The sequence below is a fragment of the Eumetopias jubatus genome, unplaced genomic scaffold (genome assembly GCF_037043125.1).
Source record: "Eumetopias jubatus isolate StellerSeaLion01/CBP00866 unplaced genomic scaffold, mEumJub1_p1.0 scaffold_10, whole genome shotgun sequence".
Classification (NCBI taxonomy): Eukaryota; Metazoa; Chordata; class Mammalia; order Carnivora; family Otariidae; genus Eumetopias; species Eumetopias jubatus.
The window spans coordinates 45,040,206-45,112,294 of NW_028274816.1; the positions used below are offsets into that span (position 1 = coordinate 45,040,206).

At 45.3% G+C, this 72,089-nt stretch overlaps 1 non-coding gene across 1 annotated transcript; it reads left to right on the forward strand.

Annotated features, from left to right (window-relative positions):
• Nucleotides 1-26,426: 26,426 nt before the first annotated feature.
• Nucleotides 26,427-26,590, forward strand: LOC114224474 (U1 spliceosomal RNA). Its single transcript, XR_003612379.1, has one exon. It is a non-coding gene; the product is annotated as a U1 spliceosomal RNA (small nuclear RNA).
• Nucleotides 26,591-72,089: the final 45,499 nt, after the last annotated feature.

Here is a 72,089-nt window from a genome sequence, read left to right on the forward strand (position 1 = left end):
TCCTGCCCCACTTAGCAAATTATGTATAAACAAATTAACTTCCTGGGCTGGTTCCCTCTGAATTATTCCCTGGTCTCCGAGTGGTTTTCCATCAGGACAAACCTTTCCCTTTCCCTTATGCACCAGCAAACATACTGATACAATTTAAAGGTCATGTTCTTTTCAAACTGACAGAGCCCTCCAAAGTTTTGACGAGAGGCCCTCCAAGCCTCACACCCCTACAGGCGGAAAGGAATTAAGTAAAGCATCACTTGGTGGGAGCTCAATCATGTGAACTGATTAGAAAATGCATCCGGGGAGGGGGGTCTCAGCAAGGTGACGGCAGCTCATCTCGAAAGGAGATGTCACACCGCCAGGCAGAGAGCCCCCGACACCAGGCTGGGGGAGCCATGTGAGGGTCAATGAAGATATAATTACCTTCCCGCAAAAAGCCTCTTCTTTCCCAAATCCCCAGTGAACACCACTTAATCAGCCTCCCCTTTTTATTCAGACAGTCAAACTTTACCCCAAACCCCGAGACTGAATTAACAGCGTCACTTCTTAGGCTCAAAAGGACATTTGCTTTGATAACTAAGAATTGCCAGGAGTATGGATTCTGCATAAATGTTCATTGTGCGTAGACATTGATATGTTTATTTGCAGTTGTGTTTGTGTTATCGGGGGACAGGCAGTTCGTGATTCGCTTTCTTCTTTTTTATCTGTCCCTGGAACAAAAGACTGGCACCGTGTTGTTGATGGTGTCAGCAGACGCTGTCCCCCTGGGAATCCAATCAATGGCGCTGGACTTTCTTCTGGTATTATTATTTTTGTTATTGTTATTATTATTTGACATTTTTGCTTTGATTACTTTGTTCTTCAACCGAAGCCTGCTAAGGATCACTGAGACATAACGGCGCCTGACGGTCAGAGAGGTTCATGACGCTCTCTGTCCTAACCTGTGTGTGGGTGGTGACGTCGTCCGTCTATCATGGAGACGGGGGACCTCGAGGGAGGCACTGGATCTCTTGCATGCCCCCTAACCCGCCGTGGCTGTGGCCTTCCCTCTTGGCCTCTCCTTCCTGCCTGCTCCCTCCTGATTCTTCAGAGGCTCTCTGTCTTCAAGAGAGGCTCTCTGGAACTCCAGGCTTATCTTTAGGGGAAAAAAAACCAGCCCACCTCCAAACACTTACCCACCGAGAACTGAAATAATTTAGCCCAGAAAAAAACAAATTGTTTTGTTGTGATTGCACGCACATCATCAAAGTCAGCCCCGAGCTTGTTAAATTTTTACTGGAATGACTTTCCTTTGAAGCTTCCCTCCTGGTTTAACTGACGGAGGAATGTAAGCCCACAGCCTCGGCTGCCCCTGTCTTGGAAGGCTGGGGCTGTAATCTGGAACTCAGTCATCAAATAGGGTGTCCTTGTCACCGGGCTGCCCTTGACTTCAACCCACTTGTCTTTCCAAACTGAAGTGCCCCCTTCCCTCTCTCTGCCACAGAGACAAGCGGTTCCAAGCCTTGCCCGGTTGCTCCAGCTGCCCACACCTCCCTTACCAGCCCTGCCCTCCCAGCGCCCTTCCTGCTGATGCCCCTCGGCAGCCCCACGGCCGAGGCGTGTGTCCGGTGTGGGTCCACGTCCCTGCTGCATGCTGCAGGACACAAGGAAGACTTCCCAGAGCGGGTGGTGGTTAAATTCAATCTCTGGATTAGGGCGTGCCTAGCGACACAGTCACGGTGGGACCCTTCTTCAGAACACTGATGTTCTCATGAAGACTAGACTTCGTGTTCTTAAAACTTGACTGTCCGGACGTCTCCGATCATACCTTCGCTCGGGTCTTATTGGGGGTGGGGGAGAGGGTAGACAATTAAAAGCAAACCAAATAATCAGCATCCACTAATCAACTTTTATAAGCAAACACGCAGCAGCCGTTGGCTGGAGATGCAAAAAAGAAGTTACCATCCTGCTCCCTAGGAGCACGGTGAGAGCAAGAGGCGTGAACCGCATGGTCATTCTGGAAGCACCGCGTGTTCGCAGAAACCGGTAACAAGCACCTGAGGGTCATAGCAAAGGCGGCAAAGATTGGGGCCGCCATATTTTCGTGTGGTCTTGTCCCTAAATGCCCACGTCTGGTTGCCACACTCGTAACCGACTCGGCAAAGGATGGTGAACTCGCTGGGAGCTAAGCAGTCGTGCCTCAGACCCGGGCCTATTCTCCTCGGGAGAAGAAGGGCTTCACCTCAAAGAGGATCGAGGGGTTTCACACCAGTGGGCTCTTTGCATACTTGCTAAATCCGTCTCCCTCCATTTCTGGAGGGAACTTCAAAATCTGCATGGCTGCTCACATTTGCCAGGAGGGAAGGAATCCAAGACCTTGATATAGCTGAGGCTCTTTCCCTCATTTAAAACTTTTGTTCCTGGAAGAAGTTTAAGGATGTTTTATAAATGTCTTATATACGCGGTGCAGAGGCCTAGCCTGCTCCCTCCTCGGGGGGGAGTCCGTCCTTCTGTTCCCTCTGCAGACGTCGGGCCTGGGCTTCGGCCCGTGGGGAGAGCAGGGCCGGTTACGACTCCTCGCTCCGGTGCTCACAGGAATGGGGCGGGGAGGGGGACACGGGTCAGCGGGGCTCAGAGGCACCTTACAGACGACACACCCAGGCTACGGGGGTTTTAGGTTTTAAACCTTTTACTGCGCTTTTACTGTCAACGACCACCTTTGAGAATCCTTTCCGTGGGACTTCTAGTTAGCCGTTTTATGACAGACAAACCCACTGTGCTTCGGGGGAGCCCAAAGTAGGCACCAGAGGGAAAAACGTTCTCAGCTGCATCTGTGAGAAGCAAGGGAATGAACACCAGGCCATTTCAGTCCGGCTGGTTTGTCTGACCAACGGTGGCAGGCCCCTTCCTTGATGCCTCATGGTACAAGGAACTGGCAGCCAAGAAGAAAGATCTCACAGGGGTTAGCCCCGGCCTCAGAAGTGGCTTCACGGAGCCACTGGGATGCGTCTGGACCCTGAAAGGCCTTTGGCCCTGGATCTGACACGTGGCCCGGCAGAGTGCTGCGAGCTGTTTATTTTACCCCAAGAGTCGGAGCACACTCCCCCACCACGCATGTCTGGGGGTCGGCAGGGGTGGCCCATCAGAAACCCATCATTCTGGTGCTCCGGGTTAAACCCTGCCTGCTTCTTCAAGGAGAGAGCATCATTGAACTGGATGAAATTCTCCTCTCCTATGCCAAAACAATAAAAGCCCCTGCCTGGCCTGGGCTGTGTATCCTGCCTGTGCCGCTAACAAGACACATTCCTTTTTGTTCATGGCAAGTGGTGCACGTCTCTGTCTTATGTCACAATTTCTGACAAGTCTTCCAGCACAAAAACAGTATCTTGGCACCAGGAAAATGACCATCACTTTAAAAGATGAAATTCCAAGGACACCAAAGGGGTAAGATTTCATGAGAGATATGCAGTGGAAAAGCCAGCCCTTCCCACGTCCCGAAGACCACCCTCCAAATTGAGTCGGAAGTGTTTCACTTTTGGCAAACTCCCCAGGGTTCAAACCAACCACGCAGCCCAGGGACGGTGTTTTAACAGGTCTACACACCTCGCATGCTGAGGTCACAATGAACTGACTGGAAAGCCAGACCAGGAACAACCTATTTCCTTCTTCCACTTTCCATAATTAGTTTAATTCTGTTTTCCTTCTGAATCCTTAAGAAGAATGAATTCTCAGTCAGGGAATCACTTCTTGGTTTGGAGCACAGACACCTTATGCCTCTGGAGTACCTTTCAGAGAGAGCATTTTGATGGGAAAAAAAAACACACACACACAAAAAAAATACATGGCCAACTTCTTTCTTAAAAATATAACACAGGTTGGTTTAATAAACATAGCATCTATGAGCATAATATCTTGAAGGGGAGCAGGGCCACCTCACTGGCTCAGGGGGTGGAGCATGCCACTCTTAATCTTGGGGTTGTGAGTTCGAGCCCCACGATGAGCGGAACGAGCACTCAACAAAATAAAATCTTAAAAAAATTTTTTTTAAATCTTAAAAAATATATCTCTTAAAGAGGAACAATAAGAAAAAGTCACATCAACTGAAAACTGGGGTTTATTTATGCATTGGAGCCCCACACGTTACAGGATGCTGGTGACTGCATAGTCTAAACTCCATGACTATTTATCACAGTCGCCATCAGAAGACAAGGAGAAGCCAAAGCTGAGCCTGTAAGGGGAGCCTCAGGGGAACCCCAGGCAAAACCAAAGACTCCAGCGCTGGACCTAGCAGCCCCTCGCACGTGGGCAACTGAGCCCAGGACCATCCACCTAAGACCCTCACTCACTACCACGTCCCTCAGTCTCCCTGACGGAGCCAGCCTCTGAGGCGAGAAGGTGGACATTAATCTGAAAGTCAAAGTCCTTTTTGCAAAAGAACGGACACTCTGAAATAAAAGTTCAGATTTAATACACTGAGTCTTAGTGACATTTTGTGTTGACAGGATAAGCTGTCTTTAATATCCCTGCTTTAAACATTAACGGCAACTGTTAAAGTTCAGATCAGAACATGTTTGGCTCTGTCTGGGTAGTACCCAAGTTAGATCAAGTTCAAGCGTCCTCTTCAGAGAGTCATGACGTGCAGGGTGGCCTTGTTTGAGAGACGCGCAGGGTGGCCTTGTTTGAGAGGCACGGCTGGGTCACCCAGCCACACCCACGCAGCAGGAGCCCCTCCTCATTTCGCAGTGACACCTAACTCTGGGCACGGGGCCTACTCTTCCAGCAACACCCAGTGCACACCTGCACCCACGTCTCTCGTACCCAGAGCCAGACAGACAGGGCACACGTGCACTCTTTGACCTGAAGTCCCAGATCCCCAGGGAAATGTGTTCCTGCCTGCCCGCTCACATTTCAGGACCCTTGCCAGTGACATACTCCCATCTGGGCTTGGGGAGACAGCTTGAACCCCAGCCTGGGGTGCCATGGAGCCCTCCCCACTTTGTTCCCGCAGGGGAATTCAGCACAGTCTTCCACAACCAACAGAGCCGACTTCCAGCCCAGCACAGGCTCCAAGCCTTTTATAGAATGAAAATGAGTCACCCTTAAATAAGGAAAATGGGTGAGGGGACTCCAACTGTCCCTTCCCTGAAGAGCCTGAGCCGGTGGCCGCTGTAACAGTCTGGGCATTCAGCTGACTTCCCTCAAAAGGGGGTGGGGGGGGAAGGAAACCTGCCAGAATGACTATCCCCAGGAATGCTGGAATGGAAGAGAGGAAGACATCCTTGGGCAAAGAACATTCCTGAAGGGCAGCAGACATGAAGATGGGGAAGGGGCAGAGCAAGGAGACAGGTGTATGTATGTCTGTGTCTTTCAACCAGGCAGTTCAATCTCAGGTTATTTTATTTGACAAATAAAACTAAACTGCATATTTATGGACTAATGATGTGAGATATTGCTCTTTTATTCATACCCACTGCTGTTTAAAGACCAACTGTAAATATCCCTAAGACTTTCTGCAACCTGGTGTAGCATAGGTAGGTGGCCCTGAGCACAGCCTTGAGGCTCTTGTTGATGATGGCATTGCCTCAAGGTCAAGGTCACAGTTGTACCTCCTTTAGCAAAGTTGGCTACTGATAGAGAACATCTCCTCTCAAAAGCCACAGAATCACGTTTCAAACAGTGACTCAGTGTCAGGTTCAGTGCTGGGCTTGGGATTTCAGAGCCCAGCCTAGACCAGCGTGCTGGTCCCTGGTCCTGATGCTCAGCCATCACAAGAAGTCTGTGGCTGGGGCAGAGAGAGGATGTGACAAGACCATTTCCACGCCAGCTCTCCACCCCTTGCCATCACGTGTAAGAGCAGTTTGCTAGCTGTTGGTCCAAATGAGCAGCCATCATGGTTTCTCTGCCATTCGATTTAACCACATCTGACCCCAAAACTAGGAGCAGGGGAAAGAGGCTGGGTCACCCAAGGAGAAGAAGACAGGTCTCTCTGTCTCTCCAAGGACAGTAGCAGGTAGGTTAGTGCGAGGGTCCCCATGGGTCCATGCATCCTGCCCAGAGGACACAGAGCTGGTGGATGCGAGCGGGCAGAGAAGGCTGACCCTGGACCTGAGCAGAGATGGTGTGGGTACCAGGAGGACAAGTGCTATCAGACTCCAGGGGACCGGCTGTGCTGCCTCCCAGTCCCAATCAGCTATGGGTAGTTAGAGCAGAGCAGGTGCTCAGGTTTCTGATAGAAAAAATGCCCCAGGGTGAATCCATGTGCCACTTCCTCGGGGCTGGAGCTGAGCATGTCCGCAGCCAGGGCATTAGAAGTGGGGAGTGGGGCACACAAGGGAAATCCCAGCCAGACCCTGTCTCAGGAGGGTTAGCTGGTAAATGGGAGTGACTCTCACAGAAACACCACATCACATGGGTCCCTGTGGGACATCTCCCAGCTTAGAGAGGACCCAGACCAGCCACCACTCAAACAGAGCCTCCACCCTGCAGAAATCCCACCACAGGCCAGGGGCCCGCCTGCTCAGGGTGCCAGGATCCTGGGGTCAGGGTTGACAGAGGGCTCCACCCAGGGCTAATCTGCAAGAAGTTGCCCCCACCAGCAACTCCTGCTCAAGGACTAAAGAATTTTTTATTGCCCGTGCTGAGAAAGACACACCTGACCTTTGGCTGTTTAGTGGCAGCTCCGGAACCTGTGCAGGAGAGTGCACATCTCAGAAAAAGTGAGATGCCAGTACGCAGAGAAGACTTCCCCAGGGAGGAAGCAGGAGGAAAACCACGGGTATGACAGGAAGCTGTACCATCTGGGCCCCCGTGAGAGAGTGAGCTAAGACTGCAGTCGGACCGCTAGCTCTGGGCGCAGGGCCCTGCACGACCCGGTTCTGCCTGACTGTCTGACTCATCTCCAGCCACGGCCTCTGCGTTCCCTAAGCTTCCATCACACCAGGTCCTCTGACCCCAGGGCCTTGCCCAGCAGCTTTTGTTAGGGCTTCCTTTGGTTGGCTCCCCTCAGACTTTCAGATCCCAAAGACCTAAATAAAGCTGCCCATCATATTCACCTGTGGTAATGTTCTCTTCAGAGAGTGCTTCCTGCTCTCTGAAATTTTCTTATTTGTTTGTTTATTTGTTCATCATCTGCTGCCCCAAAGTACATAACCTCCATGAATGCATGCATCTTGTCTGTTTTGTCTACTACCTCCAGAGATGAGGACAATGTCAGCTAACTGTAAACCCTCAGTAGCTAAAGAATACTTGGTTAGTGAGGGAGAGAAAGGCATAGCTTGGCCTCTCCATGGTCAGGGCACGGATCACTGGGATCCGTGGCTGTCCATCCTTCCTCGGAGTTCGTGAAGCAGCATGAGAAACATAGCTCAGGTAGGTGGGAGCCAGCCAAGGCAAAGCCAGCACATGGGCTCTGTGCAGCAGGTGCTAGTCGTTTTTCCACTAGGGATGGTCCGTGCAATGCGGGCCCCAGGACTTACTCACACAGAGGGTCCCTGAGACCCTGAAGCAGGGCAGCTGGTGGAGACAAGGAGAAGAAATCGTCACTCGCTCCGCGATAAGTGCCACAGAGTGCACTGCCCAGGCTCCTGGGGTCTTTCAGCTGGGGCTCCAGGCACTAGATCCTTGTGGAAAACAAGCTGTGTCTTGGCTTCCCAGAGCAGGCTGCGAAGCACCTCAGCCAGGGCCAAGGCATCCACCCCATGGCCTGGCAAGTGCCAGCTGTCAGCATGGCGGGACTCAGACTCCAGCCTCACAGAACTGGCATACTCCCCCAAATCAGTGTGAGCGCGAAGGGACAGATTCCCAGTGCCCATGCGAGCTTCCGCGAGACTCTGGAACATGGGGCCCGTGCCGAGGAGGAAGGTGTTTGGGATGCAGAGAAAGACCTCACAAGAGAGACCACGGCTCTTGTGTTTAAGCCACCAAGGACCCTGGAGGCCAGAAGAGGGGTTGTCTTTTGCATGAGGAGAGGTCACCAGTGGAGGAGTTCATGACTCCCAGGCACACCTGTTGGGGGAGGAGTCTGCCAATACTCACGCTCTCAGCGGCTGAGAAAGTGTTAAACACAGATCTTTGAACTCAGGTTGAACCACTTCCTAGCTTTCTTGTGATGCTGGGCAAATGATATGACCTCCCAGTGAGCCGGTGTCCTAACCTGAGATACTGAGACTGTCACTCCCTATGCCTGTGGAAGGTTGAGAGAAGCAGACAAGGTCAATGTCACCCACCTCAGGGGCTTGGCAGCTCCCAGCCCTCGGTTTGTGCTCAGTGCTATTCATGTTCCTTCTTCCCAACACCTTGGAGGCCTCTCTGTCAGTGCCCTGTCCAGCAGAAACCCCGTGAGTCCTTAGGTCTGACAGGGGAGCCCGGCTGGATGTCCCGTGCCCTGGCTGAAGGTTAGGGACCCCCGTGTCAACCACTCTGCCCCTGTCCTGCCCCCATGCCCTCTGTCCACCCCCATGCCGTGCTCTTCCTCTCTCTGCATTACTACCCAGATGGGATTCTTGGCCCATTTCTTCCTCATTCCAGGGAGTGGATTGTCGGAGCCCCAAAAAGCTTGCATCATGAGAAGCTGATATTTGAGGCCACATCAGAACATCAGAGATTTGGGCCACATAAGGACACAGAAAATTCCCACTCACCAGGCTTCGTGCAGCATCTCCTCTCCCAAAAGGAGTCTGAAAAGGGACGTCATCTATAGAAAGAACATTCCAGAATCATGATTATGTAAGTCTCCTTCGACCAAAGGAGGTAGGGTGCGGTGGGACGGAGGGCCCTCCCTTGGTACGTGCAAGACAGAAAGCAGGTGAGGCTGGGGCATCCCCCCTGCCAGGGAGGTTCAGGGAAGTTGGGGCTTCCCTGAGGAAGTAGAAGATGAAGCGTTTGTGTTTTGTTTGAATTGATAATGATGTCAGTTTCAGTTATGGGCTCATTACAACAAACCTGGGACATATTAACGGCTCTTTAATTGAATTTGGAAATAAGGAGAGTTTTGAACGGTCTTGTAAATAGTGGATGCACAGGCCTCCACACAGAGAGATGGGCTGTGGCATCCCCCCAACAGAGACGCCCTCTGACCCGCGACCAGGCCCTGGACATGCGCTGGGAGGCCCTCGTCATCACTGCTGGGTTCATGGGGGCTAAGGAGGAAGATCAGACCAAGAGGAATTCCCAGAGAGGGGAAGCAGGCCCGATGAGATGTAACCTTTTATTTTTTATCCCAAACCAGCAATATGAGAACTGCTGACTGTCCAGCCCGAGCAGAGACCCCTCCTGTGAACCCCATGGGGCCGACGGCAGCCCTCACTCATGCCCGGTGACAGCCTGCTCCCTGTCTGCCTTCCCTTCCGGGAGGTGAGCTCATCGGGCCAGGGCCCCCCTGCCACATCTTCTCCAAGCCCAGGCCCTGACACAGGAAATCTAGAACATTCTTCCTGTTTTGCCTCACCCTTCTCCTTCTGCCCCTCCACCTGTGTTTTCCACCTCACATTCTCCTATCAACCCCGAAGCAGCCCCTTCCTTGGGAAATTATCCTTTTGAATGATCTTGGATGTGTGTTTCTTACTCATGCCTATATAACCACATACAAATACACCGTGTACACAGATATGACATGTTGGGGTTGGGGGGGGGGTTGCGGCGGGAGTTGCCAAATTTAGCAAATAAAAATACCAGACATGTCATGCAATTTGAATTTCACACAACCAAATCATTTTTTTAAACTATTTTTAAATTATTTCTTGTTTGTCTGAAATTCAAATTCAGATTTGGTAGGCACCCTGTGTTTTATCTAGCCCCCGTGGGCAGAGGGTGGTTTTATTCTTTTGTAAAATCTGATCAGAGTGTTCATACACTTCTCCCTTAGGATCCTGTGGATCCATCTCTAAGTCAACAGGGATAGCCCTCGCACATTCTTTTTAGTGGATGCATAATATTCCATGGTGGGGCTTTTCCTCCATCCCCAGGCGATTATCTGTCCATTTGGTTAGCTGTCACAGTGGCAATGTTGCTTTAGTAAATTCCCACCGTCGGCCAAAGGGAGAGAAGACAACATGATCGGCTCTGTCCTGCCTCCTTAAATTAGCTGTCATGGCAACGTCAGCCCAGAAGTCCTCAGCAGGAGAGCACATCACTCAGAACAGCGGGCCCCGTGAGACCCATGAGACCCGACGGCTACATCAGGCGCCCTGGGTGGGGAGGAGGGATGACATGAGCAACTTCCAAACACCCCTTCTCGACGAGGAACATAACAATGGAGACACTGAAATGCCTCGGGCTCGAAGCCTGAAATATGCTCAAATGCAGAATCACACACCAACCCTCTCGCCAAAACCCACACCGGCATAATTATTTTGCACACATACACCGACCCCCTGTTTCATCAGTCCTATCTTTTTAACTTCATCCTCGTTGCTGAAAACACAAAAATAAAAAATACATAGCAGCTTGGTTGACATTACAGCAAGAGCATACGCCTCATTTTACCAACCATTTAACTCCCTCTAAGGACCCGGCTCAGACACACGGGCACGTTGATGGGAGCTGTACAAAGGTCAGTGATTTGGAGGCTCTTTCCGACAATTTGCCAGGATTTTGGCATTTGTAAGCATCCATAGGACAGCTCTCTAGCAAGCTGACCTTGACAGCGAATGGGATAAATAAACCTTCAATTTACCCCCTCCAGCTCTCCGCGAGCCAGGCCAGTCCCCACGGAGCCTTCACCTGTCCATATCGTTCAACTGCCTGAAACTTCCGACTGACGAACATCCACAGCTCCGCGGCCCAGTGACAAACACCATCTAACAGATAAGGCTTCTGAAAAGTCAAAGCCAATACTGCTTCCATTGAAAATTTAATGCCGGCTCCATCTTTGCCCATCATTCTTCTGACTGTTGCACGTGTCCCAAGGGGCCCTTGAAGCTAAAGCTCTGCTCCATAACAGGTAATGACGTGGCATTTAATGATACTGTCCAAAGCGATCCCAGTCTTTGGGAAGTAATGTGCACTCATGTACCAGATAAGCACCGTCAAACGTACTGAGCCGCCATATCTTTCATGGCCCTGTCACCAGATACGATGTGACACATCCCCGGCCATCCTACCTGCCGCTCGTCTGACCCAGCCATCAGACGGAACGCACGTTTTCAGCACAGCGCTCGAAAGCGTTAAGGGAATTCAGGCAAAAGGTAGGATGGGAACATACCCATAATTAAGTATTCACAGCCTCTTTTAATACTTCAGTGCTCTTGGATTCGCTACTAAAATCCGTGAATTACACCTCATTGAAAAATGTCCTTAATCGACTCTGACATGTTTTATTGGAGGCAGAAAAAATGTTTCAGTATGATAGATAAGGTTAAAAATGTTACTACTCTGATCATTTACTCGAGTGCCTGGCAAAAAAAAAAAAAAAAAAAAAAAAAAAAAAAAAACCCTCCAAAGCCAAAAACCATTTACATCATTCATCGGATGCAAGAGAAGAAGGGGAAAAAAAAAAAAAAAAACCTTATCTGACAGCCCATTTTAGCTGATGGGACAAAGTGCACATTTTCAATTTTCTGACAAAGTTATGTTGTTTATGTAGATAAGGGGAAAAACAACTGTAACATTTCTACAGCATGCCATAAGGACTAGAAATGTGAATTCAACTATAAAGTGTCTGCAAGGCACGCGGAGCCCAGCACACCAACAGAATATCACCTTCAGGCTTCAGACCAGATCAAGCATCACCCGCCTTCCTGCTCTCAAGCAGCAGAGGGTTTTCAAACAGCCTCAGACCCCACCCCCCATCCCCTGGGGTGTGCCACATGACTGCTCCAAAGGGCAAAAAGTCCTCTCCCCCAGCGTTCGCCCAAAGAAGCTGCAACGGGGAACATGGAGAGCTGCCAGTGGAGAGGCCTTTCACAATCTGGTTTTTCATGGAAACACTGAGTCTCGCTGTTTTCTCTGCACTTTGGCTGGTCCTGGTGACGGCGGAGAGTGGGAATCCAGACTCTGGGAGTCCTTGCACACCCTTTCCTGGGGCAGGTCTCCATGCAACATTCTGGGCAATGACCTACAAGTCCTGGTAAGTCTCCACCAGGTGCTCATCCAAATACAGCCTTCTGCCGGACCGCACGTGCAGCTGCCCAGGCGGACTCACCATTCTCCCGCTACAGTGACAAAGATCCCCAGTGGAGCACAGAGGCGAGGAGTCTGAGTCCTAACCTCCACGGATGGGGGCAAATCTCAGGACCAAGGCTATACAGCTGCACGGTCATGGGCCAGTGCCCTCATCTGTAAAGAGAAGGGGGTGACAGTGACAGTGGTGAAGACTCACCAAGAGCCATCCCAAATGCCCTGGTGACAGGGGCTGGCGATGGCTGGGGTTGAGGGGATCCTCCCCCAAATTCTGGCCGGTGATAGCAGGCTCCCCCCAGCAGACACTGCGTGGAAACATGCCCCTCACATTCCACTGGTGTTATCTAAAAGTAAGTCTCTTTTGGGGCGCCTGGGTGGCTCAGTTGGTTAAGCGACTGCCTTCGGCTCAGGTCATGATCCCGGGGTCCTGGGATCAAGCCCCATGTTGGGCTCCCTTGCTCAGCGGGGAGTCTGCTTCTCCCTGTCCCTCTGCCCCTCCCCCTGCTTGTGCTCGCTTGTGCTCTCTCTCTCTCAAATAAATAAAATCTTTTAAAAAAATAAATAAATAAAAGTAAGTCTCTTTTAATGCAGCCATAGACAGGATTGTTTTCCAAATAGACTCCCGCCCAGAGGGATTGAAGTTCATTATAAACCTGGTGGATATTCACCTGCTCAGTCCACGTCTGGGGAAAAGAATCTCAGCAGAAGTTTTCCTGACCAAGGTCACCAGGGTCAGGTAAAGCTGGGAACTCTGCAGGAAAATGGCTGCAGATCAAACAATGTGATTAAACGGTCAGCCTCACCGAGAGTGAGGGGAAACCAGACAAAGCCTAAAAATGTTGCTTCCTTTCCAAATCCATCGTCCTGGGTAGCCAGCAGACATCCTCCAGCAAAGAAACCACACGGGCCACAGCCACGTGGCTGGAGAGGGCTTGCAGACACGTGTGGTTTGACTTGTATGGCATACATGCTTTTTAAAATGCTTAATTAGGGAGGGGCCCTGGGGTGGCTCAGGCAGCTAAGCATCTGCCTTAGGCTCAGGTCATGATCCCGGGGTCCTGGGATGGAGCCCCGAGTTTGTTGGGCTCCTCAGTGGGGAGAGGAGTGGGCTCCTCCCTCTCTCTCTCCTTTTGCCCCTCCCCCACCTCGTGCTCTCTCTCAAATAAATAAATTTTTTTAAAAAATGCTTAATTAGGGATTGCACTTCTCTTGATGAGCACTGTTGATTCACTACATTGCACACCTGAAACCAATATAACACCGTGTGTTAACTATACTGGAATTAAAATTTTAAAATAACAATAAAAATAATTAAAAATTAAATTTTCTAAATTAAAGATAAAAGTGCCTAATTAGTTGTTGCAGAGCTTCACCAACAACCACGTCCAACCTTAGAAAGACAGCATTCCCATAAACTTGATGTCCTCCCTTGCAGCTGCCCTGTTGCAAAGTCTAACTAGTAGTAACTAACAGCATTTATAAACCAGTAACATTTAAAAATTAGGAAACTCCACATGAAAATATATCATCTTTTGGAAAAATTTTTCTAGACCTACTCTTGGCTTCTAGCAAAAGCAGGAAGAACATTCTCCATACCTGGCCGGGGATTCGTCGAGATGGTCCAGGTGAAATCGGAAGCTGTCACAGGGAGACATGACGACCACATTTAATGTGGGATCCTAGATCGGATCCTAGAACCGAAAAGGATGTTAGTGGGAAAACCGGTGGAAACCCGATGAAATTAGGAGTCTAGTCGTGGTAATAGATCAATGTTGGTGTCTCGGTTCTGACCACTGTGCCCTGGGAACGTCAGCTGCTGATGTTAGGGGACATAGGTGAGGGGCATGTGGGGATGCCATGTATTATCTTTGCAGCCTTTCTTTACCTCTACAATTATCCCAAAATAAAAAAAAAATGTATTTTTAAAAGAAGTGAGAAGAGCCAAAGCAAGACAATCATGTGTTTCCTCTACACGTCGGGCTTCACTCGCTGTTTCCCTAGAACCTGGAGATTCTAGAACCTAGAATCTGACACGCCCATCCTCAAAGTAAGTGTCTACAACACCCCAAGGGACACGGCATCTGTGTTTTCTGGTTGGGGGCCGCTCTGATCATCACAATCCCACCTGCCCCGTTGCCTTGACTTGTGGTCTATGTGATCACACGGGAGAGCAGCATCAGGGAGCATCCTCTTTTTTGTGGAGCTAGTCCCCGTGCCCACAACTGAGCAGAGGAAAGGAAATTCAGCACCACAGTGGCTCAGTGGAGGTTCTGTGGACCCCACAACACACAGTGACCCATGCCCTCTTGCCAGGCTGTTCTCCATTGACGCTCCCTTGCAGCTGCCCTGTTGCAAAGTCCCCAGCTGATCAAGGCTCTCCCCACCACCCTTGCCCAAGCCCAGAGCCACTGGGGCTGGGCAGGAGAGGGCAGGACAGGGAGTGCCGAGGGGTATGCTTGACTTCTCCTGGGCTGCTGGTTCCCAAATTCTCGCCTGGAGGGCTCATTAAAGCCCCAGCCCCAGAGTTTCTCATTCAACAGGTTTGGAGGGAAGCCCACGAATTCTCATGCCCTGAAGGTCCCAGGGGCTGCCCCTGCTTCTGGGGCCACACTTTGAGAACCACTGCCATAGGCAATGAAAGACATAAGGCCGACATATCAACAATTTGTTCTTACCCTTTCTAGGGAGCTCCTCAAGACAGCAAAATCAGTAAACAGACACTGAGGTCTGGGGTGGGGAGTGCTTGGCCGGTCACAAACAGCGAGTAAGGCTACATGCATGTGCGGGTGGCTCCGCGGTTAAGAGAACCGAGTTAGGGGTCACACAGACCCCAGGCTGAATCCCGACATCTCTGCTCAGGAGGCTGTAAGACCCTTCCCAATGGGGAGTAACTCCGCCTCTGTGGGACTGGCATTCCTCATCTGCAGAACACAAATAATAAACCTTTCTTTGCAGGGCAGAGTCAACCTACTGCTGACGGCCCCTACCCTTGCTCTAGACTCCAGATTCTTATCTCCAAAGCAGTGGGCATTTAACACGCGCCTCTCTAGAGTTTCGTTCCTACCCCCACCGCCACACTGCTTCTCCCACAGTCTCCCTCACCTCTGTTAAGAACAATCCAGCCCTCCCATGGCTCAGGCCAAAAGTCCTGGGGCCATCCCGCAGAGCCGGCCAGGGCTGTGTGGCCCCAGCCCTCAGCGCCCTCGCCATCTCTGCCTCGGGAGCCTCTGGTGCCTCAGGCCCCATTTCCACTCACAGCCATCCCAGGCTTTCTGCAGAGCCTGGTGTGGCCACACCATGCAGGCCCACCTGTGCCCAAACAGGAGCGTCGCCCCACCTGCTACGGCACAAGCAAGGGGACCCGTGCTCTCCTGCGCCTTTGCCCAAAGGAGAGGCCAAGCTGCCTTGCTGTATAGCGAGTAACACCTGCTGACCGGCCCAGGCCAGGGACGCCCAGAGGCCTGTCCTCCAAAGTCCCACTCTGAGGCCTCTTCCAGCCTTCCGTCCCCCTCAGACCAGACCTCCTTGCTCTGAACCCCGTGGTTCGGGTTTCTCCTCCTCACAAGCATTAAGGAACTCTCGTATCTGCAGTTGGTGCGTGCATCCCTCAACCTCAACTCTGATGACAGCCGCACACCTTACCCCCAGAGCCCTCACCCAGGGTCAGGGGCTGGTGCAGAAGGACACATCCCCGCCGGACTGCTTCCAGGGCTCCCACCCGCGCAGGCACCGAGGCCATCGACATGCGCAGGACCCTTTGCTGAGCACCATCGGGAGCACAGACATGCATGTGCACGCCCCTGCCCTCTGGGAAATCACAGGTCCCTGGAGAAAAACATCACCTGGGAGTGGCACCCTGGGGCAGAGTCGGGGAAGGGGCTAGGATTCCAGCAGGACTCGGTAAGACCTCACGAGACACTAAGGATCACCTCTGCGGAGAGAAAAGAAGGAATCATGCAGTGGAGAGAGGTCCATGTGGGAAAGGTGTGGGGGCAGGGGAGGGCAGTGGTGTGTTCGGGGTGTGGACGTAGTTTCTGCATGTCTGCAGCTTGGGATGAGCAGGGCCGGTGGCAGGAATGGGGAGTTTCTCTGCTACTCCCCAGCAAGAGGTACAGTCCCAGAAGCACATAACAACCCTGGAAGGTAAAGGCCTTCATCAAGCAACTGCTAACGGGGCATCCCTGGACCTCATCCTGGAAATGAGGGCCCCACAAAGCACATTATCCCCATAAATCTAGTCACTATTCTGTGAGTGGCACCATTACTGTGCATGACAATTTTGTGCATTAAAAGTGTCCGTATGGTTTTTTTTTTTTTAAGATTTTATTTATCTATCTGTCAGAGAGAGAGAGAGAGAGAGAGAGAACAAGCAGGGAGCCCTGTGCAGGGCTCGATCCCAGGACCCTGGGACCATGACCTGAGCTGAAGGCAGACACTTAACAGACTAAGCCACCCAGGTGTCCCAAAAGTGTCCATATTTTTAAAGGCAATCATATCAAATATACCTCAGTGGGGTTTTTTGTTTTTGTTTTTGTCTTTGTTTTTATAAGGGAGGAGGGGTGGAGGGAGAGAGAATCTCAAGCAGGCTCCACACCCCGCATGGAGCCCAACGCGGAGCTCAGTCTCACAACCCTGAGATCATGACCTGAGCCGAAATCAAGAGTCAGATGCTTAACTGACTGAGCCACCCAGGCACCCCAAATATACCTGTGTTTTTAATCCTTTTGAAATTTCCCTCATTACAAATTTATTATCATTATTATTATTATTATTTAAATTTGTCTGAGGCCTCTGTCCCTGACCCAGTAGCTGGCATCTTCTAACCAGAGCCTGATACTTGGGCTTGGAGATCTGCTCCACTGGGCTCCCTCTGGGCCCCCCGTCCTCATCCGTAAAACGAGGATAATCATACCAGCACCCACCTGCCGGAGTTGCCATGAGGTTTAAATGAGCCAATACGTGTAAACTGCTGCTCACAGACCCTGGTACCTAGAAAGCCTTCATGAACTTCCATGATGCACCCCGGGCATGAGATGGGCCTGGGAAACGGTGCCAGACACAGCGGTGGGAAAGGTGGCTGGTGTGCGGGAGCTAAGAGCCTCAGCAGCCCTCTGAGCAAGATCGGCCTCAGAGGGACTGCATGTGAGGGGAAAACAGTCCTGGGGTAGAATGAGGAAGGCTGGCTCCGTGGGCAGGGAGCCCTGGCCCAGCCCATTTCACAGACCGGCACCCCACCCGGCCAGCTGACACTGAGCCCTCAGGGGGAGCTGCTGAGGTGGGGGTCCCCTCCCCATCCCCAGCAATCAGCCTCGGCCCTGCCACACCTGCTGGGGGACCACCCAGGTCGCCCTAGCAGGGCTCGTCCACATTCTACCGCATAGGCCTGGTTTGTACAGAGCCTGTGCCTTGTTTTGTTTCAGAAACAGGGTAATAAAATGAGTGTATCTTTCTGGTTATTAATTTTCTGACTTTTTTGTTGTTTATTTATCTAAATGGAAGAGTTTTTTATTTCCCAACCAGCTGCTATATGGAGTGGAGGAGCAATTGAAAACCCAGCTCTGTGTGTGGCTGAAAACTTATCAGTCGAGGTTGAAAGAAACATCTTCTCCTCTTGCTGGGAAGAAGGAGAAAAAGAAAGAAAGAACCCATTTGATTAGGTTTTGTTCATGGCGCCATGACTCAGGTACTTGCCTACTTGAGTCCAACTCTCAGACGGGGCCCCCGAACCCGGTTCTTGGCCTTGCATGGACCAGGCCCAGCTGGTACAGCAACGTCCCAGCTCCCAGAGCTGCTGTGGGTCTGGCCAGGGGGGTGCTTTAGAATATATCTTACTTAATGACACCTCACCACCTACGCATACAGCTGAGAGGCTGAGACTCTGGTGTCTCACTAAAAGAAAACCCAATGGCCATCCAGAGCAAACGCTTGACATCTCCAATTCCTGCCCAAAACACACCTGGGATGGTTAATCTTTGCCAACCTGACTGGGCCTCAGAGTGCCCAGATATTTGGTCAAACATTATTCTGGGTGTGTCTGGGAGAGAGTGTTTGGGGATGAGCTTAGCATTTACATCAAGAGACTGAGTAAAGCAGATGGCACGCCCTAGCGCAGGTGGGTCTCATCTAATCTGTCCTCCTGGGTCTACAGGTCCTGCCGGCTCTGTATCTCCGGGGAACCCTGATGAATACAACTGTTCCCCTGCAAAATCACCAAGTCCAAGCCTTGGTGCCAAGCTGCTGGGAATCCTGGTGGAGGGAGGGAGGCAGGCAGGGTCAGGTCCCTCTCAGCGGAGTCTCTCAGACAACAGAACTTGTCCCCATGGGGATGCGGACATGCATGGAGCTGGGACAGAGGCACAGGACAAAGCCACAGAGTGAGAGGGGTTCACTTTGTATGATGTAGTCATGCTCAAACATTCTCTTTCACATTCAAGCAGACACAGATATTAATAAATAGAATGCAAACTCTGCATGACTTTAAAAAAAACAAGTCACAAGATGATAAAGTTCTCAATGACAGTAGGTGCCATGGACTCTGCCTTCAAGCTTCCCTTTTCCCTGGAGTGGGCTGTACCCCCAGGGGGAGGACCCCAGGGTAACAGGGCCATGGCGGATTGGTCAGTTGGTCTGACCACCTTTTACATCCCAAAGTCAAATTCACATGCAAGGGTCCCCAAAACCTGGGACATGGCTTTGACCCTCGGGCACAAAGATTCTCTTCTCTGCCTACACACAACCCTGTGCTCAGTAACTGCAACTTTGTTCTGGAGAAAAAGGTAGCTCAATGGAAGAGATCCTGGAAGTCCCTTCTAGACCCCATGGGAAGGCCCTCTGGGTTTGCTTTGCTCCCCACTTCAGCCTTTCCCCGTGAGCTGCCCCTGCCCCCATGGTCTGGGCAGCACACACAGCTTCCCTGCCCCTCACCTGGCGCCAGCCCCTGAACTGAAAGCAGAAACTCAAGCTTGCGTGTCTGGGCAAGGAGAAAGCCAGCTGCCATATTTGAGCCAATCTGAACTCAGATTCGAGGTATTTCAAGCCCTCCCTGAGGGCTTTGTTAGGTCAGGGCCCTGTGCTCTGCAGAAGCCGGTGCTGTGTGGCGTGGACTCAGCTAGAACATCGTATTCCTCCTGGACATCCATCCACGCCAACCCGCGGGTTCTCAGGAGGCAGGCAGACCCCCAATCAGGAGCGAACATGCAAAAGAGGCTGATTTGCAGGAACAGGTCTCTTTGCTGGCTGGAGGACAGGGCTTGGCCACCAGGATAAAAAACTCTCTTTATTTCACTCTGCACGTTACTTTGCTTAAAATGTGCACACAGGTTCATGCACACAGGTACGTGCACACACACACACCCCCCTCTGAAACTTCACAGGGTTGTCCCAAGATTCCTTTGAGAATCACTTTCTCTGGATCTCCCCGATTGCCGTATAAGCCCACATGGCCACTGCCCACTGTGCTGACAGTCTCCATGTGGACATGTTTCTCAGCTCCACCACCTCTTCTCTCTTTCTGTGGCTGCTCCATTTGCTCCTCCTGTTGTGACCGGGGAGGCTCTATGGCACCAAGGAAACTGGGTAAGACTGAAGCCAGGAGATCTGATCTAACGCTTACAAGGAATCATGTGCCCTCTTGAGCTCCTCGATGTTTCAGCGGACTTGACATGGGTTTCCCTGGCATCTTTTTCCCATGGTTATGAGACCAGAGAAATTATGGGTACTTTATCATCTGTGAGCCTAAAGATGATTGGCATTAACAGCATTCTCTGTGACAAAACACACACAAGGGCGTTACAGAGTTCCTGTGGCTCCCTGGACCCTGTGCTGTCCGTTGGCAACACAGCACCATTATCCCCACTCCTTTGCTCTCCTCTGTATCACACAGGCTAGAAACTACATTTTCTGGAACCTCCTGGATGCTGCCAATGACAAAAACTTGCCCAGTATTTAGAAGGCAGAAGGCTTATCACTGCTCATCTGATAGGAGTGGGCAGGTGCATCCCCAGCAGCGTGCAAAGTGCCCCCGGCTGTGCACTGGAGGCACCAGGAGGCACTGTCCATGGTACCTAGCAAAGCCTCGACTCTCCGGCAACCAGTTCCATTCCCTGACCGTCTTTCTGCCAGCCTTTCAGGTTTTAGAAGCACCGCATCACCTGTATTAAATCTCTTCCTCCTTGACATAGCCAGAGTTATTCTGTTTCCTTCGGAATGTATCTCTGGTCACCAAAAAATACCAAGCATCACTTGTGTACTTTACTCAATGTAAAATGTTGACTTCCCTGGGACTATCGGAGAATATTGGCATAAAACTGGTATGGCTGTCCATTGAGGACTCTTGATCCAGTGAGTGACTGAGAGGATTAGCAACAGGTGCAATCCTTAGTGTTTTCAATCACAAGGATTTTGTAACATTTTATCACTTGTCCCACGTCACCCTGTTATACCACAAGTCCCCAGAGGTCAGGAAGAAAGATTTTCTTTTTGTTCAATTAAATTTCTGTGTAATAAACTCCACATAACTATCCAAACCATTGGTTGTCCTGTAACATTAGAGAATTAAATACTGCTGGAAAACTTGTTTAGCTCTCTGAGAATCTGAGATCATTTCATAGGAGGGTGACCACCAGAAGGAATTCATGCTGGTTTCTCCAAGGCCTCCCTAAGAGCTGTGGACTCACTGCAGCTCAGGGGCATGGGGACTGCTACCCAGTGCCTTGGGGAATATTCAACTCCGTTACCCCCTGCCCTGCTGCTAAATGAGCAGACTTCATTCAGTCTTCTTCTCTAAAATGATGGCCACAGTCCACTTTTTTTTTTTTTTTGAGAAAGCAGCAGGGGGCAGGGGGGTAGGGGTGGGGGGATGGTGCACAGGGAGAGGGAGAGAGGGAATCCCAAGCAAGCTCCACACTCAATGCGGAGCCCGACATGGGGCTGGATCTCATGACCCTGAGATCATGACCTGAACCGAAATCAAGAGTCAGATGCTCAACTGACTGAGCCACCCAGGTGCCCCGTCCACAGTCCACATTTTGAAAATGTGTCCACGGAAGAGTTCTCTCTTTGAGGTCATCGAGGACAATCCAAGCTGTTTAGATGCAGAGAAATGAAGACAAAAGGCAAAACCCTTCATTCCACAGAGCGATTTGAGCGCCGACAGGGCACCAAGCAAGCTGTGCCAAGTTGCTGGAGTTCTGCAGTGGGCAAGACAGGCTCACAGTTCCTGTTCTTAGCAGGTGACAGAGCCGAGAAGCAAATACATACGGAGCAAACCAGATCATTTCAGCCAGGGATAACTGTCATGCAGGACACAAAACAGTTGATATGATAAAAAGTGACCCATGGTGAGTGCACAAGTGGGCAAGAATGTCTTCAGACATGGGTCTAAGAAGGCCTCTCTGGGGAGGTGAGGAGCAAGGAGCCACCCCAGAAAAAAGCCAGAGGGCAGCATCCAGGCAGAGGGGACAGCCAGGCAGGGAGGGACCTGGCATGTTGGGGGACAGTGAGAAAGGCCAGTATGGCCAGAGCGGGGTGGGGGAAGGGGCTAGTGGGAGAAAATGAGGCTAGAACCAAAGGCCAGGTGGGAGCATGTCAGGCCTGACAGATATGTGGAAGGAGTGGACTTTATTCCAAGGCACTGGGAAGTCATTAGAAGATTTTAAACACCTCCTGGCAGAGTCAGGCTTGGTAAGCTCTTCCCATATACAAGATTCCTACCAGCAGGCCTGCTTTACCGATCAAGCCCAGTGCCACCATTTCATGCACCCACCCCCAGGTCTCCCAACCTTGGGTCCCCTTCGCCACACCTTGAGATGAAATCTCCAAGCCCTAAGCCAGTCTGGTGCACCTCTCACAATACTCTCAGATTAGCCCAGGGTTGTAAATCACAGCACACACAATTTATGCACCAGTGCACGCACATTTACTCCAACGCCGACAGAAGAGGTTAACCTTCCTCACCTGGGACCCACGCAAATGCAACCTCAGGCCATATTGGTCTCTGTTAGGAATCCCACTGCAGTGAGCCTCCTGCTGAGCTCACAGGCAGCTAGAACCCCGTGGATCATTAAGGTATACACACAAACCCCCATGGCTTATGAGAGCACACACAACTTCCCATCTATCCAACATCTCTCCATTCACTTATTCATCAAACAAACATGTATTGAATATCTACGATGGACCAGGCCATCTGCCTGGTACAAGGACATGGCAATGAACAAGGCGGTCATAGTAGTCCCTGCCTGTGTAGTCTATTGCTTCATACACATTAACACAAACTTAACAATTAAAGCACCCATTTATTAGCTCAAAGTTTCTCTGGGACAGGAGTCTGGGCACCGCTCAGTTGAGTCTTCTGTGGAGGGTCTCACTGGACTGCAATCAAGATGTTGGCCAGGGTTATGATCTCAACTGAGGCCCACCATCCTTTTCTAAGCTCACTGGGCATGAGCTAATTCCCTGTGGTTGTAGGAATGAGGCCCTCAGCTCCTAGAGGCCCCCACGGTCCCCTGCCACAACACAGCAGCTTGCTTCTTCAAGACCAACAGGAGAGCATCTCTGCTGCTTCAAGTCCTTGACTGCTAGACCCTCTTTTAAAGGGTTCACCTGATTGGGTCAGGCCCACCCAGGATCGTCTCCCTTTTGATTAACTCAAAACCAACACCTGTGGGATCTTCATTGTATCTGCAAAATCCCTTCACCTCTGCCATGCACACCACATCATATTCACACATCTCCCCTATGTTCGCAGGCAAGGGTTATACAGGGCACATGCACCAGGGAGCAGGAATCTCGGGGCCACCTGGCTCACTGCCCTGATGGAATTCCCATTCCAGCTGGGAAGGCAGACCTCCATACATGATTGGAAAGGTGATGACTGCACCAGGGCACCATGGGCCAGCATCTCGGCTCCATCTCTGGCTGCAGGAGGACCTGGCTGGGTGCCATGCCCACCACTGCCACCCAGAGTGCCGTACCGCCTCCTCTCCGCTCACACATGCTATCACACATTCTGGGACAACTGTCAGTGGCTTATTCATCATTTCAGATTGCAACTTGCTGTTTTCTCAGACACCCACTTTAATACCCTGACATTTCTGTTCAGCCCATAACATTCTGTCAATTGTTTACATCTTCATGTAAAGAAGGCTCTTCAGCTGCATTCTTGGCCCTTCCCAGTCCTGGTGGGTGATGCTTACTGAGAGGTTCAGAGTCACTCCCTCACCGTCCACACCGCTGGATCTCCAATGAAGTGTGCTACACCCCCCATGTCAATCATCTCCCGAGACACTCACAGCTTATGCTCCAGGCTCAGGGTGGAAGCTGCCTGCAAAAAAGGCAGCCCGCCTAAGCAGAAATTCCTTCTGTGTCCTTTTCCAGCTTATAACTAAAGGCCTGTTTCCAGAACATGCAGGTGGACAGAACTATCCCCCAGCTTTTCAGCTGCCTTTCCATCTGCCCCATGTCTGGCTCATCAGCAGGACACGCTACCCGTCCCCTGGCCACCACCCACCTTCCCTCCAGTCTGGACTGCCACCACCACCAGCAGCCCTCCCTGACCATACAAACACTTGCTAACTCGTGTTCCGCCTTCCGCCACTGGGCCTCTACAGGCCCTTCTCCACACCACAGCAGGAGAGGTCTTCTGAAAACATAATTCATTACCGTCCTGGAGACGACCCTGAAGGGGCTTCCCACTGCACTAAGAATACAATCCAAACTTCCCTCTCTGGTCTACAAGGCTTGGCAAGACCTGCTACCTCTTTATCTAATCCTGCCCCCTCACAAGCCCTCCCACGGGTCAGGTACAGGCCACACAGGCTTTCTTTCAGCTCCTCGGGTTCTTTTCCATGGCCGGGTATGCGGGCATGTGCTATTCTCTTTTCACAGACTATTTCTTCCCACCCATGTGGGAAAATGATAAATTTTAGAATGAGTGGTTTTGGGACAAATGCACAAGTGTTTGGAAACAAAAAGCAATGTTTAGCTCCTGCATGGCTGTTGCCTACCTGTAGGCTTTGACTTACCATCAAACAACTCTTCCAACCACACCAGTTAACACAGGTTCCCTCTGCTATTCTCCACCTCACCACCCTGATTGGTTGCTTCATAGTCAAGGATGTCATTTTCAGTGATTTTATTATTTTATTATTGTCTGTTTACTCTTTTCTTTGCCTCCATGCTAGAATGCAGATTCCAGCAAGGTGAAGACCATGTTGCTGCAGCTCACCATCACACCCCCAGTCACTGCATTGCCTGGCACCTTGGCAGGTGCCTTGTGCAATACAAGCTCAAAAAATATCTGTGTGGGGCACCTGGGTGGCTCAGTTGGTTAAGCAACTGCCTTCGGCTCATGTCATGATCCTGGAGTCCCAGGATCGAGTCCCACACAGGGCTCCATGCTCAGCGGGGAGTCTGCTTCTCCCTCTGACCCTCTTCCCTCTCATGCTCTCTGTCTCTCATTCTCTCTCTCTCAAATAAATAAATAAAATCTTTAAAAAAAATCTGTGTGTTGAAAGACTGGATGCCTGAGTGAATGAATGCATGTTAACTCTGTGGTGTGAAAAATGCAAATCCATCCTGTGATTCAAAATATAAGAGGCAGGAGGGAGGGTCTTATCACACTTTATGTTAGACTCTGTTCTAAAGGTACAATAATTAAAACTGTGGCATTTTCAATGAAAAGTAAAAACAGAAACGAATGGAATAGAATGAAAAGTCAAGTAAGTAAGCATATCACTCAAATATTTAAACAGTTGTTTTTTAAATCAGCAGGGAAAAAAAGAGATTATCTTAAAAATGGGGTGGGACAGCTAACTAGCTAACAGCAAAGAGAAAAAAGTAAGCTAGAGTCCTACCTCTTTACAAAGAAATAAATTTGAAATGACTAAAAATTTGAATAGAAAATTAAGCCATAATGTTGTAGAATAAAATTTCTGTTAATTACAAAGCAATCTTAGGATAAATAAATCCTAAGTAGGACACAAGGGAAAACACTGATATATTTGACCATGTGAAATGAACAAATCAAACTTACAAATAATAATTGTGGTAGTGGGACTTCCAGCCATAATGGAGAAAAGAGATCAGCCACCTTTTGCCTCATAAAACAAATATAAAACTGGATAAAGTCATCAAATACAAACATTTAAGGATTCTGGAAATTGACCAAAGGTAAATGATTAATTGGAAGTGGTTATGCATGAAAAACTGCTAGACATTTGAGTCAGTGGCCCTCTTCCTAGGGCTTCCCCTGTCCACTTCCCCACATTGCTTGGCACCATAATTTTGTCAGGGCAAAGCTAACTGTGAAAAACGTCATCTCTAATGCCAAAGGGAGCTGACCTGTTTTGGAGTGGGAAGCAAACCTGTAATTGGTGATACTGTCAGTAAACGTGCAAACTCAGAAGAAAATTAATGAGGGAAAACCCACAGATTTGTTAATATGAGGTTGCAGCCCCACTTGAGGTGAGTGGTGAAACAGCCAGAAATTTAATGGGGAGATACTGCAAGAACAAATAAGCTATTCACACGTCATGGTTATCCAGAGAACCTCTGGTGGGTAGGTGCAGGTAAGACTCAAGAGAGCACAGAAGAAACTAAAACTAAACCTTAAGGCAAAATTGAAAACTGCCCAAACATGGACTGCTCTCCCCAACCTAAGTACAAATCAATCAGCAGAATGTGGTGCATGGAAGAGTCCAAGACATATGAGTACAACATCTTCCCAATCATCATCTGACTATGGATCTACACAGATGCAGTGGCAACTCTTAAGCCAAGCTAAAAAAAAAAGATAAGAATTCAAAAACTAAGCAAATACATCTAGTTACACATGATTAGAAGATGGATTCTACAAATTAAGCTCAGGCAAGTTATTAAAGAAAAAACCTTTCAGGAGAAAAACCCCAATCCAGAGTTGTTACTATATATTTTTTCCATGTCCAGTTTTCAATTAAAAAAAAAAAATCACAAGACACATAAATAAATAGGGAAGTATGAGCTATACTCAGGGGAAAAAAGGAATCATTATAAACTAATGCTGAGTTGGCCCAGATGTTGAATTTGGATTTAGCAGACTGAGACTTCAAAGCAGCTATTATAATAAACATGTTCAGAGAATTAAAGAACACTATGTTTAAAGAATTAAAGAAAAACCCGTTTCACACCATATGCAAATATTAATTCAAAATGGACAAGCAACCTAAATAACAGCAAAACCATAAAAATCTTAGAAGAAAACATAAGGGTAAATCATCATGATCTTGGACCTGGCAATGAATTCTTAGATAAGACACCAAAAGCATGAACAACAAAAGAAAAAAAAAAAATAGACAGATACACTTACCTGGCATTGGAGATACCATGATCAGGAAGGTGGTTTTCCCAGGGCAAGACTTACCCATTGCACTCCAGATATGCTGACCCCTATGATTTTCCCAAATGTGGGAAACTTGACTGCATAATTTGGGGTAGTGGGGGACTGCATTTGTGCTCTCCCCTGGAAAAAAAAATAGATAAACTGGACTTCATAAAAATTAAACATTTTTGTGTATCAAAGTTTATTAAGAAAGCAAAAAGACAACATACAAAATGGGAAAAAATATTTGCAAATCATATATCTAATAATATTCTAGCATTTAGAATATATAAAGGACTCTTACAACTCAACAACAAAAAGATTAACACCCAATTTAAAAATGGGCAAAGTACTTGAATATGTCTTTTTGTACAGAAAATATACAAATAGGGCACCTGGGTGGCTCAGTTGGTTAAGCAACTGCCTTCAGCTCAGGTCATGATGCTGGAGTCCCGGGATCGAGTCCCACATCGGGCTCCCTGCTCAGCAGGGAGTCTGCTTCTCCCTCTGACCCTCTTCCCTCTCATGCTCTCTAATCTCTCATTCTCTCTCTCTCAAGTAAATAAATAAAATCTTTTTAAAAAGGAAAGAAAGAAAATATACAAATAGCCCACAAGTATACAAAAAGATGTTCAACAGAGCATTAATTTTGAGAGAAATGCAAAGCAAAACCACAATGAGGTAACACTTCACATTTCACAGAGAAAGTAACAAGAACTGGCGAGGATATAGAGAAATTGGAATGTTCATACGTTGCTGGTGGTAATGTAGTCTGGTACAGCCATTGTGGAAAATAGTTTGGTGATTCTCCAAAAGGCTACACATAGAATTGCCAAATGACCCAGCATTTTCCACTCTTAGGAATATACTCCAAAGAACTGAAAACATGTACACAAACAAAAACACATGCATGCATGGCTATAGTAACAATATTCATGATAATAAAAAGATGGATACAACCCAAATGTCCATTGGCTAAATAAATTGTGATATATACATGCAATGAAATATCACTCAGCCACAAAGAGAAATGAAATATAATGTGGATGAACCTCAAAAATATTATGCTCAGCAAAAGAAACCAGACACAAAATATTGTATATTTTTACATTTACATGAATTTCCCAGAATAGGTAAATTAATAGAAACATAATACAGATTGGGAGTTTCCAGGGACTAGGGGAAGGAGGAATTGGAAGCAACTGTTTAATGGGTACAAAATTTCTTTTTGGAGTGATGAAATGTTTTAGAATAACATTGTGAGTGTACTAAATGCCACTGAATTGTATACTTTAAAATAGTTAATTTTATGTATGTGACTATCACCTCAATAAAAAAATTTTTTGATGAATTAAAGGAAAATACAATGACAATGATTCAAGCCAGGAATGAAAATAGAGAATATAGGGGCTCCTGGGTGGCTCAGTTGGTTAAGTGTATGGCTTTGGCTCAGGTCATGAACCCAGAGTCCCAGGATTGAGCCCCACATCAGGCTCCCTGCTTGGCGGTGTGTCCACTTCTCTGTCTGCCCCTCACCCTGTTTGTGCTCTCTCTTTCAAATAAAAAAATAAAATCTTAAAAAAAAAAAGAAAGGGCGCCTGGGTGGCTCAGTTGGTTAAGCGACTGCCTTCGGCTCAGGTCATGATCCTGGAGTCCCGGGATCGAGTCCCGCATCGGGCTCCCTGCTCAGCAGGGAGTCTGCTTCTCCCTCTGACCCTCTTCCCTCTCGTGCTCTCTATCTCTCATTCTCTCTCTCTCAAATAAATAAATAAAATCTTAAAAAAAAAAAAGAAAATAGAGAATATAAAACCTTAAAATAATAGAATAAAAATATAAGAAAATTTGAGTGAAAAATACAATAATCAAAATGAATATTCACTAAATGGCCTAAATATCATATCTGAGATGGCAGAATAAAAAAAAAATCAGTAAACTTGAAAATAGCAAAATAGAACTCATCGAACATGAAGAGCAAAGAAAGAAATTAAAAAAAAAAAAAAAACAGATGTAAAGACTTGTAGGACAACACCAAGCATGCCAACACACATATAGTGGGATTTCCAAACTTGAGAAGAGAGAGATACAGAAAAAAGAATACTCAAGGAAATAAGTTTCAAAAGTTCCCAAAAAGCCACAGAGTTCCCAAATTTGGTGAACAAGATCAGTCTACAGGTGAAAAAAGCTTATACCAAATATAGGATAAATAAATTATATTAAGCCTGTTGAAAGACAAAAAATCTTGAAAGCATCAGGAATAAAATGACTCAGCATGTACAGAGGAACAACAATATGATTAACAGCGGACTTAGCATCCAAAACAATGGAAGCCAGAGGGCAGTGGAATGACATATTTAAAGTGTTGGGGGGTGGGAATTAAAGCTGTTAATCAAAAATTCTATATCCAGCAAAATAATCCTTCAAAAATGAAAGCAAACTAAGTATATTCCTAGATAAATACTAAGAAAATTTGTTGGTAGCTGAACTGCCATTCAAAAATTACTAAAAGAAGTTCTTCAAGATGAAAGGAAATGACACTAGATAGGAACTCAAATCCTCAGGAAGAAATGCAGAGTCCATAAATACTGAATATGTGGATAAATATAAAAGACTGTTTAAATATGTTTTTGATTTTCTCTTCTCTTAATTTCTTCCAAAAATATAAGATTGCAAGAGTAATTATAAAAATCATGTCATTTGGGCTTATAACACATATAGACATATATGACAATAATGCTACAAAGGAGGGGGGAGGAGATGGGGCAATATTGAAGCAAAGTGGCCATACTGTACTTCAATAAGGTCAATATTAGCCTGAAATAAATTGTGATACCTCAATATGTATATTTTAAAACCACAGAGCAGTCACTACTGAAAAAAATTCATAGTTTAAAAAACAGAGGAATAAAAGTGATACACTAAAATACTAATTTAAAACAAAAAATGCAATAGAGGAGGGACAAAAATATAAATAAGACACATTGAAAACTAATAGCAAAATGGCAGATGTAAATCCAACTCCATCAATAATCATATTAATATGAAAGGGCTAAATTCTAAAAAAAGGCAGAGATTATCTCATTGGATCTTTTTAAAGCAAGATTCTAGTATATTCTATCTACAAGAGACATACTTTAGACTCAAAAATACAAACATATCAAATTAAAAGGATAGCAAAAGGTAAACATGTAAACATTAATATAGTTAGAGTGGCTATGTTAATTCAGGAAAAATCACTTTAAGACAAGAAATTTTCCTAGAGAAAAAGAGATATTTCATAATGATAAAAAGGCCTAATATGTCAGGAAAGTGTAAAAGTTGTAAATGTGTATGACTCTAATAATGGAGTCCCAAAACACAAGAAGAAAAACCTGACAGAACTTAAAGAAGAAATAGAGAATTCAATAATTATAGTTAGGGATTTTGATAATCCACTCTAAATAATAGAATAACTAGACAGAAAATCAATAAAGATAATAAACCATTTGAGCAATACTATCAACTATATTGACCTGACATTGATAGAACACTCCAGCAACAGAAGAATACATTCTTTTTGAGTGCATGCAGAACATCCTCCAGGATTGATGATATCTGGCCATAATATAAGTCTCAATGAATTAAAGTGATCTGAATCATTTAAAGGATATTCTCTGGCCACAATGGAATTAAATTTGAAATCAAAAGCAGAAAGAAATTTTGAAAATTTGTAAACTTAACAACACTCTTCTAAATTACTGATGGCTCAAAGAAGAAATCAGAAGGGTTATCAGAATATATTCTGAACAGAATGAGAATGATAACACAACATGTCAAAAAATTAGAAGCAATGAGGAAGAATGGATAGATGGATTATAAAAGACCACTAAATTTTTGAAGGTGATAGAAATGCTTATTATCTTGAATGTGATTCTTGGATTTTTTATGAATGTCAAAATATCAAATTGTATATTTCAAATATGTGCAGTTTATTACAGGTGAGTTATTTTTCAATAAAGCTATGAAAATGTGTGGGATTCAAGTAATGCAGCACTTAGTGGTAAATTTATAGCATTAAAAGTTCATATTAAAGAGAAGAAAGATCTCAAATAAGTACTCAAAGTTTCCACCTTAAGAAACCAGAAAAGAAGAGCAAAATTAAACCCAAAGCAAGCAAAAGAAAGAAAATAATAAATGTCAGAGCAGAAATCAATGAAAAGGAAAACAGAAAAAACAATATAGAAGAATCAATGAAACAAAAAGCTAGTTCTTTGAAAAGATTAACAAATTTTATAAACTTTTATGGAGATGGGCCAATTAAGAGACAATGCACACATTACCAAACAAAAATGAAAGAGGTTTCTTAACTACCAAAACTACAAAAGTTAAAAGGATTACAGACTATCAACAACTTACTGCCAACAAAGTTAAGCAACTTAGATAAGATGAACAAATTCCTAAGACAAACACAAATCACCAAAATTTACTGAAGAAGAAAGAGAAAACCTGAATAGAGCTAACAAGTAAATAAATTTAATTAATTTAAATATCTCACAAAGAAAAAGTTGGACCCAGATGACTGCATTAATAAATTTTATCAATATTAAAGAAATAATTCCAACTAACACAAACTCTTGCAGAAAACAGGAAAAAGAAACATTTCCAACTCATTCTTTGAAGCCAGTATTACCTTGATATCAAAGTCAGAAAAAAAAAATCACAAGAAAAAAAAACTTAAGATCAACATTACTAATGAAAGCAGAAAAAAGTTCTCGGTGAAAATTAATTAATATTAATTAATCCTTATTTAACCTACCTACATTTTTAAAAGGATTATTATACAACATTTTAAATGGTATTTTTTGTAGGAACACAAGATTGGTTTAATATCTGAAAATCAATTAATGTAATACACAATATTAATAGAATAAAGGACCAAAACCCACAGAATTTCCTCAATTTGATAAAAATCCACATCCATTTATGATAATAACTGCCAACAAATCAGGAATAGAAGGAAATTTTCTCAACCTGATAAAGGGCATCTATGAAAAGCCTATAGCTCATGTCATAATGAAAAACTTCATGATTTCCCCCTAAGAGCTGGAATAAAGCAAAGATATCGGCTGTTACTTCTATTCACCATTGCAGCAGACTAGCCAATGCAATAAAGCAAGAAAAGAAAATTAAATGCATATGGATTGGAAAGGAAGAAGTAAATCTTTCTAGGAAAGTCACAGGATACAAGATCAACATACAAAATCAACTGTATTTCTATTTGCTAGCAATAAACAATCCAAAAATACAATAAAAAAAAACACTTTCATTCATAAGAGTTTCAGAACAAATACTCAGTAATAAACAAAGAAGGGCAAGATTTGCATACAAGAACTATAAAACTATTACTACCAAACTTGTACACTGAAAACTATAAATCACTGCATGGAACAACATGAATGAAGCTCAACATCATTATGATCAGATGAAAAACACCAGACACAAAAGACTACATATGGTATGATTCCATTTAAATGGACCTTGTAGAGGAGCACCTGGGTGGCTCAGTCGGTTGAGCATCTGACTCCTGATCTCAGCTCAGGTCTTGATCTCAGGGTCATGAGTTCAAGCCCCACAATGGGCTCCATTCTGGGCATGGAGCCTACTTAAAAAAATTTTTTTAAATAAATGGACCTTGCAGAAAATACAAATCTACGTGATAGTGTGTCAGTGATCATCTGGGACCGAAAGCTGGGAATGAGGATTGATTGCAAATAGTCATGGATCATGGAAATGTTCGAAAACTGGATTACGATGATTTGTGCACAACTCTGCACATTTACTAAAACTCATTGAATTGGACTCTTATAATCTCCAGATACTACAGTATATAAATCATACCTCAATAAGGTGTTAAACATTTTTTAAATTACTGTGACACTTCTACTTTTGATAATGGTGGAATAGATTATTGGATCTACTATCTCCCTGGCAACTAGAAAAGTAGAAGGCATGCTAAAAATTAAAAACTAACTAAGGAAACACAAAGCTAACAAAATAATGAAGAATTACTAAGCTATGACCAATGGGAAATAGAGGCCCAGAGAGTAATCAAGGATTGCTGCCCAGGACTCAGCAAGTTGGGGTGGAAGAATCAGCTTTCAAAGACAGAACACTGAAAAGTTTGCTTTTGAAACTGACAAGAGTCAAGAAAGAGAAATAAAAATACATGAGTTGGAAAGAAAGTAAAAAGTTGTGGATATAGAAAATTCAAGAGAATCTACAAATAGGTAAAAATCAATACATGAGTTTAGCAACATTGCTACATTCAAGATAAAAAAATGTTTTATTTATAAGTCACAAAGGTAAAACAAAATTAATAAACATCCTTTACAACAAACCTCAATAAAAGTATATATCAAATGTAATAAACCTTGTAATAAACCTAACAAAAAGGTGGAGAGCTCTATATCAAAAACTAAGATACATTGTTGAAAAAAATTTATAAGAGATGGAGATATTTCACATTCATAGATTAGCAACTCAGGTTTCAGAAATGTCAGTTTTCTCGGCGGAGCAAGATGGCGGAGGAGTAGGAGACCTAGATTTCGTCTGGTTTCAGGAATTCAGCTGAATAGGGATCAAACCATTCTGAACACCTACGAACTCAACAGGAGATCGAACAGGAGAGTAGCAACAACTCTCTGAACAGAGAGAAGCGACCACTTACTGGAAGGTAGGACGTGCGGAGAAGTGAATCCGAGGCGATATTCGGGAGGATAGACGGCGGGGGAGGGGCCTCCGTCGGCCGCTTCTGGCAAGTGATAGAGCCACGGAGCACAAAATCGGACCTCTTAGAAGTTGGCTCGGCGGAGGGACGTCGCTGCAGTGGCTAAGCGGGGGGTGGAATCCTCCCGGGACAGTGTGGTCTCAGGACCCTTGGGGTCACAGAGAGACCGGGGGTGCCTGAGTGCACCAGAGCTCCCAGGGATCGGAGCGGGGAAGCTGGCTGCAGAGACGGAGCAGAGTCGCGGGCTCTCAGCTCGGGGTTGCCATAAACTGTGATCTGCGGCCCAGTCGGGGCACGGCTCCCCCAGCAGGGACCCAACAAGCAGCAGATCCGGGGAGACTCCCCTTCCTTCCCGGGGAGGAGCGGTGCGGGAACGCACTGCAGGGATCTGCTGGGTTTGGAGACTCTGTGCGGGGTCGGGTGCCAGAGATAGCAATGCTCGATCACAGGCCGGGTGAGCACGGAGTGCGGCCGGAGACCGGGGACACGGAAGTGACTGCTTTTCTCTGGGGGCACACTGAGGAGCGGGGCCCCGAGTTCTCAGCTCCTCCGGGCAGAGATTGGGAGGCCACCATTTCTGCCCTGGTCCTCCAAGGCTGTACCGAGAGCTTGCAGGGAACAAAAGCTCCTGAGAGCAAACCGGAGCAGCTTCCTTAGCCCGGACCGACAAGGGCGGGGCAATTCCGCCTCCGGCAAAGACATTTGGAAACCACAGCAACAGGCCCCTCCCCCAGAAGATCAGCACAAACAGCCAGCAAGCCAAGACCAAGTTGATCGATCAAGGAGAATGGGAGAACTCCAGCGCTAGGGGAATACTGCACATAGAGTCATGGCTTTTTTTTTTTTTTACCATGATTCATTATTTCATCAAAGTTAATTTTTGTTGACTGTTTTTTTTTATTTTTCTTTTTCCCTTTTTCAACCAACATCTTATCAATCCCTTTTTTAAAAAAAAAAAAACATTTTCTATTTTTCATTTTTAGAGTCATATTTTATCCCTTCATAGTAGTTACCCTTATTTTTGGCATATATATATAAGTTGTTCTCTCTTTAAAATTTTGAGGTACAGTTTCTTCTAACAGATCAAAATATACCCTAAATCACTAGTGTATGGCTTTGTTCTAGTCTCCTGCCTGATCACATTCTCTCCCTTTTTCCTTTTTTTTTTCTATTTTTCTTAAATCTTCTTTCTTTTTTCAAACAACTTATCTTACCAAGTCCTTTTATAAAATCTTTTATAATTTTCATCTTTACAGTCATCTTCCATCCCTTCATTGTATCAACCCTTATTTTGTACATATATGTCTTTCTTCCTTTAAAATTTTAGGAGGCACTTTTTTCTAACAGACCAAAATACGCCCAAAATCTAGTGTGTGGCACTGATCTATGCACTAGCCTGATCATATTTGATCATATTCTGCTTTTTTTGTACTGTTTTGTTTTTATCTTTTTTTTCTTTTTTTTTCTTTTTCTTTTTCTCTTTCTTTTTTCTTTCTTTCCCTTTCTTTTCCCCTGGTTTCAGGTCTTTTCTGATTTGTATACAGTATATTTGCTGGGGACGTTGTAAACCTGTTAGTATTTTGTTCTCTCATTCACCTATTCTCCTCTGGACAAAATGACAAGACGAAAGAAATCACCTCAGCAAAAAGAACAAGAGGTAGTACCGTCAGCCAGGGACCTACTCAATACGGACATTAGTACGATGTCGGACCTAGAGTTCAGAATCATGACTTTAAAGATACTACCTGGGCTTGAAAAAAGCGTGGAAGTTATTAGAGAAACCCTTTCTGGAGAAATAAAAGAACTAAAATCTAACCAAATCGAAATCAAAAAGGCTATTGATGAGGTGCAATCAAAAATGGGGGCACTAAATGCTAGGATAAATGAGGCAGAAGAGAGAATCAGCGATATAGAAGACCAAATGATGGAAAATAAAGAGGCTGAGAAAAAGAGAGAGAAACAACTACAGGATCACGAGGGCAGAATTCGAGAGATAAGTGATACGATAAGACGAAACAACATTAGAATAATTGGGATCCCAGAAGAAGAAGAGGGGGGGGGGCAGAAGGTATATTGGAGAAATTATAGCAGAGAACTTCCCTAATGTGAGGAAGGAAACAGGCATTAAAATCCAGGAGGCACAGAGAACCCCTCTCAAAATCAATAATAATAGGTCAACCCCGACATCTAATAGTAAAACTTACGAGTCTCAGAGACAAAGAGAAAATCCTGAAAGCAGCTCGGGAGAAGAGATATGTAACCTACAATGGTAGAAACATTAGATTGGCAACAGACCTATCCACAGAGACCTGGCAGGCCAGAAAGGACGGGCAAGATATCTTCAGAGCACTAAACGAGAAAAATATGCAGCCAAGAATACTATATCCAGCTAGGCTATCACTGAAAATAGGAGGAGAGATAAAAAGCTTCCAGAACAAACAAAAACTAAAGGAATTTGCAAACACGAAACCAGCCCTCCAAGAAATATTGAGAGGGGTCCTCTAAGCAAAGAGAGAACCTAAAAGCAGCAAAGAGCAGAAACGAACACAGACAACAGACAGTTAACAGTCACCTTACAGGTAATACAATGGCACTAAATTCATACCTTTCAATAGTTACCCTGAATGTAAATGGGCTAAATGCCCCAATCAAAAGACACAGACTATCAGATTGGATTAAAAAACAAGACCCATCAATATGCTGTCTGCAAGAGACTCATTTTAGACCCAAAGACACCCCCAGATTGAAAGGGAGGGGGTGGAAAACCATTTACCATGCTAATGGACACCAAAAGAAAGCTGGGGTGGCAATCCTTATATCAGACAAACTAGATTTTAAAACAAAGACTGTAATAAGAGATGAGGAAGGACAGTGTATCCTACTTAAAGGGTCTACCCAACAAGAAGATCTAACAATTGTAAATATCTATGCCCCGAACATGGGAGCAGCCAATTATATAAGGCAATTAATAACAAAAGCAAAGAAACACATTGACAACAATACAATAATAGTGGGGGACTTTAACACCCCCCTGACTGAAATGGACAGATCATATCAGCAAAAGATCAACAAGGAAATAAAGACTTTAAATGACACACTGGACCAAATGGACTTCACAGACATATTCAGAACATTCCATCCCAAAGCAACGGAATACACATTCTTCTCTAGTGCCCATGGAACATTCTCCAGTATTGATCACGTCCTAGGTCACAAATCAGGTCTCAATCGGTACCAAAAGATTGGGATCATTCCCTGCATATTTTCAGACCACAATGCTTTAAAACTAGAACTCAACCACAAGAGGAAAGTCGGAAAGAACTCAAATACATGGAGGCTAAAGAGCATCCTACTAAAGAATGAATGGGTCAACCAGGAAATTAAAGAAGAATTAAAAAAATTCATGGAAACCAATGAAAATGAAAACACAACTGTTCAAAATCTTTGGGATACAGCAAAGGCAGTCCTGAGAGGAAAGTATATAGCAATACAAGCCTTTCTCAAGAAACAAGAAAGGTCTCAAATACACAACCTAACCCTACACCTAAAGGAGCTGGAGAAAGAACAGCAAATAAAGCCTAACCCAGCAGGAGAAGAGAAATCATAAAGATCAGAGCAGAAATCAATGAACTAGAAACCAAAAGAACAGTAGAACAGATCAACGAAACTAGGAGCTGGTTCTTTGAAAGAATTAACAAGATTGATAAACCCCTGGCCAGACTGATCAAAAAGAAAAGAGAAATGACCCAAATCAACAAAATCATGAATGAAAGAGGAGAGATCACAACCAACACCAAAGAAATACAAACAATTATAAGAACATATTATGAGCAACTCTATGCCAGCAAATTAGATAACCTGCAAGAAATGGGTGCATTCCTAGAGATGTATCAACTACCAAAATTGAACCAGGAAGAAATAGAAAACCTGAACAGACCTATAACCACTAAGGAAATTGAAACAGTCATCAAAAATCTCCCAAGAAACAAAAGCCCAGGGCCAGATGGCTTCCCAGGGGAATTCTATCAGACATTTCAAGAAGAATTAATACCTATTCTCCTGAAACTGTTCCAAAAAATAGAAATGGAAGGGAAACTTCCAAACTCATTTTATGAGGCCAGCATTACCTTGATCCCAAAACCAGACAAAGACCCCATCAAAAAAGAGAATTACAGACCAATATCCTTGATGAACATGGATGCAAAAATTCTCACCAAAATCCTAGCCAATAGGATCCAACACTACATTAAAAGGATTATTCACCATGACCCAGTGGGATTTATCCCTGGGCTGCAAGGCTGGTTCAACATCCGCAAATCAATCAACGTGATACAATACATTAACAAAAGAAAGAGCAAGAATCATATGATCCTCTCAATAGATGCAGAAAAAGCATTTGACAAAGTACAACATCCTTTCTTGATCAAAACTCTTCAGAGTATAGGGATAGAGGATACATACCTCAATATCATAAAAGCCATCTATGAAAAACCTACAGCGAATATCATTCTCAATGGGGAAAGGCTGAGAGCTTTTCCCCTAAGGTCAGGAACGCGGCAGGGATGTCCACTCTCACCACTGCTATTCAACATAGTATTAGAAGTCCTAGCCACAGCAATCAGACAACAAAGAGAAATCAAAGGCCTCCAAATCGGCAAAGAGGAAGTCAAACTCTCACTCTTTGCAGATGATATGATACTGTATGTGGAAAACCCAAAAGACTCCACCCCAAAACTGCTAGAACTCATACAGGAATTCAGTCAAGTAGCAGGATATAAAATCAATGCACAGAAATCAGTGGCATTCCTATACACCAACAACAAGACAGAAGAGAGACAAATCAAGGAGTCTATCCCATTTACAATTGCACCCAAAACCATTAGATACCTAGGAATAAATCTAACCAAAGAGGCAAAGGATCTGTACTCAGAAAACTATAAAATACTCAGGAAAGAAATTGAAGAAGACACAAAGAAATGGAAAAACGTTGCATGCTCATGGATTGGGAGAATCAACATTGTGAAGATGTCAATGCTACCTAGAGCAATCTACCCATTCAATGCAATCCCCATCAAAATACCATCCACTTTTTTCAAAGAAATGGAACAAATAATCCTAAAATGTGTATGGAACCAGAAGAGACCCAGAATAGCCAGAGGAATACTGAAAAAGAAAAGCAAAGCTAGCGGCATCACAATTCCGGACTTCCAGCTCTATTACAAAGCTGTCATCATCAAGACAGTATGGTACTGGCACAAAAACAGACACATAGATCAATGGAACAGAATCGAGAGCCCAGAAATGGACCCTCAACTCTAGGGTCAACTTATTTTTGACAAAGCAGGAAAGAATGTCCAATGGCAAAAAGACAGTCTCTTCAACAAATGGTGTTGGGAAAATTGGACAGCCACATGCAGAAGAATGAAACTGGACCATTTCCTTACACCACACACAAAAATAGACTCCAAATGGTTGAAAGACCTAAACGTGAGACAGGAGTCCATCCAAATCCTAAAGGAGAACACGGGTAGCAACGTTTTCGACCTTAGCCGCAGCAACTTCTTCCTAGAAACATCGCCAAAGGCACGGGAAACCAGAGCAAAAATGGACTATTTGGATTTCATCAAGATAAAAAGCTTCTGCACAGCAAAAGAAACAGTCCACAAAACCAAAAGACAACCGACAGAATGGGAGAAAATATTTGCAAACGACATATCAGATAAAGGGCTAGTATCCAAAATCTATAAAGAACTTATCAAACTCAACACCCAAAGAACAAATAATCCAATCAAGAAATGGGCAGAAGACATGAACAGACATTTCTCCAAAGAAGACATCCAAATGGCCAACAGGCACATGAAAAAGTGCTCAACATCGCTCGGCATCAGGGAAATCCAAATCAAAACCTCAATGAGATACCACCTCACACCCGTCAGAATGGCTAAAATTAACAAGTCAGGGAACGACAGATGTTGGCGGGGATGTGGAGAAAGGGGAACCCTCCTACACTGTTGGTGGGAATGCAAGCTGGTGCAACCACTCTGGAAAACAGTATGGAGGTTCCTCAAACAGTTGAAATTAGAGCTACCGTTCAATCCAGCAATTGCACTACTGGGTATTTACCACAAAGATACAAATGTAGGGACCCGAAGGGGTACGTGTACCCCAATGTTTATAGCAGCAATGTCCACAATAGCCAAACTGTGGAAAGAGCCAAGATGCCCATCGACAGATGAATGGATAAAGAAGAAGTGGTATATATACACAATGGAATATTATGCAGCCATCAAAAGGAATGAGATCTTGCCATTTGCAACGACGTGGATGGAACTGGAGGGTGTTATGCTGAGTGAAATAAGTCAATCAGAGAAAGACATGTATCACATGACCTCACTGATATGAGGAATTCTTAATCTCAGGAAACAAACTGAGTGTTACTGGAGTGGTTGGGGGTGGGAGGGATGGGGTGGCTGGGTGATAGACATTGGGGAGGGTATGTGCTACGGTGAGCGCTGTGAATTGTGCAAGACTGTTGAATCACAGATCTGTACTTCTGAAACAAATAACGCAACATATTTTAAGAAAAAAGAAAAAGAAGAAGATAACAGGAGAGGAAGAAAAGGGGAGTCTGTCAGAGGGGGAGACGAATCATGAGAGATGATGGACTCTGAAAAACAAACTGAGGGTTCTAGAGGGGAGGGGGTAGGGGGATGGGTTAGCCTGGTGATGGGTATTGAGGAGGGCACGTTCTGCATGGAGCACTGGGTGTTATGAACAAACAATGAATCATGGAACACTGCACCAAAAACTAATGATGTAATATATGGTGATTAACATAACAGAAATGTCAGTTTTCTCAAAAATTATATATCTAGTGCAATCCCAATAAAAATTCAAACCGAGTTAGTCTTTCTGTTGTTTTAGAAGTCAGACAAGCTGGTTGTATTAGTTTTCTATTGTTACGAAACAAGTTATCACAAACTCAGAGGCTTTTAAAAGCACACATCTATCTCACATTTTGTGTGGATCAGGAGTCCAGGCACCACTTAGCTGGGTCTTTGCTCAGGATCTCATGAGATTGCAGTCAAGGTGTCCTCATCTGGACATCGAGGTTCTCTTCCAAGCTTGTATGGTTATTGGCAGGATTTAGTTCCTTGCAGTTACAGAATCAAGACATGAGTTCCTAGAGGCTGCCTAATTAGCTGCCAAATGTTCTTCTCCAGAGTTGGTTTATATAATAGCAGGTTGTTTCTTCAAGGCCAAGAGGAGTCTACTTTATGCAGCAAGACTGCAGTGTGTGTGTGTGTGTGTGTGTGTGTGTGTATGTTTCCTAATCATGGGGGTGACACCCCATCACCTTTGTCATATTTTATTGACCAGAAGCAGGTCATGGGTCCTGCCCACAGTCAAGGAGAGGAGATTGTACAATGGTGTGAATATCACAAGCAAGATCATGGGGCCATTTTAGGATTCTACCTAAACCTACCATTCTAATCCCAAAATGTATTTGAAAATGCAAATAGCAAAGATAGTCTTGAAGAATAAAGGGAAGAAAAACTTCCTCTACTGAATATCAAGATATTTTTATAAAGCTACAGTACCTCAAACAGCATGGCCTTGATTCAAGGACAGATCAATTGATCAACAGAACAAGATAAAGACCATGACAGATCCATGCATTTAGAAACCTTTGTTTTATGGGAAAGTGATACTTCAGAGTCATAAGAAGATGGTAATGTAACTACTAGATATTTATTAGGGGAAACAATTGATGCCTACTTCACACAATCCACAAGAAGCAATTCCCAGAGGATTGTAGATCTAAATAAAAGGCAAGCTAATAAAGCTGATGGAAAACAATATGGGAGAGTGTCTTTGTGACCTTGAGGTAGAGTTTACTGCATTAAAACTAAGAACTTCTGGTCATCAAAAGACACCAGAAGAAGAGTGAAAAAACAACAAATTAGGAGAAGATACCTGTCCTATATAAAACTAACATAGAACTCTTAACCAAATGTGCAAAGCTGTAAGAAAAAGGTAAGCCAGAATACACATGGCCAGGCATGTACAAAAGAGGATATTCGAATGGCCAATAAACATGTGAAAATGTGTCCAACCTCATTAGTCATCTAGGAAATGCCAGTTAAAACCACAATGAGATACCATTATGCACATACCTCAATGACTGGGATTTAAAAATTTTTAAAAACAACAATACTACATTTTGACAAGGATGTGGAGCAAAAGGAACATTCAGACACTCTGAGTGGGGTATAAATTGTGCAACCACATTGGAAAGATGTTCAACAGTATGTACCCAAGCTGAATTTACCCATGCTTTAACACCATTTTTGTTATATGCCCAAAAGAAATGCACACATATATGCACCAAGAGACGCAAACAAGAATATTGATGGCACGTTACCCATCACACCAAAAGCTAGAAATTACCCAAATGTACACCAAAAGAATAGTGGAAATATACATTGTGGCATAGTCAAAAAATGGAAACCTGCAGAGCAATGAAAAGGAAGGATCTACATCTATAGGAACAAACTCGAAGAACACAGTGTTCTCATTATCTAAAATTCAAAAAACTAACAAAACTAAAGCTATAGTGTTTAGGGACACATGCTTGAGTGGTAAGCTATAGAGCAAAACCAGGAATTTCATGCCATAAAAGTTGGCATAATGAATTGTTTTGTTTTGCTTTGCTTTTGCTGGGGAAGAGAAGGCAGTAAGCAGGAAGAAACACAGGGAGGTTTCAGATCACTGGCTTGGAAGGCAGTTACGTGGGTGTTCACACATGATTATTACCGAGCTGCGTGTTTCTGTCCAGGGTACTTTTCTACATGTGTTTTATATTTCACAATAACAAAGTTTTAATAACATTAAATAAAAACATATTACAATATATGTGATAAAAAAATTCTTATACTTGTAATACATAATCAGTTTTTACAAATCAAATGGGATAACAATTGTCAAGTAAAAAAAACAAATTCAAAAAACTAGAAATGCAAGGGCCCAATGAATGCTTTTAAATAGTCAACCTCAGTTCAAAATCAAAGGAAGTTAGTATATTATACAATAAAAATGTCCAACAATAAGGAATTTCCATGTAATAGGCAACTATTAACCATTAAAATGATGTTATAATCATCAGGATGTTATTTGTGACTGGAATCATAATCATGACATAGTAAGTAAATATATAGTATACCAAATATTTAGAAGTATTTGAGCATGGTGAGGGAAGCCATTGATATATTAAATGAAAAGTCCACATTTTATTTTTTTAATTTTATTTATTTATTTGACAGACAGAGAGAGGTAGGCAGAGGGAGAGGGAGAAGCAGGCTCCCTGTTGAGCAGAGAGCCCGTTGTGGGGCTCAGTCCCAGGACCCTGGGATCATGACCTGAGCCGAAGGCAGATGCTTAGTCGACTGAGCCACCCAGGCGCCCCAAAAGTCCACATTTTAAAAACTGAATATAAACTGTGATCCATTTCTATATATAGATCCATATCTATATATAGATCCATTTCTATATACAGAAATCTATACATGGATATGTATTTATGTCTATGCATAGGAAACAATGGAATGATGTATTTCAAAGGTTGAGTTCCCATCTCTGAGTGCTGAGATTACAGATGATTTTAATTTTATAATTTTCTTTATGTGCATGTTCTAAATTTTTCACAGTGAGCATGTATTAGTTATGAACATGGAGTAAAACAATGTTGATTTTTAATGAGAGGCTGAGAATCACAGAACATCAGCAGAGAACCTGTGGGGGCAAGACGGGGTAAGGAAGGTGGATGTTGTTTCCTGCCCCACCTCATCCAACACCCATTTACCCCATATGTCGGCAGGGACCATCCTTGTTAATAAGTAAAATCCATTAGTACCTCATCTGTCTGGCTAAAAAAGATGGTTCATCAAAGAGATGATTCTTTGTCCCAATCACGGTGCTCAGGCAAGCAGCAAACATGGAGACCTCCACTGGAGCCCCCCAGCCCGCTGCACAGAAAGCCAGTGGGGAGTGCAGTGAGGATTTCCATAAATGAAAATGTGCACACCCCTGTGGGTGGGGTCAGTCAACATGGCAGCTAGAAATCTGGAACGAAGATGGTGTGGAGTCACTTTAGTTAAAATAAGTAAAATCTCAGGTATTCCATTGTTCCTACTTTTTGGCCACTGATCAGATTTTTTTTTATTATTAAAGTATCAATTAACATTTTCAGGTGTACAATATAGTGATGGAACTGTTCTACACATGACTCAGAGCCCCTCACAACAAGTGCACTCTTAAGTCCATTCAACTATTTCACCCGTGCCCTCCCCCTACCTCCCCTCTGGCAACCACCAGTTTGTTCTCTGTATTTAGAAGTCTGATTTTTTTGTCTCTTTTTGTCTTTGTTTGGTCATTTGTTTTGTTTCTTAAACCCCACCTATGAGTGAAATCATATGGTATTTGTTTTTCTCCGACTGACTTATTTCACTTAGCATTACATCCTTTAGGTGCATCGAGATTTTTTTTAATTTTAATTCTATATCACTATTAACACCAGAAGGTAAACAAAGACTGCTGTCAGGGACACCTCCAAGGTGCAAGGACACAGCTAAGCCCCCGCCACATTAGCACACCTCCCAGGCACGGATGACCGCGGCTGTGCATGCCCACCCACCCCTCTCGGGCATGGGTACTGAAGACCTCTGCTCAAGTCCTTCACTCCAAGGCACTTACTTGGTGGAAGGGCACCATTGGGTAATTATTACAACCATGCAGTGAGTCTAGATCATCTAAAAACCAGCTCTCAGAAATTTCATCACTCTCTCTTTGTGAAACTGCAATGGTCTTGTCTCCCGCCGCCCCTTTGAGATAACTTCCAAGCTCAGCTTCCTTCAGAACGCAATTATCTCCATCATTCTGGAGACTCACCAGAAAAAGTGGGCACATTCCTAAAATATTCCCAGGTAAGGGAGCCCAGGCACCCCAGCATGGCACTGGGTCACCAAAACATTTGCATTTAAGCAAACACAAGCAGTAAAGTCACCTGCTGGAGGAACCTAAGGACTAGAAATCAGGTTGTTCTTGTTACTGTTTTCTCTTGGTTTTAGTCTTAGAACTTGTATGTTTTAAAAATGGCAAATTGTCTCAGATCGCTGGGCTCTTTCACACTACGTGTTAGGTAGAGATGGTTATGTAGCTCACTTGGCCAGAATACATGCCCTTAAAGAAGAGGCAGATTGGGACTTGGGGGCAGCTCAGCCACCTGCAGAGGGAGAATGCCCAGGACCGTCACCCAAACTTTAGTGGGAAGTGACCAAATTACCCACATCAGCAAACAGCTCTTCCCTTCAAAAGCACCCGCCCAGCACTGAGTGCAGAAACACCTTGCCTTGCACCTACTGCACCCAGTGTTGACGCAGCCCTAGGTCTGATGGTCATCCTTTCAATTGAACTGCTATGAAGTGCTCTTGTGGCCCTGACAATATCCTCTCTTGCACCAAAGGAAGTGAATAATAATTAAAAAGCCCTTTGGACAATATCCTTCTGTCTGAGGAATCATATACTCAAATAATCTAATTTATAAAACCTCTTCACTACCTTACTACCCAGGTTCCATTCTCTTTTACATATATTTTCACCATTCAACTAATGATGGATAGAGGGAATTAAGACATGGTTGATTGCATCTCATAAAGCCACTTGGATGCATTTAAGATCGCTCGCATCTTTTTCCTTTCCAGCACCTTCTAACATAATGTGCTCTCGTAACATATATGTAAGACACACACTAATATTAAAAGCTGCTTTCTATAGAGCCTAATAAAAAGGATGCCACATCAAAAGCCAGAGTTAACATCTAACAGGCACTATAATCATTTAAGAGATTAAAAGAACTGGTATAAGGGTGATGCCACCATACAACCTTCACACTCACTACCTCTGTCCCTGGGGGCAAAGCTAAACAGCCATGGACAATGGCAGGACAGCGAGGGCCATGACGATGTGAAGTCTCTGCTGCAGCATGCGTGTTGTCCTCACTTGGCCTGGCTATTTCTGAGAATGTGAACAAATGCACACAGCGATAAAAGACACTCAGTATGTCTTGGGTGGCCTCCAGAAGTGAAGGAGAATCATGGTGTTGGGGACATGTTTTAATAGCATTCCTAAGTCAGCCATTCAACCTCACATCCCGAGCCCATTAAGCAGAACCTAGGTGGTAGGACCATATGGAAATAAGCTGGGACAGCTCATTGGGAGGCAGAAAAGCATGGTGGCCATGTGCTTGGGCTCTGCAGCAGACCTCCCGGGGGACAAAACCCTGGCTCTACCGTGCCTTTGCTGTGTGACCTCAGGCACATTACCAACCTCTGCAAGTCCCACTTCCCTCATTGTGACAAGGGATGGCCCCTTCCTCCCAGGATTTTTGTGAGGATTCAAGGAGTTTATCCATGCAAATCCGCACATGATCAGCCTCATTATTAGGACAAAGAATAAGTTCTACATCAACTTAAACTCACCATTTCCCAAGCTCTATTCCAGGGAACAATCGGGATATTCACAGGTGCTTCACAGAGGGAATGAAAACTTACCTGGTCGGTGAAGGGAGGTGAAGAAAGTTGACCTGGTCTCTCCTTCTCCCCAGCTGTAACAGGTTGAAGTTCGTGAGTAAATCACAACTGACCAAGATTCCCTGAACACAATTTGGAAACGATGAGCTAAACAAGAACTACAGATGTCCAGCACATTCAAGAACCTTCTAGGGCTGGATTTTGGTCAAGAGCTTTAGCATGAGGCCAAAGCAGAAGCAGGAACATGTCCAGGATGACCCTGAAGTCACTTCCAAATCTTGAAGTGGTGAAGTGCAGGGTTCTGCTTAGATGAAGAAACAGACTCAAAAAGGAAGGTTGAACACAAGGAAAACAGCCCCAAAGATTGCTCAGGATGTCAGGTGAGGAATGGAAATGGGGCAAACTTGACATTTGTTTTGATCTCTCAAGGGGAGTGTGGTTTTGAAGGAAATAGTAGCCAGCAATGATTTTTTTTCAGCTGTGGATTTTCCTACAATGCTCTTACACTAAGCTCCACTTCCTAAGCAGAATCCTCATGTTCGCTCCCGACACTCAGGAGACCTAAACAAAATCCCAAATGGGGATCCCAGGGATTGAATCTTTGGCACAACAACTGAGCCTCCTCCTCTACCCTCAGGCCTTAAACATCAGCCAGTTTGGCTAAGTGGAAATCCTACAACACTTGCCAGACTCTGTGACAGGCAAAAGGAAAACACTCCGGACCACAGACCACCTCATCCTCTTCTCCAGAAAATAGTTTCTTACCAAAAGTGACCAAACCGACTTGACCACCACATGAGGCTCAGAATGACTTCTGATCATTCTGAAACCCACCTGAACACTTTCAAAGCATAAAATCATGCCAGTCCAAAGGCGTCCACTTAAAAGCAGGCATATTTCTGGGGCATCTGGGTGGTTCTGTTGGTTGAGTGTCTAACTCTTGATTTCAGCTCAGGTCATGATCTCAGGGACCTGGAATCGAGCCCCGTGTCAGGTTCTGTGCTCAGAGGGGAGTCTACTTGAGATTCCCTCTCTTTTCCTCTCCCTCTGTCCCTCTCCCTGCTCATGCTTACTCGCTCTCTCTCAAATAAATAAATAAATCTTAAAAAAAAAAAGCAGGCATATTCCTAAATGTCTAAAACTGCTTCTGACAATAGCTTTGTTTTATTGAGTGTTATGGATAATAGGACTATTTATAGGAGCCCAATGATTGGTTTTAAAGTATAAGTCTCTTTATTTAACAAACCTGCAATGACTACTAGATGTGATATACCATGCCGTCTCACTAATTTATATTAAACCACCTCTATTTCTTTTAAAAATCATACTGGAAAGCAAAAATAGACACAGGAAGACATACTTCCTGTCTGAGCAATCCTGGTGCACCTTCTAGGAGGTGCACCAAATTCACCTAAGTCAGAGTCGGAGAGGTGCCTGGAATGAGCTTGTGCATGAGCCCCTGACACCCCACAAAGTGAAGGCAATTGTTCGACAACCAACATTTTAAATGATGAGAAGGGCCCATCCTGATGAGTAGGAAAGGTGATGCCCCAACTCCCAGTGTTTCCCCAGATGATGCCAATAAAATTCTAAGGAGGCCTTTTCTTTTCAAGGAAACACGTCTTCCTTGAGGAGCCGTGCCGCAGATTAAGACATTTTCCAAGCATCTGCTAACCTACTTACAGGCATCATTGCTCCCTTGGGCCTTGGGACCCCTCCACCTTCCTGAACGGAGTAGCTGAATAGGTAAATGGGTTATATCGGGCCAGGAAATCAATGTGTATACTGTGTTCTCAGCCACAGATGAGCATGTCGAAGCCATTTTATTATAGCTCTAGGAGCCGTATTGATCCAGCTGTAACTACTCGGAGGTGGCCGGCAATCCAATGAGAATGCATCCTTCTGTCCATCCAGCCGCCTCTTTCCCCAAGTAGTGCTTGGAGAGTAAGTGTTTGCAGATCGGATTTATTTAATGTTTGCTTAATCAAAACTGACTGCCCTGGAACTTAAATGCTATTAATTACTAAGAGAACCCAGAACTAATCCTCTAACACCGTGAGGCCAGGGAGGAACAGCAGCTCTGCAGAGAAGGGGACACCCTTAAGGAAATTCTGTTTGTCATGCTTTGCAGATGTTCATTTCATTTCCTTCTCCACTTCTCCAACCACCTCCACCCAGCCTCTTCTCCCCACAGATTGCTAGAAAACACCTGCTGCTTTTGTTGCCCATCTTTGCAGTACAAATGGCGCGTGCATTCCAAGCGCTGGCTGGACACAGAGCCCCAGCCTCTGATGTGGGGCAGTATTCCTCACATCCTGGTCAAAAAGCGCCCACTGCACCCTGCTGTTAGTCTAATTCGTGATGGAGGTGGCGCTTTCCTAGAGCACCGAGAGCCCCTCCAAGACAGTGGCGGTGCCCTATTCATCCGTGACAACACCAGCACCTACCACTGCACCTGGTACGCCACGGGCATCCATAGGTGCTGGCTGAATTGAGTTTGGGGAGGAGAAAATGGTCCCTGCTCTGTTGACACCTCTCCAGGGACAGCATTTCAGAGGGACCTCCATCCAATCCTCCACCTTCCCTGCCCTTGGAAAGACAGGAAAGTGTCCTTGGAACCAAAAATCCAATGCCTATTTTGCTTATGGATTAAACCCCACCACAGGAGAAATGTGACAGGGTGTGTCTGCCTCCAACTCTATTCCACCACTGGGGGGCTTGTAGCAATCCTTACGGGGGTCACAAACTCAAATGGAGTGGTGTATATGCCGGAGTGGTAAGCCAGCAAAGTAGGGAGCACGTGCTCCTCCAGGAAGGGTCACTGTGACTCAGCTCTTGCTGGTTGTTTCCCTGGAGAACACAGGCTCGGTGTGAACAAATCTGACTTCCATGGGACGTCACCCAGGTGTGAAATGCTGACAACCAATTCAGGGTAAGAATCCACACAGGTAACTCAAATAAGATCGATGGTGGTGTGCCACTGTAGTTCCTGCTTTTGACAATGTACTATGTCACATAAGATATCATCACTGGGTGAAGCTGGAGTCAGAATACACGGGGACTCTCAGTGCTATTTTTTACAGTTTTTTGTGAAACTTAAATTATTTCAGAATAAAAAGCTAAACATACAGAGAGGGCTGTCCAAACGGCATCCCTCGGCATGCCGTAGGTTTTCTCCTTTAGGTTTGCCTCCATCCTTTGATCAATTCTGAACAGGCTAGTGGCAGCCGTGCCTCACAGGCAAGTGGGAGAAGGACCTGAAGATCTGGTATGTGAGCCCCACTTATGTCAACTAACCTGTCGACCCCTTGATGAACCCTGTCTTGGGTTTAGCCCACTAAACTCCCTCCCATGGAGCCCTCTCCAGATTTCTAAAATCAAGTCACCACGGCACCACACAATACCTACTAATTCATATGCATTTTGCACAAATAAGTCTTATTTAATGGATAGAGTACCAGACTTACAATTCAGCCATGGTGTGGTAAATTACACTGGCCAGATTAACTGCATAGAGAACACGTCTCAAAACAATGATTTCACTTCAAGCTAAGGAAGAACAAGTGCCCTTTCTTTCATTTCTAAATTACATTTTCAATCATAAATATTGAAAATTATGTTTCTGATCACTTCTGTCACCTTGTGAGTAGAGGCACACGAGCCCCACAGACACAGGGGTTTTTACAAAAGGCAAGCAAGGGCCGTTAGAACACCCAAACCACTTTGAGCTTTAAAGGGCTCGTTCCCCCAGCCCGCAAGATTAGGAAAACATGGCACCCTTCGGAGCTTGTCGGGGCAGAGATTGGCAGCCCTATTTGCACATTGGTTATTAAGTATGTGAAATGATTACTCTGGGTACATTTTACCCACTATTACGTACGATCTATTTCAAATGTTTCCCAGGTAGGCACAATAGAGCCATTACCCCAGGGATGCAGGCAGGCAAATGGCCTACCTTCTGCATGGTAGACCCCTAAAACATCTGAGCTACAAGCAAAGAAATTTTTTTTAATGTAAAATGTGGGCTAGCAAGCGCATCTTCCTCCCAAATAGTAACAAAAGTCAAGGCTCTAAGGATGGAGAGAGCCTTCAGAGGAAGAAAAAAATGGGATGCTATGACCGATTGGCTAGAAAAGCAGCAGGGAAGAGAGCTGGCCCCAGGGTTCTGGCTTGGAGAAGGGACCAAGAGCCTCCGATAGTAACACATGGCTAAGAAACAGTCAGTTTGGAAGACCAAAGAGCCTGAGTTCACTTCCTTGCAGGTATTTGGAAATTAACATGAAAATGGAATTTGCCTACAGAGAAAAAACTAAGTACCACCCTCGACCAAAGATTATATCCTTCAAGACATGCACCCCAGTGTCTCCAGATACAAACAACACTGGGTTTAACTCTTCTCTGATCCCCACATGTGCCAGACATGTGGAGGAACCATCAACAGGTTCCATCTGTCTCTCCATCCCACTCACTCACATCCAAAACGCACTGACCACCATGCCAAACCAAGGCACAACTGAGCTATGGCAAAGTGACAAAGTGGAATCTTTCCTATCATAAAGATAGAGCTTGTAATATATTCCTTGCATTCCTGAACTGTGGATTCCACCACCAACAACAACCACCAAATACGTAAGTCTGTCATTTTGAAGGACAAAGGTTTTTAAGCATAAAGATTTATAGACCTAACATGGTATGGAGCTCTCCGTGGTCTGCCATGTTTCTTGGCGGTCACAGTTTCTAGTATGGGTGCCAAGGGTTTTTTGCTGCAAGCAGGTGCCAGAGAGTTAATGCTCCCAGAACAGCCCTCTGCCAATGGCATATAAGCCAGAGGGTTAATACCCCAGCCATCTCCCCAGGCAGTTGGAACAACTCTGAGGCTTGTTTTAAACTCTCCTGGAGTTCTCATCTGACTGAGCCCCCAACTCCCCTTCAGAAACCGACTCATTAACATAGTCCATATCAGCTTCCTTCTCTTCCCTTTCCAAACCAGATGAGACCAGGAGACCTAATGACCTCCTCTATCAGCCAGAGTTCTCCAGGGAAACAGAACCAACAGGATATGTGTGTGTATATATATATATATACAGAAAGAGAAATTTATCAGCTCACGTTATGGGGACTGGCAAGTTCAAAATCTACAGGGTGGGCTGGCAGGCTGGAGACACAGGGAAGACCCAGTGCTGCAGTTCAAGTTCAAATGTCATCTGCTGGCAAAATTCTCTCTTGCTTGGGGAAGCTCAGTCTTTTGTTCTACTGAGGCCTTCAACCGATTGGATGAGGCCCACCCACACTATGAATGGTAGTCTGCATTACTCAAAAGTTCACCCATTTAAATATTAATCTCACCTGAAAAACACCCTCACAGAAACATCCAGAATAATGTTTGAGCAAATATCCGGGCACTGTGCCCCAGCCAAGTGGATACATAAAATTAACCATCATAACTCCCTTCCCACCCCTACCTACCAGTGTGTCCTGGGATCACCAGTCAAATAAACAGCTTGCACTCCCGTTCTTGTTAGTGAGATCAGCTTCTGGGGAAATGCATCTTCAAGACATTGTATTTTCAGCAAACTATGATTTAGAAAATAAATGCAGGTTTATAAATTTTCAGTCCTCTTTCAGAAGCCCAGTGTTCCATGAGGGAGCGTGGCACACCGTTTGGGAAGTGCCGTGTCACAGGTGGTGATGGAGTTTAGTGCCTGGAAAGGCCCAAGCAATCTCTGAGGCCACATAAACACAGATGTTTCCAAAGTCACTGATCATGATTTCAGAAAGACTGCAGCATTCCTAAAAGTGACACTGATACTAGGAACATGCTGTCCACGAAGGCCCTCTGCAGTGCTCCAGGCTCCCCACCTCCCAGAGAGTCAGCAACCCCTGAGTGGGCCAAGCTCCTGCCCCCCACACGCCTCACAGAGCCGAAGGCAGCAACTATTCCATTTTAAGACATCACCTTTTTTTCCCAGGGCTTAGAATATATTCACCAGAGAAAATACATTTTTTGACATCCCTAAAAATACATGATCATATCCTATGTGGCAAGATGAGACCAAGTGACTCATTGAAGTCATAATCACTGCAAACTGCAGTATTGTTGTCTTTGAATGAAAATTGCCAGAGGACTCATGTTCCGTTGTCTCGAGAACCCTAGGCAGTCATTTGCCGCATCACGAGACCCAAATCATCTGAAGTTGAAGATCGTCTCCTCCTCTTTGTATTTCATTAGCAGGGATCAGGTTAATAAAAAGTTTAAAAGTTGACTGCCTTCCCCCTGAGATTTATTTAGGCCTCTCCGTGGGGATGAGCCAGGAATGGCAGCCGACACTCTCCTGTCTCCAGAGCTCTGTCATCTCCCTCTGTGGTCCCTGAAGTCTGCCAATTAAAGACCCCCTAGATGACATTCCGCCGCCGAAGTTATGCACACATAAATCACTGTAATAAGAGAAGATTGTTATGTTAACCTTCGTCATGCAACCCTTTTCCCTTTGTGAGAAATATGGAGAAGGCTCATTCGTCTGGCACAAAGGAAGCTATTTCCCAACAGATGCTGGGGAGCCTTGCGGGGGTGGCGCCTCTTCTTCGGGGTCAGGTAGGCAGTGCCCTGTGCTCCAGCAGGCATCACTCCCCACGAAATGCAGAGCCATCCCCTGTCCACCAGTGGCCTTACATCAAAGGCAGGGTGCGCTAGTTCTCTCCAAAGGAGCGTGTTCACACAATGAACCAAGCAAAACTGAGACACCACTGAGCACGTGGTCTCAAAGGTCAGTTCTTATGGAGACCAGTCCTGTGAAGGAGAGTCATGTACTTTCTACAGCTGTGGAAGGATCTCCCGAGGTGGTGTGTAGCCGCTGTGGCCTGCACTTTGTTGCGAGAGGTCGCAGGGTGAGGCCCTGGGAGCAGGTGACAGGGCAGGAACCACAGCCCGAGGCTCCAGGTGGCCGCCCCTGCGTGGCCCCTCACTTGCAGGGCAAACCTTCATGGGCTGGGTTCAAAATTCCATCCCCCCAAGAATCAGCTTTTAAAAAAAAAGAATTTTTTAATCAATACCAGAATAAACATTAATGTTGTATTAATTACTTATATCTAGGTATGTTTCTATATGTGAATATGTCTAGATCTATAGATACATCTATATATTTAGAAGCTGATATTAATTGAAAGACTTGAAAAATAAAAGTCTAGGCATGAACTGGGTTCTCTCTTTGTACTCTGTGACCCCCTTATTTACTAACCTAAGGTTGGGGTGCCCCAGCTTATGGCAAGGTGTGCCCTGCCACCGGGATGCAGCCCCTCCTGCAGAAGCTGGCTCGCTCTGGACGTCTGAGTGGGGGCACCTGCCTTGGCAAAAAGGCCCTTTCTCCCATCCCTAGAGACCTGACTTTCCAAGCTGCTCCCAAGCACATCCACCTTTGCGCAGCAAGTCCAGAGCTTAGAACATCCCCAGTCCTTCCATCTCAAATCATGTTTCAGTAAAGGAATGACACTTATCTGGAAAGGAAATGAAAGCCCCGTGTGTTAGAGTGAGTGGTGGGGGAAGGGATAGACCACAATTGCCCTGATCACTGAGTTCAGCATCAGAGTGAAATTTCCCTCTGCTTCACCCAGGGCTCTGTATCCCAAAATAACCAATTACACCTGATGCTCTTGAACTCTTTGCACTTTGCCATATTATTATCTCATCCTTTTGTTTCCTGCTGGTTTTTTTTTTTTTTTCCTTCAATATATAAAGGAGTGAGATGTTTTTCTCTTTAACCCTCAGTGGCGCACCCTCATGGTTTGCCTGGAACGAGGGGTGTCGGGACATGGTATTTTCAGTGCTCAAATCAGGACAGTCCCAGGCAGGTGGTGGAGTCTGTCACCTGTGTTAGAGAACCACGGAAGTCTTGGTGTAAGTCCACCAAAACATGCAAATCCAACACAGTCTCAAGGATTTGTAGTGGCCGATACAATAGTGCATCCACCAGGCTGAGGAAATAGGTCCTACTGGGTTTCTGAGCAGAGGTGAGACCCAAGTCAATCACTGTTGAGAATGAATCCACCTGGTACCAGAAGGAGGCTGAGGGCTTTCCGATGATGCTACATAGGAACAAGGAGGGCCTGAGTGAAGGGATCAAAGAACAATGGGCAGAGAAAGCAAAGCCTCCTCCAGAGAAGTCTTGTAGATGCTTCCAAGCCAGCAACTCGTACACGTTTTGCCAGTCAGCCTCAGCCGGCCTCAAAAAACAGTATTTCACCGGAGCCTCCAACACGGTATGGCATCCTCCTCCCAGCTTACGTTGTCAGAGCACTGTCCGCTTGCAGTCCTTTAATTTTTTAATTAAAGTATAGAGGAGCAATTAAAGTATAGAACCAGTATACCCTGACCTTCGTAGGCCAAAAATCAAAATCAAAGTTTTGGGTTTTTTTCAGCTCAATAACCCTGAGGAGCATCCTGCTTGCAATCTTTTAAACCGAAGAGTATCATGAGCACCTTCACACTGATCCCAAGGCCCTACAGCACGGAAACTGGCCTTCAGATTGGACACATTCCCTGCCCGCCTGCCTGCCTGCCTGCCTGGGCTTTCAAGGGGAGCCTGAGATGCCTCCACGGGGCATTACACAGGTGAGTTGGACTTGGACATTCTTGGTCAAATCACTATTGGGTTTTTTTCTTTTTGCTTTAAGTTGATATCAGCTGACTATCTGAGTTCTTTCATTAATCTCAGGTCCAAATTAGACTCTCCGTATCTTCAAGGCCTGGGCTGGAAGACAGAGAATAACAGTAATCAGGAGCAGGGCAAGCTGCTTATGCCGAGGGCTTACTATGGGCCAGGTGTCTTGCTAAATGCTTCTCGCATTACTGCCCAAAGAAACTGCCATTTTTGTGGGTCCAATTTTTATATTATTCATCCTAATACATCAGCCCCTATAGCCCTCACAACAAGCACAATGCCACTGTCTTTACCCATTTTTGCAGGAGCTCGCCAAGGTATGAGAAGGACACAAGTTCGAGCATGTGGTAGATAGAGCCCAGCATGTTCCAGGGCCAATTCTAGGTACTTCCCCAATTCAGCCACTACCCTTGAGTGCTCCTCTCTGACCCAGTCCCCCAACCCCAGCTGCCAGCTTCTGAGGGCACACGATAAGCAAACACAGTCGATGAGAAAAGCCAAGTGAATAGTCGCATGCAGGTGACCACACAGAGGACTGAAGTGGACCGACAAACCGTGCAGGGGGGGCGGGCATTGTGCCTTCACCCTGCTGTGTGGGGGAACTCGGCCTCACGGAACCTGAGCTCACACAGACCCCCGCAGCGGAGGTGGGCAAAGCCCCCACATGGAGGGGCCGAGGGTGGAGCCTGGGGAGGACACCACGTGACCTCGACTCCTCTCTCTGCTACAGGTCACCGTGGCTGGTGACCCAAGCATCAAAGCCAACGCGGCTTCCACCAAGGATGGCCGGATGCCCCGGCTGGGTGATCCTTGCCCTGAAGTTCATCACACCGTTTGAACCTTGCCTGTTCAATCTTGAAAATATCTCAGCTATGTATATACTGTGTTCTGAAGAGCTTCCACACACACTATTTATGAGTCACTTTGATCTAATTCATCACACACAAAAATCTCCAACGAGTACCAAGTGTCCTTTTCAGGGCAGGGGACACGTTAAGGCAGTAAACGCGGCCCAAGCCCCCGTTTCCCACAGCTTGGGCAGTCGGTGCCACGGGTTCAAAAATGCAATTAAAAGAAGACCGTCGATTTAACCGTTGTCAAAACGCCCTGTCATCCGCTGAAGGAGAGGCGCGTGTTAGTCAATTTCCCCATCCGTGCCAAAGTTTCGCAGAGACCCTTCACTTTATAAATCAACTCACAGCTTAGAACATCCTGGCAGCCCCTTCAAGGAACCAATGGGAATGACAGGGAAAGAGCGGATAACCATCATAGCTTGACTGGATACAGGTGTTTGCGTTTACAGACGAACCGCAAACGCCTGGCTCTTTGACAGGTGTTGATGCTATCAGTGAATCACGGCTATTATTGGCTCCGGTCGCCAAGGGCTTGGGGGGCCTTTCCCTTAGCAACATCTCTGAGGCTGATAACATTTGGCTGAACTTTTCAGATCTTAACCTCCCTTCTGACTTTCTGCAGTCAAACCCGCCTAAACTGATCAGAAGAAGAGACACGCAGTGGGAAGACAAGTAAAATATTATTGACTGGACTGTTTCATGTCTATTAGGAAGAAAGAGCAAAGAGGAGAGGGAGAACCTTACAGCTTGACAGGCTTCAAGATAATCAGGGGAGGAATCAGGGCTGCAAAGTAACCCTCGGTGAGGTTGGAAAGCACGGGCTTCTGAGAGGTCATTGTTCTGCGTGGGAAACAAACAGGGTCCCGGACAAACAAGAACAAGATTGCATTCCTCCCCGGGCCCCCTGCTCCGCTCGGCCCCTCTTCCTGTAACAAAGCACAGGATGGGAGACAAAAAAATCACAGCGTCGTGTGGCATAAGAGGCGGGCCGTCCTCACCCTCATGACAAGGGCTTTGGTTTCTGGATGCAGTGCTCGTGCTGGCCCTCCGTGAGCTCGCCGTCAGAGGTGGGGCCTCCGGGCGCCGGCCACACTACCCCCCTCCAAAGAATTTGGCTTCGGCAACTGGTATTTTCAATTTGTATTTCACTTCCTTGCTCCTTGCCCGGAGGGTCCAGGACTGATCTCCCAGTGCTCCACACTGTCCCCAAATGCACGGGAAGGGCAACACCCTACTTGATAAGCAAACACAGGATCACGCTTGCCATCCAAAGCAGAGGCCAGGGTCTTGGACGCTGATAGGAAAAGTCTGAACAGTGAGGCCACACCCTGCCCTGGCCCTCTGCCCCCCCAGCCCCCAACCCCCCTTGGTTTTGTCAGGTAAGAACCCTAACACACAGATACTGCTCCAGCAGGCCTCAGAAAATCTACATAACATTCCCCCCACCGCCCCCCGTCCTGAGGGTCAAATTCACCATAGACCCAGCGCTCTTTCAGGGACAAGACCTATTTCCACCCAAAATGTTTGCACTTTACATTGCAGCATCCTTGATCTGGGCAGAGTTTAATTATGGTTGACCACAAAGCACCATCGTGCGGTTAGGGGAAACTCCGGCCGCCCTGGAACCACGTGACTTCATCAACGGGAGCTTCCCACCCCATAGGAAGGACAGGTAGAGTGGCATTTCAGCAAAACACCAAGACAGGAAGACAGAATCAGAGGTTGGCAGGACTGGAGGGTACTAAGAAGTCACCTTCTCCACTTCTTTATCCCGCATATGGGGAAACAGAAGCACCAGACAAGGAAGGAAAAAACACTTGGGGCTATAGAGACAGTAAATCCCCCCATGGCCCACCCCCACCTCACAACCTTCTCAGGCAGGCGCCCATCTGTTCTCCAGACACCCCCAGCGTGGGGTTCTGCCCAGCAGGAGCACTCCCATCTCCCTAAGACCTGGCCAGGCTCTACAAGAGACCCTCGGCTGGGCCTTGATCAGACACCCTGGGCTGTGCCTGGTACCTATAAGCCCTCCTCCCCACACTCCAGCCCCTAAACCTGCTTCTGTTCCCATCCTCATACTGCCTTGCACTTCCCCATTCCTAGTTCTCCTGGTGCTAAGCACCCTCCCGGTCCTTCCCCCAGAGCCCTCTAGAACCCTGGTTCCATGTTTATCATGAGGATGATACCAGCAGTAACCATTTATTGAGCATTGCACCTCCATGCCCTAGCCTGAGGCCATCCCATGGGTCACTTCATTCAATCCCACCAGGTTTCTGCTGTGCATTATGGCAACCACAGCCCCAGCAATGAAATTGCACCGTCTCCCCTCCCGTTGGCAGGAGAAACCAGAGAGGTAAAGTATGTTGCTCAAGCTCACACAGGAAAGCCAGGATTCAAGCTGGACTGTGCCTCCACCTGAGCCACCTGCCCAGAGTTTCCCCAGCAAGGTGTTGTCTATACAGCAGGATGTCGTCTATACAGCAGGTCTTGTCGGCACAGGGGCAGCTGCTCTCAGAAGGCCCACCTCCCTGCATCCACTTGTCTGACCACAGCTGCCTTACCTCCCCATCTTCAGACACCCTGGTTTTGACTCCCTGGAGAGCCCTGGGAACTTGATCCCTCTCTCAATAAGCATTCACTCAACAGTGAATAAAGGAATGGTAAAGTTGGCATCCTCTGCCTGAGGCTGGGGCCAGCTCTGGGCTCTTAAGAGCCTGATTATCAGGGTTTGGTGGGTTCTACTTCTTGTCACTTGCTCCTCCAACCACTTTGCCAACGGGGTTCCTCTGCTGGATGCATCTCCATTTGAATTCCAAGAACCTGAGACCACGTTGGCTCCTACAATGGACCCTGAGGCCCTTCAGAAGAGCCATCCTGGACCCAGTCCCCTGGGCACCTCTGTGAGCTTGTGTCCCCTATGGAAAATGAGAAATCCTTTCTGTTAGATATGATCAAACTTTATCTCTGAAGAATTTTCTGTGAATGCCTTCTTGGAGCACTGTGCTCACTAGCAAATGGAGCTGGAATTTTTACCCTCCTGAAACCACGCCTACAAGGCAGGGTCAGGTGCCGGCCCCTTCTAAAAGCCATTCTTCCCTTTGACTTCATTTGATTCTCCCCAAACTCATAAGGAAATAGGAATCCAGTATGTTATTTGGCATGTGCAACAAATCCTACCAGTGGCCAGGATCGTTGTTCCTGTAGCTGAATGTTCCAATGGAGTTCCACCCAAACCTCCAGCTGAACAAGAGATGTTTACTGTTTGTTCTTTGTGCCCCTGGCCATCCTTCCTCTACATCTACACTGCAGCCCCCTGAGGGCTGATGTTGGGATACCTACCTCAGACCTCCAACAGAACGCGCTCATAGAGTGAGCCACCTTATTTGGCTGAAATACACGTTCATGCTACAGCTTGGCCATTGAGGGAAAAGTGGAAAAGAGAAGCCAAGAGACAGACAGTGAGACAAACAAAGTGGAACTGGACAGACACACACTCCCAAGAAGAGAGAAAAGACACAGGAAAACAGAAAAACTCCTTTGAAAGAGAAGGGGGACATCAAGGAGTCCTATATAGAAGCAAAGAAAGATTCAAGGAGAAAACTCACTAACACTTTTCAAAGAGAATTATCTGTGGTATGTGAGGGAGTGAAGAACAATGAGTTGAAGGTTAAACAGTGCTGTCCCCTTGGTCTGAAGGGTCTAAAGTCTTACTTCGCCCGCCTGCCATCATCCATGGTACATACCATAAGAAGCTCCATTCCAACTCAGATAACCAGCAGTCCAACACCAGAAAAATCATCCTCCAATGCAATGGAGCTTCTTCACATCTGAGCTGTGTCACCCAGAGTTTTGAGGAAATCAACCTGAAGGGTGTTCTGGCCCTGGCACCCTTGGGAGACCTGCAGTTATCAGGACAGAAGGGAACTTCCTTGCCTGCCCTCCCATCCTCATTGCTTAGTCCAGTGCAGGTCTCCAGCCCCACCCTGGTCTCCTGAGAAGCCAATGACCTGAAGTCATAGCAAGGAGCCCAGTGCCTCATCTCTGATGGGTGGGCACAAAAGTTATCTGAGGTCCCCACTTGACATCAGTCAGGAATCTGAGGTAGGCAGTGTTCGGGTGACAGTAGAATAGGGCTCTACGGTGGCTCCTGCCATCTCTGTGCACCACACCAGGGTTCAAACCCAGACCGAGGTCTCTGGAAGGCCCCCATGGGTGCCCCCTTTACCACCAAGAGCCTGCCCTTTTCTGCATGTTCTGAAAATGCTTTTCATAAACACAGACTCCTTCATCAGCAAGTTTGAATTTATAAACAGATACTCTTATTCAGGAAAGCAGAGATGAGGAGTTTTATATAAAAGTTACATCTCCATTTAAGAAAGAATATATAATTCCACATTCCACTGTCCCTCGAACTTTATTCCCGTTTATGTAGATCTTAATACAGTTATATAGTCGCAGGGCTAACGTCCCCTCTGGATGGTAATGAGGTCCTCTCGAACCCTTTCACTGCTATAAAGCATGCAGAAGTTAAATGCACAGATGGAAAAAAATTTGTCTCAATTTTATACTTCTGCAAAATGGTAATTTTGTACTTAAAATGTACAAGATGGATGTTCAGAAATATAGGCTGATAGCCTAAATTATATTTGGTCATAATTTATGTAGTACAGTCCCAAAGAGATACAAAAAGGCAGAGCATAATTTATCTGCTGGAATCAGCGATAGCTTTGCTAAAACTCCCATTTATTCCATCCCCCATAGTTTTAAGCAGGCTCCGTCCTCAGGGCTCACTCTATTTAAGTTCCCCATACTGCTGTTTGATCACATATTGTAGTCTATAATTTGCCTATCATCTGAAGCAAATTTAGGTCCCAGAAGTTATGATCTCTACCATAGCAACCACTTTATTTGGTAAATGCAAAATATTTATAGCAATAAAAAAAAACAGATGAAAATAAAATTCCTATAATCATTGAAACATACACACTTTATCATCGGGGCTCATAAAGACCATTAGCGAAGGACTAGCATGTTGCCTAATACAATTACCTTGGACACGTACTTGAATTTGCTGATGCTTAGGAACCAGAGAAACTTTTTCTCCAGCATCCTTTCCATCTTGCCAATGAGGGGAAACATCAGGCAGGAGCTCCAGATAGAGCTGCCCCAAAGGACACTGGACAAAAGGCAATGGCCAGGGCCGTCATCCTCTTGCTTTGGATGTGGAAAAGAATTTCCAAGTAGAAAAGCAAAAAGAAACCATATGGTTAGGGCACCTTCTGGACATTGCCCATAACCCCATTTTTGGGCCAAGATGTGTGAATTCCTATTGCTCTGATGACTTGGCTTCTTCATTGAGCCTTCTTTCAATGCTTGACTTCACACACTTCTAACTCCTTCTCTTTGCTTTTCCAAAATGTTAACCTGGAGACGTTCAGGCTGGGACCTACAATATGGACTAGAACCACAGTTCACCAATAGCTACTTTGAAAAGCAACTAACTCTTCAAAAAAGTGTGAGAGGCGAGAAAGGACAAACCCCAGCTGGAATGGGCATTTGAAAACCCGGAGGTGATGATAACAATCTGTTTAGGAACAACACACTTGTTAAGCACCTGTTCCATATAATCTCTCTATTCTTGCAACAACCCTGCAAGGTAGAGCTCATTGTTCCTACTTGATGGGTGTGCAAATTAAGACCCAGGGACATCAAGTAAGGGGTCCAAGTAAGACAAACAGCCAGGACTGGTGCCATTCAAGCTGGTGGCCTCACCTATTGTATTTTCCTTAAGCCAAGACAGGACACCAAGTTTTCCAAGGCACCTCTGCAAGAATATTGCTTCTCTATCATCAGACCTCTCTCCGCCCACCTCAACCCCCTTCCATCCAGCCCTCAAGGTTGCCTTCAGCTGAGCGAAGATGAAATAGAGCCCCAGATGCATCTCTCCGATAAAAACTTCAACCAAAGCTTCGTATATTTTGTAGGTACTACAGATCTCATGGCTTTTGGAAGACGAGTATTCATATTAATCATTGTAGTTTTCCGGATTATTTCCTCATTTTTAACATCGCCCAAGCCCTCCCATCGAAGAGTCACCACTTCTGTGTCCTAAGCAGGCAGACCCTAAATGATGCACAGGATTTCTCTGGACACCTCCTTCCTTCTTCACTGCAACCTCTCTCCAGACCCGGCTACCTAAGTCTAAGGGAATACCCCCTTTCAAATCTTTTTCACCCCAAACATGCTTTAGCAGGAATCACCTGAGCACATATTGGAATAGAATTCTGCTCAAATCCAAATATTATTCTACACAGTCTATTTTAAAATCTGGTTTTTTTTCATACATCACACTTAGGGGGAAAGAGAGAGAGAATGACCCAAAATAAATGTATAACCCAAAATTAGAGAGGACATAAGGAGGGCAGAGGAAATTCCTTGGGCTAATTTATCCCTTGGTTCTATAACTGTTTCAAGACAAATATAGGCTCATAAAGTATCAGAGAAAGGGGGGAGGGGGAACTCCAATGAACAGGAACTACTCATTCCACAAGAGGGGAAACTAAGGCTCAGAACAGAGAAGTGACACATCACTAAGGAGAATCGCTAGGATCAATATTTGGGTCTTCTCTCGTAGACTGTGAATGTGTATGTTCCCAAACGGTAATTATTCTTGTAATCGGGTGCAATTTCAAGAATATCTGATAACACAGAACCAGCCAGGACCATCACCAAGCCCTCCTTTAGTCTGGAAGAGAAAGACATGAAGGCAAGACTATAGGAGGAAAATGGATTTCATGTATCTGGGGTCTGCCGATCAGCTTTCCTCCCCGAGCAGAGAAGGAAGGAGCGAGGAGGCACCCTAAGTTTTGTCAAGAGCCTGTGTGCTGGACACTTGGTTTGTGCCCTCTGTCTCTCTACCTTTAGGCAATCCTATGAGTGGTCCCCATAACAGAGGTGCTGCCCAGGTGCAGGAAAGGCCGGTTACTTTCCAAGGACACACACAAACAGAGGATGATAATACACAAATGCTGTCACAGAGATTATTTCAGAGGAAAGAACTACTAATGATACCTGGAGGAGTAGGCGACTACGCGCAGGTTGAATCTTGCAGGATGGGGTGGTATTTGCAGACAGAAGACAATTTGTGGACAGAGCTCCTAAGACCTCAGTAAATGCTTGTCGGTGATCACAGTGCAGGGTAGGAGAGAGGTGCAAAGGCCCAGAGCAGAGAGGCTGAAACCCCACAGGAAGGGCTTCTCCAAGTGTTGAGCAAAGGTGGTGCATCACCTTCTCAGGAATCATGCCCTGCCTCCACAACATCCTGCAACCAGGAGCTCTTGATGTGCAATATTATAGAGTGCCAGAATCGGAAAAGCACCACATAAAATCAAATTCTCTTCTATTTTAAGTTGAGTGGTGCACCGGTTCAAATTTAAAACCTAATTTCTTAAAAGTTTCAGAGGGGAAAAAAAATGTCCCTTTGCAATTGGAATCGAGTCCACATAAATTAACAGGCCAGCTATACGTATCCATCTTCCAGAACTTTCCTTGATTGTTCATTTTAATCAAGAGGCCCACATTCTTTGACTTTTCATCCTTCACTGCCCAGAATGATGCACGGCAGCTACTGATGACACACAAATGCTAATTTTGTTCAAGTTCAAACATCATCCAAAAAGGACCTACTTTAAAGACTGTTTTGCAAACACCAGCTGAAAATGAGGATGAACAGAATCAAACCCCACCAAGAAATTCATAGGAGGGAAAGCTTTGGTCTTATAGAAACTCCTAAGTTTTTGTCCCTAAATCCTCAAACCCTCTATCAAGGGTGGAATCAATCATTGATCCCTTGAGCTGGAAGGGAACTCAGATATCAACCCAGCCCTGCTCAAGGCCATTCAGCCTGGTAGTTGAGGGGCCAGCTAACCCATGTCTCCCTTGGTAAAGGAGCCTTCCATAAGCTGTGAAAGTCCTTCTGCCACTTAACAGGATCTAGAAATAACAGGGCACACCTTTCACATGACATGTGCACGTGTGTGTGCATACACACACACACACTTAACTAATGGGCATATTTTAGACCCCAGGCCCACCCCTTCACCAATCACCCCTATCTCTGTCCTGTCTCCTTCAGCACAGGATGTCACCAGTGTCTAGGGCAGGGCACGAGAGTGACCCCTGCTCAGGTGGACTGCAAAAGGAATTGCATGATTGAAAGAAAAGCAGTCAGCCAAACTCGTCTCCAGAACTTGTGGGAAATCATAGCAATGTGCCCATGAGTCTGATCAAGCAAGATTCAGATTCATATCTATCAGTCATTTACTGAGCACCTACTATGTGCCAGGAAGCCCCACACTGGGTATTTATGCACATACGGTGTCATTTAACACACCCACACACCAGTAAGTTACCATGTATTACGGTTATAGATATTTCCTATAGAAATAGAATAGAGCAAACCTTACAAGCAAGCAGGACCCACTCAGAACACCTGAGAACCCATGTAGACTGTCTTACTCCTTCCCGGTCATTCTCCATCGGGATGATTGTGTTTTCTTTTCTTCGTATTTCTATCCTAGCTGAACTTAGCTGAAACATATTGCGTTTGTCTCTGCCCTCCACGAAACTCCATCAGAAAAGAACTTCATCTGTATCAATCACTACTGCATCCCCAGGGCACACAAAAAAGATTTTTGAACGAATGAACGAATGAAATCATCTCAGTCTATTTTTCACCAGGATTCTCCAAAGCAAGATCATGCTATGTAAAGACCGCAAGCAGAAAGGACAGGGGTCTGAAGGTCCCAAAGACCTGGAGAACCATCCCCCAGCAACATGCCCCAGAGCATAAAGCCAGCTGAATGCTGCAGTCCAGGCATCCCCGGTGGTTTTGCCTCTCGAACACCAGCATCCTATAAACAAGCCATCAGCAGTGACGATTACCAGTCTCCACAGCCCATCAGACTAAACTGTTCTCCGTGGCAGCCCATCTTTTGGAGGAACAGGCAAGATGCTTCCACGGCGGCATCAGAAAAATGACTAGAGCTATTCCCTGAGCGACAACAGCCGATCTTGAAATGCAGGACATGTTTCATTTGCTTATAATTATTGTGCTCTATCTTTTAACCCTCAAAGTGTTAAGTGTCGTCATTTCCTCTGGGGCTGGAAAGATCCGGGGTTAACAACTTTCTGTTTTAAAAATTCATAAAGGTGCGAACAAACAGCAGTGCATCTAGTGGCACACGTTGGAAGAAGCCAAGGAAGAAGGGGGGGGACATTTTCCCCCACAGGACACTTGGCAATTAACTCCAGCTATGTCAGCAATTTTTTGAAAAATTTCCTAAACATGGAGAAGGCTCATCCTCACCATATGAAAGACAAAACCACTGCAGTGACTCTCCCATGCATTACAATGTGTGTGTCTTACTTCTTAACCAAGCCGCTAATCACGCAAATTATTGCAACTAATTACATCTGAAGGTCTAATTAATTCTTTCAGTACCACATCATTTAGTACGCATTCACAACACAGCACCTGTTTTGAAAATCCTTGCAGTTAATTTGTTTATAAACAAACACTATTTGCATAAAATGTTTAATGAATGGTTTAACAGTTAGTACAATACTCCAGTTTTGTCTTAGTAGATTTGAGGTCATCAAAGGCCACAATAAATTAATTTTAAGCTATACAAATTAATTTAAATAGAATGTGTGAATTTCTCATTAATAAAGGAAACATTTCCAACATGTTAATTAATATCTCTGTAACAGGCTAATTACTCTGTGCACAACAAGTACATCTTGCAAGCAAACCTTAAAGATATGGGGGGGCAAGAAGAGGGTGGGGACTACTTTAAAACTACAAAAAAAGTGCAATTCATAAAAAAAACATGCAAAGCCCAATTATACTGAGGAATTCAATGCTGAGGGCAGGCAAACCAGGAAAAGAAGCCATCCCCTTGTTTTATGGAGACAACACATTTTAGTCATCAAGAACGGGACGGTTGAAACACATTTCTATCACGGACTCTGTAGAGATGGTTAGAGGATGCCTGCCTTCTGGTAGAAACATGCAATTAAGGAAAATATTAGTCCCCAAAGTAAATTTCTCTCCTGTGAATTTAGGACATATTGGCTGTATTTGTGCCCCAGTGTAAATACGGATTTCATTAAACAAATCTGAATCTTAACACCAGAATCTGAGGCTCAGCCATCATAATTTTCCCTGTGGCAAACCATGGAAAGACACTTCATGTAGAAACTAAAGAGGAACAACATTATTGCTCGGCATCAAGCACAGCCCTTGCAAAAGCCGTCACTGAAATATGTTCACAGCCCTAAAGTTTGTTTCTGATTTGCAAGCATTTTCACATTTGATAAGCACCTGTTGTAAATTTACATCCACTCAGGAAGTATTCTTATGATAGGGAGCTGAGAATTGTAAAGCATATTTATATTCTTACCCTTGTGCGGTGTTGCCGCGTAATGCACAGGCTGATGAAATCACTGGCTACACAGGACCCAGAGGGGTGTGCTGCGCCACCTGGTTCTCAGGCATCCGCCCCTGAGGAGCCGCCGGTCCCTTCCTCCCTGGCAAGGCTTTTTATCAGCACTGATCAACAGCACTTGGTTTTTGTGTTAAGTCCGTTAACTTGAAGAATGTGTGTGTGTGTGTGGGTGTGTGGGTGTGGGTGTGGGTGTGGGTGTGCGCACTCAGGGTGTGGGGGTAGAATGACAGATAAACAAAGAGATGCACAAAGACTTCACAACACTTCCCTGGGACCTGCCAGTATATATCCAAGAAAACAATGGAAAAATAAGTAGGACTCTCCTCCCCATAGCACCAGAGACAGGTGCCTGCCCAGACTTCCGGACGCCTCCTTCCCTCGGTCGTGACATTTCCTGGGAGGCGCGTGAAGAATGAAACTGTCCCAAGCACTCCACGTCCAGGCTGCCCGGGTAAGCCAGGCACACCCCAGTGGGGTGTGAAAGCCCCTGGCTTGGCTTTTTTGCCAGATCGGCCCTAGGCAGCATCATTGTCCCTGGGGACCTGGAGAGGCCTCCACACCCCCCGGGTCTCGCTGCCCCGTGGCTCCACCCAAGAGCGCGAGCATGTCCTATAAACCGCAGGCATCGAGGGGTGACGTAGGGGAATGAGAGATCTCACAAAAGGCAGGCACTCCCCACTTTCCTAAAATCATTCTTATTCTTTCCAAGTTTCCCCCTAATAGCCCCACGGTAAAAAGTCAGTGCTTGAGAGCCAGACATTTCAAGAGTATAGGCTGTGACTTGGAGAAACAAGCCCTTCCCCCCTCTATCAGGACCCAGATGTAAGTGGCTTTACCCCTAAAATGCAAAAAAAAAAAAAAAAAAAAAAAATCCAAGAAAGTAATGGCTTTTGGCACAGCGCTCAGGACTACAGGCCCATTTCCACACCGACTTCTCTTTGTGAAAACGCTGCTGACGAAAGCCACGTGAGGGATGACGCACCAGCTGGGGAACAGAGGCTGGGGTGCGGGGCGCAGGCGCTCTGCGTGGCGGAGCGGGCGCTGGGGGACGTGGGGCTGGCGGAGGGAAGGACCTCATGCCAGAACACGCGAGAATTGGCACCCCACTCTGCAATTTAAAAAAAAAAAGAAAGAAAAGAAAAAATGTCAGAAAGCCTTGCAGCGTGGGTGGAACCCAGGGAAGCCGAGCGGCCAGTTGCCAGGGCAGCCGTGGGGCACAGCGAGGCGTTGTCTAAGGCCCACTGGCTGCGTAACTTCTCCCCAAAGTCGCTGGCGATGCCGCACCTGAAGGGTCCAGATGACGCGCCCCTGCCGCCCCTCTCGCACGAAATCATTCCCAGATCTGGAGCCTGGATTTCTCCTCTGCCCATTAAAAATCACCAGCATTTTGCAAATAAAGGCGATCACCATGTGAAAAATTATCTTTTAAAATGGAGTTTAATTTGCATATAAGGAACGAGAGATTTATGACGAGCAACATCGTCCAGTACTGCATCTGCCTAGCATCCGTCGTAATTTAGATTGTTTGTGACTGATCTTAAATTCTAAAGCTTGGAGAAGATGAAGTACTCTGTTGCTGTATTATTGTCAGGAGTCTAAGACTTACCAGAGATTTATTAGTAATCTTATCACAAACATGTCTCAAGTTTTTGCTTTTAATATGTGCCAAGCTCCTCTGAGGAATTTTCCTCACTGCAATTATATTCCTCAATGCATGCATTCTGAAGCTGAGTTGATTTCCTTCCCAAAATAAAGCGACCTATCATTACACCACAGCAGCTCTTGTACATTTTTCCTCTGCTACTTAATAATCAATGTATTCATCATTAAAATCTGAGCCCTGAAGCAATGGTTTTTAGCATATTCTAATGACTAGCGACTTGCAAATTACAATGACCTTTCATGTACATTCTGTAAGCACCTTGTTCTAATGTGTACTGTATTTATAGTTTGCCAATACAAACTAGCCAAAGATTGGATAATTACTGTAATCTATTAGCTCGATTGCTTTCCCTGCTCATTTATAGCATGTGCCACGCAGGCCATTTTCAAAAGCTGGCGTATCTTTCATCTCCCGCAAGCTCAGAAACTAAGGGATACTTCATCTTCACAATATACACACTTACTAATGTCTGAAGAGCGGCCCATCTCCGCTCAAGGAGGTTTCAAAAATAAAGAATCTTCCTTCCTATTAGTGTCATCATGCTATTTGTGACTGACAAAAAACACCGCTCCAAGAGTGTAAACTTTCGTTGAAGAATGTCAAGGCCAGTTCCATTTTCTGCCCATTACTCTGACCTCCAAATAGCATTTAATAAGATCTGCTTGTTTCTTCGCTTTGAAAGAAAAAGATAAAGGCACTTCTCTTAAACAAGAAACAATTTTTTGCCATAAGTAAATGTTTCGAGGGAAGCATTAAACTTTTTTTTTTTTTTTTTTTTTTTTTTTTAAGCACACCGCTGCAACTGGAGGGCCGATAAAGCTCAGCGTGGAAGGATCCGTTCAGGCCTTTTCTGACCCTGGTGCCGGTCTATTTCAGGCAGTTATGGATAGATAACATTACAGACACTGGTAATTAAAACAACACTAATTTTGTCTCGGTGGCCACGCTTTGTTGTTAGAAGCCATCTATCACGGCCTTCACGCATCACACAATGAGAAGACATTTGTCTACATACATTGTGCTTGGTCAACGGTTTTACCCATCTCCCCGTGTACCTGGACGCCTGGGCACTTTTAAAGACGTAGTGCTCTCATTTCTACTCTATTGCTCTGATTAATAAAACATTTTGCATGCTTAGACAAAACACGCTGGAAATCTCTTCACCGCATGTTTTCGAGGGGGGGGGGAAACAATGTTAATTTCCTTCCTCTTAGAAAACAACAACAATGCAGAAATCCTCTTTTGGATTGTAAGAGAAAGAAAAAAAAATCAAAGGAAACATTTGCCTTCTCTGTAGAACAGAGAGCATCCTAATGGAAAGCAGAGTATTAAAACACACACACACAGTACAAAGCGTCTCCTTGAAGACTACATATTTGTGACTCTATGTGTGGTTGATCCTTTCTTGTGCATCCATTTGTTTGATTTATGGACATTCGGTTTCACATCACCTTTTGTGACAAGATCTGCAGTTACATTAAGAGTGATAGTGAGTCAAATGTTTTTATATTTTGGTGATGAAAATATAAAGAAAAGATCTCTTCCATAGGCCCGTATAAGATATTAGGGGCTCGGATTAGTTCTAATCAACTAAAAGGAACGGTGCATTTCAAGGGGTCTTTAATAAGTGACACAACCAGAGGAGAAGCAGACAGGACCATTTAACTTCAAACTCCCCCAAAAGGAGCCACGAGGTAGGCTCCCTCCAGCAAGCCCGGCTGGCTGCCGGGTGCCACTCCTCATTTCTCAGCGGAAAAGCCACCCCCTCAAGACTCTCCAAGCACCCCCCACCTGCATTTTTTATCAAGTGTCTAGAAGGTGGGAGCTGTTAGAATTCTCTTCTCTATTCACAGATGATCACAGCCCTTTTCCCCCCCTTTAGCTGCAGACGCACATGTAGTTTCAAATATTAGCTAAGACTCCAGCCTCCGCCAGCCCCTAATTGCTCTCTAAGGGAAGGTATCATAAGCGCAGGTATGGATGACACAGATGTAGCTTCAACTTTATGCAGGCAGGAATCCTACATCAAAGCTATTTGCAAAGTGACATAACTAGTTATTAAAAAGTACATTTTTATTATATTCCTTAGAATTTGCATTCTTCAGAAACCACGTGTATTTTTCACCACGGCCACAGAAATGTTGGGGTAATTGACCATTAGTGACATCTGCAAGGGAGAGATGCCTAAATATTTTTCAAGCCGGTTTAATAAGTACAAGTGCTTCTGCCAATAAAAGTAACCCGATCATTTAAATAAGTTAGTATTAGTACATCTCTCCTACCGGTTGCTGTGAGCAATCTGACTGCTGTCGTTAAGCAAAAAAGGCCAAGACAATGTGAGTTTGTCTGATCCTACCTGCATTTGTAGTCCTGATTCTCCCAAAATAAATGGGAAAGAAAAACTTACTGACTTTTGGCAAACTACAAAGGTTAACTCTATTCATCATGGAGGAACGGATGCTAAGTGCTTTCTGTCTGTCCATATATTTTAAAGATTTAGAAGGCACCTGGTGGTGTTCTCAGGATAAAGACAGGAGTGTTGGTCTTTGGCATATGCAGAGTATCTCTTGCAGTTTTCTCTTTATATTGCCGGTACTATTGAGATCCTTTTTGGACTACAGAGTTTTGGAAACAGGGTTATTTTTCAATGATATAAAAAGCCAAAGCTTTCCCTTCTTTGGATCCTTTTGGAGTCCTTTAAGGTAAGCGAGAAGATTTGAAGAATTTGCTATTAACCCTTTGACGAGAAGCAGCTCAATAGTTGCAAAGGTAGGAATAGAATTCTCATCACCCATACTGTAATAAAATGTGCCTCTCCCCCGATGCCAATAAAGTCTGTCCTGCAGATTTCCAGAGACCCACTCGAAACAAGGGAAAGCCTCCTAAATCTTAACTCTTAAAGTAACCGCTCCAAAGTTCAGAGCCCAAACTGCAGTCTACCAGGCAGCCTGGCAGGGGAAGGGGCCCGGTAGTTCAGACCCTAACAAAACGGCAGAGGTAACCTGAGCCTTCCCAGCGCGGTCTCACCGGGCAGGCAAGGCACCAGCAACAAATCTTTCCACTTTCTATAACTCATTTGCATGAATTTACTTTTTTGTCTTAAGAGGTTGTTGTAATGTGTGTTAAAACACACAATGCAATTTTATCTCCATAATATCACAAAAGAAATATTATGTTAGTATAAAGTAGAAAAAAAAATGGGAAAAAAGAATGTTGTGGAATCTGCCGACCGGCTTGCCGCAAAGCGCTGCTCAAAAGCGCCACCCAAAGGCGGGACGGGTGTACAGGCATCCAGGGAGGGATCGTTTTTGTTAATTTCAGCAATCTGAGTGTAAAAAATGACAGCGCCACGCAAGTTGACGGAGGCTTTTGATTGAAGTGACTGATTGCCTCAGCTGCACCTGCGGAAAATTGATGACAATGCTGTCTAAACCATTCATTAGGATTTGGAACTTCACGCCGATGAATGCTGGATTCATAAATTTGCTAGACATGTGTTGTAGATAATATGACAAAGCACTGTTTTCAAATGAACATTTCTTTGACCTAATTTTATCGAAATCATGCAAAGGAATGAAAGAATATTTGTGCCCAAACTCTTTGGAGACAGCTGCAACTAAAGCACACTCTGTCTCTCCCTCCCTCTCTCTCTCTCTCTTTGCCTTTCAAATAAATTTAAGTGAAATATATTTAGAATATATCTGCTGGTTTGGTTTAAAATATTTGTTAGAATGACAAAGCATTTATTTTTACCTATTACGAGCAACGTTACTCTCTGCCAGATGAAGGAAAATTATTTTAAGGGTTTTTTTTTCAACCCCCAAATTTGCTAAATTGAACACAAGTGGAAAATAGGTTTTTTTTTATGATGATAATAATGTCATCTTCACGGACGTTTCAGGAGGAACCATTCCAGTACCAATTGGACATGCTCTCTGTGATAGCTAGGCTGATCACAGGCTTTGAAGAGAGAAGAAAATCCCTTTAAAATATTGACTCTTCTGGTCCAAAAAGGTGAAACTAGGGGGAAATGCCATCTATACACATTTTATCTAAGATTCCTGACTTGCTGTTGATTTTAACATATTGTAACACTATCAGTACTGAATGAAGTTTTTCCTACGTGCCCCTCCAAAGACACAAAGGTGTCTGAGAAGGAAAGAGTGCACCATTTTCACACCTGGCTCTGCTTAGCTGCACACAGGAAGAAAAGGCCGTAACTGAATCCATCCCACCGGAGGCTTGAATTATTAGGAAAGAGTTACATTTTTAGAAAAGGATACCTGATACTGAAGAACCCGTGATTTTTGCCGTAGAAATAGATCTTACTTCTACAGAAAGGACCCTCTGCCTAAGGACTTGGAATCCGCCCCCCCAACAAAACAAAATGAATATTTATTAACATAAGAAGAACCTGGAGCAGGTTGGTCCGTGCATCCCAATCTGCCAAAATGCTTCCAAATCTCTTGCCTGGCATTTAAAAGACATCTCTTTTTATAAATTCTTGTGAACTGAGGTTTTACTACCAGTAAGGTAAATTCTGATGGAGCATCTTGGGTTTTTTTTTTTTTTCCTAAAGAATCTTTGCAAATACCTGAGGTGCTTACGTTAACC